At 38.3% G+C, this 72,089-nt stretch overlaps 1 protein-coding gene across 2 annotated transcripts; it reads left to right on the plus strand.

Moving 5' to 3' along the window:
* Positions 1-12,342: 12,342 nt before the first annotated feature.
* On the plus strand, positions 12,343-46,260 carry LOC149818633 (H/ACA ribonucleoprotein complex subunit 2-like protein). Of its 2 annotated transcripts, none has more exons than XM_089984343.1 (4): positions 12,343-13,102; positions 13,190-13,259; positions 30,984-31,110; positions 45,848-46,260. In XM_089984343.1, exons 1-4 carry the CDS (start codon positions 12,688-12,690, stop codon positions 46,007-46,009), a joined length of 774 nt encoding a protein of 257 aa, XP_089840469.1. In that variant the 5' UTR covers positions 12,343-12,687; the 3' UTR covers positions 46,010-46,260. The 2 variants fall into 2 exon arrangements, with proteins under 2 accessions (XP_089840469.1, XP_089840470.1); XM_089984344.1 differs by having other exon boundaries at positions 31,005-31,110.
* The last annotated feature ends 25,829 nt before the right edge of the window (positions 46,261-72,089 follow it).

Raw genomic sequence — 72,089 nt, forward strand, 5'->3', positions numbered from 1 at the left:
CTATTCTAAACAAAAAAAGAGAAATGTGCATTAATATGAAATTATTATAATTGAAATTAAATATTGAAATTTCTAATCTAAAAAAAGAAACCAGCATCTCACATGCTTACCTGCAAACACAAGATAACACAAGGCAAAAGAAATAAAAAATATAGAAAATAAATTAAAAAATCCATGTTCAAGCTAATATGCATATGGTTATGCCTAAGCTTTGATGAAAATGCATACGAAAATGCATATGCTAATAGAGAAATGCATATGAGAATGTATATGTTAATGGAGGAATGCATATGAGAATGAAGCTTAATGGGAAAATGCATATGCATTTATCTGAGGACAATGCTCATACTAATGAGAAAGTATATATGGGAATGCATATGCAATGCCCATGCTAATGAGAAGAATGCATATGAGACTGCCTAAGGGAAATGCACATACTTTATGAGAAAATGCCTAAGAGGATGCATATGCAGTGCTTATACTAATAAGAGAATACATACGAGGCTGCCTAAGGGCAATGCACATACTCTATGAGAAAATACCTTGCATACGCAGTGCTTATACTAATGAGGGAATGCATATGAGATATACAAAATGTGGAAACAAAGCACTATCATGCTGCAATGAAGAACATATACCTGCATACAAAAATGTAGAAGTGAAACACATGCATCATGTTGAAAGGAAATGCATTTACAGGTATATAAAGTGTAGAAATGCTGTGAAAAATCAAATGACCTGCCATAATGAAATGTAGGTGATAAATATGTTGATGTGCACACGAAGCTACAGAAAGATATGAGAGTGTTGTGTGTGCAGAAAATGAACCAAATATAGTGAATGGTGTGCAGGGATCATATCAAAATGCATTGCCATTGATAATTCAAACTGGTCAATATCTATGACATGAAAAGAATCATCCAAGAAGCCATGTTTTCTGTCATGGCTTTTGCACCGAATGGTAAGCTCTGCTCTTTGCTGTCTTTAACAATGTGACTCAGACTATCCAAAAAAATGCTTTAGATTGTTCAGCAGTTAAACAAATCACAGTCATTTGAACTTTCAAATCAAACCACCATAGTGCAGTAAATCAATGATCTACTTTCCATGGCAACAAACTGGTATGTAGTAGGTCATTGGCATACAACAAATTGACTTGCTGAGCACCAATTCCTGCCAACCGGTTTCATCAGCCTTAGCAGATGAACTTTAGCAGCATCAAACTATAGATGTAGCAATGTTAGCCGGTAGAAGGCCAATGCAAAAGAAGACACCACCCCATCACTTTTCTCTTCATGAGTAGGTTTAGGAATTGTTTCGGTTACGTGGGCATGAATTTTCATAGATAGTAGGCGCGCCATAACAAGTGACAATCCTTGTAAAACACATATATTTAACAGAACCAACAAGGCATCTACCAGGAGGAAGGACATGCTCATTGGTTTGGCCTTCATTTACAACTTCCAGTGGCCCTGCATAATGAATAACCAACAAGGGGCTGCTTCTTTCCTTGGAAATCCTCCCATTGCTTACATATATATTTTTGTTAGCAACATTGTCAGAATGCAACAAACTAAGTTGCCAAGCTTTTATTGTTACAAGTATTGTGACTTCTGCACCAGGCTTCAAAAGGAGCGCAAATTTGAGAGTTTCTTATGAAACTGAAAAAATTGAATCTTGATTCTTACCAGAAAAAGAAATATGCGCATGTTCAATCGGAACAATTGAACAATCTTTGTGTTTGCTATGCTTACACAAACAACATGAATTTCACCTTCATACAACATGGCAGCATCACCACCTCCAACAACATGAGAAACTAATAGTGGCAAGGGAGGTACCATGGATATATTTGGAGTAATCACCTTCCTAAACTTTGATGACCCACAACTGTGAAAAGGGTCAGAAAGTACAAGACCTTGTGTGGCACCAAGTAACAAGTTGTCAACATCTTTGAAAAGGTGTGCCGTTATTATACCAAAACAATGAACTATGCAGCCTGAAACTGTCAATGAGCCAACACAAGTTGGAACACCAGATAACGAAATAAGCTTTGCTGAATTAGGAGGAAGAGAAACACTTGTTGGAAAAGCATCAAAGTTTCTCAAATGAATTGAAAGGTATATGCTATCAACAGTTAAGTCAAATGCACATGGATTTGCCAACTCGACCAACACTTGAACTGGTTCTCCAACTATCCAAATTAGCTCATGTTTATTTCCATCATTTGGTTCACCTTTGCTGAAAGGTGCATAGATAAAAGGACCAATAGGAGTAGACCCTGTCCACTACTCCTCTTTTGCTGGATTCCACATTATAATATCCATTTGTGAAGGATATACAAAAAAATGAATATAAACAAATAAATGGAAAAGCAAGAGCAGATCGGATGAGATGATATAATACTAAACATTAGGCAACAAATCGCAAAGAGATACATATATGCATAGTCGTGGACTAATGCAGAGATATGCATAAAGATGGGCTGATGCAAATGAATTTGCCAATGAATATCACCTAAATGCTTAATTCCTAAATGCTTAAACAGTAAATGATTTGAATGTCATGCTATGGATGCGAATTTCGCCAGGCTGAACAAATACAAAGGAGGTTGCCTGAGCAATCATTTTCAGCAGGTTGATATCCCACATCAAATATTGTTGTAAATCGACTTTACAAAGCAGATGCTTAGATACTGACATTAACAAGTTAATGCAGAGATAGAAATGGAACTGAGGCGATAATGTGGATCTGTCACTTAGACGCAGTGCTTGAATCCGCAATATGCGTATGATACAAATGAGAGGTTGATGAAGAGGGGCTGACGCACTTGCAGATGATGTCGATGACAGATCAAAACAAAATGAACAAATGCAAAGATGAGTATGCAAACAATATGCTGGTGATGTAATGCAGATGGTATGCAATAAAATTAAAAGAACCTGATGTAGTGAATGCGATACTCAACTCCAGCGATGCGTTGTAACAAAAATCAAATAAAATAGGAAAATAAATGACGTTGCAATAAAGCAATCACGGCGGAATAAAGCAAAAACGAAAATGCTGAATCTATGAAGCATAATACAAACGATGTTGATATTTCTAATTCAAGTAATAGTGATTGCTATCATGTACAGAGAATCGAGGTACATAAACTAACAATGAAGGAGATGTAATAAAGAAAAGGTCAACCTCCTATTGCAAAAATGCAAACCGATGCTGCTTATAGGCTGATCGGTGTTGCATATCATGCTTCAATGGAGAAGAAATATAAATCAATGCTATGAGAAATCAAAAGATAAAAAGAAGAAAGAGATAAATTCCAAAACAAAGAGGGAGAGAGGAGGATTCTTACCGTGGCCACTCGCTGCAGACTCGTCCTTCTGCACTGGATAAGAAAGAAAACAAAAGAAAAATAGAGGGGGAAAGGGAAGAATCAGAAAGAGGGAAGAAAGAAAAGGGAAAAGGAGAGGATAGAGCAAGGGGGGAAAGGAAAAAGGGAGAAGAGGAGAAGGGAGGCTCGGTGGCGATGGGAGATGCAAGCGATGGATGAGAGGGCGATGAGAGGTGCGAGAGATGTAGGCTGGATAGAAGATAGGAGCGATGGATGATGGTTTTCGATGGTCTCCCTTTCCCTCCCACGATGATGGTTATAAAGGGGGAGACTGTTACCTTTCTTTCAAAAAAGGTCCCTCACTATTGTAAAGAATTTCAAAAGGAGGTTTTTGTGAAAAAGATTTTTAAAAAGTGGTTTTAGTTAAAAAGAGTTTCAAAAAGAGGGTCAAGCTTGCTTTCTTTTCTGAAATTTTATCCCTTTTTTTTGAAAATTTACGAAAGTATTGATTTGGGAATTTGAGGATTTTGCAAAAGAAGTGTTTTGTGAAATAGCAAAATTCATTTTAAAATCTGGGTTTCGAAAATGGATCTGGATCCGAGATTTTTAGAAAATATCGAGTTTGGATCTCGTACTAAGAAAATGAAATGAGATTGGATCTGGATAAAATACCTGAGCCAATACAGAGAACTGATTTTTGATTTTTTGAAAAATAGAAGATTCAGACTCATAATTGAATTCAAATATCAGATTTAGAACCGAGATTGGGTTAAATATGAAAAATGAAATTAGATTTCGGATCTTCAATAAGGAAATGACTCCGAGAAATGAATAGAGATTGACCTAATTGCTCAGAAGGTGGTACTAGGGGCAGAAAGGAAATTTTTGAAATTTTAGGGTGTTCATAGGTACCAATATTAACAATATGCACTAGGTAATTATCTGCCTTTTCTTTAACAACAAAGTACTTTAATTCCATATGCTTACAAGACAGTATTTTTATTGTTATTCAAAAAAGACATTGCAACTTCATTATCACAGTAAACCTTCAGTGGCTTGTCAATGAAATCAACTACATTTAACAATGATATGAAGTTTTTCAACCATATGACTTACGAAGTAGTCTCGTACAATGCTATAAACTCTGCCTCCATGGTGTGAGCAACAATGATCGTCTTTAGCAACCATATGGCTTACGAAGTACTCCTTAGTTGAGATAAGAGAGAATGTCTCATTATAGTTAATGCCCTCCATCTCAGTGAATTCTTTAGCAACCAATCTTGCATTATGTCTCTCTATGTCACCCTTGGAGTCTCTTTTGGTCTTAAAGACCCATTTATACCCTATGGGTTTTACTTTTTTAGGTAACTTGACAAAATCCCACACTTGATTCTTAGTCATAGAGTCCAACTCTTCTTTCATGACTTTTATCTAGTATAAAGATTGTTTGCTTTCAACAGCTTTTATAAGAGTCAAAGGGACGTTATCTCTATCTATGAAATTATGAGCCACTTGAAGGTACACCACATAATCAGGATGTATGGCAGATTTTTTAATTCTTGTGGATCTCCAAATAGGTCATTCTACGAGTTCAGATTGAACATGTTCATCCTGTTCATGCTCTTCTGCATTATCAACAATAGGTTCATTTTGGATTTGTGTATCAACAACCGGGTGATCAACCACATCATCATTAGGGATAATAATATGGTATCTTTCGTTTTTTTTTTAATAGGTAGTGAGACTGGATCCTGTATTTTCTCAAAACTAAGGTTTTGAAATGCACTTAATCCTACTGAACCATCTTCAATGAATTTTGTCTTATCAATTTCAACAATCTGTGGTGAATGAGATGGGCAGTAAAACCTATATCATTTTGATCTCTCTGGATAACCAATGAAATATCTACTGGTTGTTCTTGGATCAAAGGCTTTAATGTGGGGGGTATACAACTTAGCCTCTGCAGGACATCCCCATATGTGCATATATATAAGACAATGATGGTTTCTTACCTGTCCACAACTCGTAGGGAGTTTTAGGTACAAATTTTGTAGGCACCATATTCAAAATATGCATAACAGTCCTTAAGGCATCACCACACAACTTTATGGAAAGTGTTGAATAATTCAGCATGGCTCTGACCATTTCTTTAAGCGTACAATTTCTCCTTTGAGCTACACCATTCTAGTAGGCACTACAGGGCATGGTATATTGAGACACAATGCCTTCCTCTTTGAGAAATTGCGGTAATAGTTCTTTTTTTTGCCTCCATCTCAGTAAACCTACCATAATATTTGTCACCTCTATCAGACCTAACTATTTTAATAACTTTATCAGTTTGTTTCTCTATTTCTTTCTTAAATTCCTTAAACATCTGAAAAATATCAAAAAAATTTCATAATTCAAGTAGAGATACATATAACGTGAATAGTCATCAATAAAGGTGACAACATATTTTTTGCCTGTGTAATAAGGGGTAAAAGGTTCACATACATCCATATGGATTATCTCCAATATCTCACTACTACATTTGACACCCTCTTTATATGTGTTTGTATGTTTAGTCTTTATGCAATCAACATACAAGTCACTATCGGTAAAATCTAGAGATTTCAATATCCTTTCGTTTATAAGTCTCTTTATTCTCTTTTCAGATATATGACCTAATCTTCGATGTCAAAGCATGTAGAATTTATCATTAATCATGCTATATTTGTTCTCAACCAATGCGTATTCAGAAGTCATAGACTCTTGAGTTTGAATCTTCACATTTAGTTTATATAAACCATCATAAACTAATGCAAAACCAATTTCAATAGAATTTATGTAAATGAATAACTTGAAAATTTTAAATTTAAAGCAATATCCAAATTTATTCAATCTTAAAATTGAAATTATGTTTCTACTATATGATGAAATATAAAATACATCATGAAGATCCAAATCTACGTCTGTATCTAAAGTGATCCTGGAGGTCCCAACACCCTTTACATGCGAATGCATCTTGTTCCCCGAATATATGCTCTTCTCATGCATTATTGGTTCCCTTCTGTTCAGAAACAACCGTAGACAGTTGAAAATATAAACAGTAGCACCAGAGTCAATCTACCAGCTATTTTCAAAAATTTATAGTAAATTACATTAGTGAGAAACAAATGACAAATTACCTTTCTTTTTTAACCATTTTTTATACTTTATATAATCCGCCTTTATGTGTCCCTTCTTCTTGCAAAATAAATACTTTATGAGAATAGAATCAGTTTGCTTTTTGAGATGTCTTATCTCCTGCCGAGTTCTTTCTGGCATTTTTATTAAGTGTATTCTTCTTTGGTCCTACCTTGGATCCATGAGAAGCCATATGCGCACTTTTCACCTTTTCTTTTTTAATCTCTCTTCCTCTTCAACACACTTGGGCATAAGTTCATTGAATGTTCATTCATCATTATGTGTGTTGTAAGAGATTTTGAAAGGTCCATACTCCAAAGGTAAGGATGCCAAAGTCAAATGCACTAGGAATGAGTCTGAAATGATCAACTTCATGTCATTCAGCTGAGACACTATGTTTCTCATTTCCAAAATATGCTGGCGAATATTATCTCCTCCAGAATATTTTATAGTTATGAGTTTTGACATTAGGGTATTGGCCCTGACCTTATTGGAATTGACAAACTATACCTCAATGACACTTAGGAATTCCTTCACTGTTCTGCATTGTGAGATAGCACTGCGAATATTCTTAGCCAATTTAGATTGCAAAAGCAACAAAATAAGTCTATTCGAGTGCTCCCACTTCTCAAAAGCACTATTTTGTCCAACAGTACTTTGATCTGTCAGGGCTACATGCTCAACCATTCTTAAGGCCAAATTTAGATCCATATACCCTAATGTGAAAATGACGGTTTCTTTTCAATCACTAAAATTAGATCCATCAAGAAAATGAATATAACTTGAGTCATCTAGAATCACAGAACTAGAAACTGCATGATAAAAGACATGTATCAAAATAAAGAATATATGAGACAAACCTGATAGAAAAAGCAATAAATAAAAGGCCCTAAATATGCTTATTTATGGGTGAGTGTAGGGGGTCATCGGAGTCCTACTATGGTCAGAACTCTGACACGCGTAATCACTATGTCTACAGACCACAACTGGTAAAACTAAGGCTCATGTGAAGCTAGACCATCAACACATGTTACCTTTGGATATACATGCGCGATGTATCTAAGCACATTTGCCTCATTTTACCCTACATAAATTTCAAACATGATAAAACTACATTTGAGTCATTTATCGTTTGATGAAACTAAGTACAACAACAATATTAGCTAAAGCTATATGGTAAACAAAAATTTAACAACATACGTGTATTCAATTACTTTGGTGACATGAATTCACTAAGTCATCTTGCTATCCTTGATGCCAATATTATACATTCATTTATGTATGCATAATTACAAATAAAATGCATGAACAATAACAAAGCCAAGCTTAAATAGTTAAAACTCGGGGTCCATAAGCAGAAACCAGTCTGAAAAGAACCTTGAACTGGTATGAAACAACCCCGAACCAGTCATCCAAGGGTCGAAACCGATTCTGAACCAGTGTCAAGTATAAACAAAAGTTTATAAAATCCTATAACCGTATGCAAAAATCCCTGTATCTTCTTATATTTACGAAAACAAGGTCTTAGCATCTCAGACCTGTGAAAAACTTGAAAGAACCTGTCAAAACGGTTCTGAACCGGTCAAAACGGTTCTGAACCGGTCCCAAAAAAAGCCAAATCAGTCACAGATCTGGTTCAATTTCAAATAGTGTCAGGATCCTGATCTGTTCATATTAGATCCGGGTCTGACCCGGTATAAGTTGGATTCGGGTCTAACCCAGTCTTTACTTTATCTGGGTCTGACCCGGTACAAATCGAATCCGGGTCTAACCTGGTACATACTCGATCCGGGTCTGACCCGATTCTAATGAGATCTGGGTCTGTCCCGGTACAAACTGAGTCTGACCCGGTACAATTGAATTCGGGTCTGACTTGGTACATATTGGATCTGGGTTTGACCTAGTTCTAACCGGATCTGGGTCTGACTCGATACAAATCGAATCCGAGTTGGACCTGGTACAAACCGGATCTGGCTCAGACCCGACATAAACCGAATCCAGGTCTAACCCGTTACATACCAGATCCAAGTCTGACCCGGTGCAACCATAATCTGGGTCAGACCCAGTCTTTTCAGATCAGACCCAAACACAAAACTATTATGGGCGCGAGTCTGATTTGAGGAAAAATGATAGACCCGATCCACCCTGAATGGGTTTAGATGAGGCCTGTCACTGGGTGAAAAATACCGAACCGATCCGGTTCCAGCGTTAAAAAAAATAGAAACTCGATTTCTGTTTATAGATCCTAAGAAACAGAAAGGGTTTCTCTCAGAATTCACGATGACCCATGTCGCTTGAACGGCGACCCACGTCGCCTGAGCAGCGACCCACGTCGCCTGAGCGGCGACCCACGTCACATGAGCGGCATCCCACGCCGCCTGCCGACGACCCACACTGGAGCCTGATGGCGACACTCCTCCCACCTTGTCCGATATAGAGGGGAGGCCGAAAAAAAAGAGGGCTTCGCTGCCCCGGATGTCGTGTGATGCTGGATGGATCACGACATCGGTGAAGTGGCTGGCGAAGGCCGCCTCTTTCCGACGACTTACTCACGACGTCCTGCAGACGTCAACAAGAAAGCCCCACTTCCCGACAGCAGATGGAACAAAGAATGGGAAGGGGGGGGGGGGTGTTGTAAAACCCTTGCTGTTGTAAATCGTCGTACGAATGCCGGCGATTTGGCGGAAACAACTCTCCCCCTTGGTGACAGTCTGAGGCAACCCCGACGTCGGTCGACCTCCCTGTAACCCAACGACGCAGGTAAAACCCAAACTCTACATTTTTTTGTGTGTTCGGTTGTCGTTGCTTGCGACCAACGTCGCCCCACGACGACTCTGTTCCGCCAATGGCTGAATATCAATGAACCACATCGCCTTGCGGCGATGGGCTGCCGAAAAATACTATCGCCCCATGGAGACAGTCGTCGAAAAAATGTCAAGAGACCTGCACAACGAAAAAGCGTGGAGTGGGGCCATAACCCAATGTTGGGGCATGCGCAAGATAAGAGTGATGGCATACTTGGAGCGGCCATGTCTAACTGCAAACAACCGGTAAGTGAACCTGAATCAGTGACTTTGGGATGTTCGACAACTCATCCGATCGCCACCCTCTAATGAGCGCATACACCTTCAGCGATGATGAGTAGGATCCAATCCCAACAATACAAATCACGTATGATTTCCCTGTATTTTTTTGTATAGGGGTCTCTCATCAACAACCTCTTTTATAGCACCAGTCTTTATTAGGTAACAGTTACATAACTGTTCTTTTCCAAATTCGTGGAGCTTATCTGATAGAAACACCTTTATGGGAGTCCTTAATGTGAGTAACGTCCACATTATGTGGGTGACTCCAACATGGTGGTCATGGGCCCCACCAGAGATTTCCTCACTTAGGTGAGTGTTCCTTGTCACAAAAGAAAACCCTGAAAAATCAACCTGGAAAATAATGCACACCCCAAAACCCTCTTAAGATGGTAACCATGCAACACAAAGTAGATCCTGAAAAAGGCTTAGCAATCCCTAGCTCCAAACGTGAGGACTATGTCACAAAGGATACGTATGATCCATATCTGATTATAATTGGATTCCAATATGTTTTTTAACTCTGCTATTAAATCCAATAAATATCCAAATTTGTCTGGTTTCCAAATCTGATTACCTGTTAAAAAATAACATTTAGTATGAGATTTTTATCGTCCAATTCCAAAACCATTTAGCCAACGTCTAACCAAACATCATCCCTTATATCAGTGTGTCAATGGGTTGGGCTTGTGTCATGTTATGGTATGCCAAAGCCCGCTCAAATAACAATTAAAGGTGTCAACCGGTCAACCCAGGTGAATTCGAACCCAAATCTATTTTGAGGTGTGGGTACCAGGCTGGGACCACGATTCTATAGGTCTGCTATAAAAAAAACGAATCCTATAAAGATTACATGAACCTGACCCAGTTTATTACCCAATAAGGATTACATGAACCAGACCCAGTCTTTTACCCTATAAGAATTACATTATGAGCATGTTTGGAAGCAATAAAAAATCTCATAGGAAAAGAAATATTTGCCTATGAGAAGTTTTGATATGACAACTTTTTTAAATGATTTTTTTCTTTATTTGTGTAGCATAAGAAAAAAAATGAAATATGTGAAAACAAGTGGGAGGAAAGATGGAGGAAGCTCTTGTTATGACAGCCCAAGGGATGAGATGTGTGGTGGGTGAATAGTAGCCCTAATAATAATAAAAAAATTGATAGAAAATTTTCTTCCACCCTCCTAGGTGGAGAAATTTTCCTATAAAAAGTTAATACTTTTTAGAATTGTCATTTTTTCTTTTCTACTTGCATTTTTCTTACCATTTTTTTGTTCCAAAATGTGTCCTATAAAAAAACATTTTTGGATTTTCAATATATTTTTATATTGAAAAATCATGCATAGGTCTTAATCAAAACTTGGGTCATACTCTGGTATGGTATGAAATCTCAGAATCAGACCCTTCGGGTCCAACTTGGTTTCATATTGAACCTCCTTTTTTATCACTAAATCTTGATCCTATAAGGTTTGGTATGGGTTGGGTTTGGGTCAAACCCGACTTATTGAAAAATCATGCATAGGTCTTAATCAAAACTTGGGTCATACTCTGGTATGGTATGAAATCTCAGAATCCCCTAATAACAATTAGTCAAGTTTGGGTATAGGGATAGCAGTGGACAGGGAAAAACGAGGCCTCATCCAGCCTTGCTTCGTTTGGACTTGGGATAGACGACATGAAACGGGGCAGAAAGCCGTAACCCCGACACAACAAAAGCATCAAAACCCATGCAGGGATGAAGGCGTGGATGAACTTACTCTTGCACCCGCCCCGTCATGTCCCCCGATCCTCATCAAAGAAATTATTATTATACCCTTATACATATTATAAAACCATACATGTATATATTTATAACACTAACATAAAACCCTTTCTCGAATCTCTTTTATCTCCTTCCTTAAACGAGATGCGCGAGCGCTTATTTCTTTTCTCTCTTTCTTCTAACGGTGAAAGGCATCACCGGCGGAAGGACAAAAAAAAAAAACCCGGCTCTGCCTCACCCCATTTGGACCGAGCCACCCTCCCTCCCCCCCCCCACTGCCATCCCTATTTGGGTACATGGTCTCGATTATCGAGTCATCATATGATTTACAGGGTATTTAAAATATATATTTACACTATAAATTACATATAAGATACTTGCGCCAATGGAGACGGGTGGAATATCCAAGTAAAACTGCACCCCAAACCCCACCTGCATTTTGCTTGGGTCGGGTTTCAGGTCGACCCAAATAATTTTTGGGCTATAAGTCTTCATGCCTATACCTGGCTATAGGTTTCTGGTTTGGTATCCAACAAATTCGACCCATTGACCGCCCTAATAGTGATGATACTGGATCCGATAGAAGAAAGAGTGAAATCAAGGTTTTGAAAGTAAAACGCATAAATGGATTGGATTAGATTTGCATCCCTATATCGATTTGACATAAAATACTAACATGAATCGGCCGATTCTCTCAACTGTTTTGTAAATCGAATCAGACCCGATATCAATTCTGACAGCGTCGGACAGACCCAACTAATGTCATAAAAAACAATATGAAACGAATCGGTCGAATTGGTTGATTCTCCGTTGCTGAAACGATGCAAGGCTTGATTCGGCCTCCTTAAAAAGTCAACCGTTTTTTTGCCGAATCAAACCGGTTATAACCTAAATCAATTCACTTAAATGGCTTTAGAAAACATATTAAAAAAAAACAAATTTTGAAATGGCCTGATTAAAAAAACGATCCAATTCGATTGGGAACCGATTCTTCTTCTTTTTTTTTTGTTTTTTCCAGTGATCGATTCACACAGTGAACGGATTTTAACAAGCTTGGACCAACTAGGGGTGAAAACAGGTCAGAGACTCAAGCTGGATCTTGATGGATCCAAATCCAAAATATAAACAATAGATATGAATCTGGGTTCTGATCCGAATCAGATCCGATGAGGTAAAGTTGAATTTGAATCCAAAATACATGTGGCAATACTAGATCCAGAAAAAATAGAACAAAAACAAGCTATTTACATGTAAAAAAAATCAGGTCTAATTTTGATTCAACTCAATTTCAAATCCAAATTAAAATGATGATCCGAATCCGATCCAAATCTGAAAGCAATGCGATTGAACAGATCCGAATCCGATCTGAATGCACAATCCGGAAATAGTAGTATGTCGGACTCGGATCAGATATCCGATCCGTTTGCAGCCCGGATTAGGACAGACCCAACCATATGGCTCCGGATTAGAACAGATTTCGGGTCACTATCCGACCCATTAAAGCTCAAATCTCTCTCTCTCTCTCTCGTCTCAACCCCCCCAAAACCCTTGAAGCAGAACACTTTGAAACGCGCAGCGAAGCAAAGAGGTCGCCGAAAGAAGGTAGAAGGGATGGGCAGCGACAGCGAGACAGAAAAGGTGGCGTCGGCGTCGAGGGAAGAGAGGAAGAGGAGATTGGCCGCCATCTCCCCAATTTCTGATCCTCTTGCCGGCAAGAAACTCTGCAAGAGAGCCCTCAAACTCGTTAGGAGAGGTGCTGTTTGCTATCTCTCTCTCTTTCTCTGCGTGTTTCTTTCAAGAAATGACTTGTGGGGTTCTTCTATTTTCTTATAATTCTCAGCATCCGAGTCGAAATGCTTGAAGAGGGGGGTAAAAGAGGTGGTTAAGAGCATCAGGCGTGGCAATAAAGGGTCAGTAGAGTTGCTCCTTCTTATCAACATTGCAAAATTTTTATGTATTTTATCTTACTGGAAATCTTTAGTAATGATGCCCATTAACTTTATTTTTTCTGTTTAACGTTAGTTTCGTGTGCTTGTTCTTCCTGTACAGATAGGAAGTTTTTTTTTGTGTTTTTTCCTGTAATTTGTCTTATTCTAAAGATTTAGTGATACACAATTGCTATTTGCTTCAATAGACTGATACTGCCTTCTATTGTGCATGATATACTCCAAGAAGGTGCTTTGGACATATTGCTTCTTCTCATTGTAATTGACACATGTTTGACGTGTCGTATCGCATTTCGAGTTCAAGATACGTGAATTTGTGCAGTATGATAAAGGGAGTGCAAAACTGCTGATAGGCTCTTGTTCTCGGCGTCTCTCGCAAGATATGCGTCGTTGTAACCAACCAACTTTAATCCTTTACCATTTTATTGAATAGCGGCTTCAAAAGTTCCTAATCAAGGATGCATTTAATTGTAGTTCCATGAACTCTACCATAGCTTCTTATAAATGTGCAGTTCTTGGAAAAATAAGAAATCATGTTCTGGATTAATATACTACTTTTGGGCATATCTATATTATCTATGCTTAAGGACATTGATTCAAAGTTTCAAACATAGTTTTCATCCCAATAAAATAAGGTAATCATTGGTTGCAAATTGAAGAACTGGGAACTTCTTTTGACTGCTTCGAGTTATTTATGTTTTTCTATTATTTCATCTTATTAAAATGATCATCCACAGTATTTGATTCAAATTCCAAAATTTTCACCTCAAACATTTTTTTCTTTTCATAAAGTACTTTCTTTGAGTGCACTTATTGCTAACAATGTCACTTACATATTATAACAAATATAACAAGAGTGGCCCTGTGTCTGCTAAAACTTTAGACCAAAATGAAGGAACCAGATCATTTATACTAACACATAGAATTAACAATTCCTAAGGGAGTAAAGGGTTTATTTTCAAGTCTCCCTAACTAACAATTCCTTGCTATTTTGGAGCTTACATTTGACAAGGAAGAACCCTGCGTACAAATATATGTGAACCCTATAAAGTTTTGAGGTACACAGCGAGTTGTTGGAGAATATCCAAAGTTAAGAGAGCAACACCTTTCTCAAATGTTTATTAGGCTCCATATTCTGTATTTAGAGATTTTGAAGGAGGTTCATTAGGATCTTCACTACAAGGAGGCCATATTATGATGGCGAATGAAATTTTTAAAAGTCAAAAGTATCCTCTATCCCAAGTAGAGATTAAACCTAGACTAAGTTTGCCTTATGACCCATTTGAGACTAATGTAAGAGGTGATATTCCCAAGAGTAGGAAAACGTCTCTATGGTCATTTGACCAATGTGCCCTTATTCAAAGTAAAAAAGAGACAAAAAATAAAAGAAAAATAAATACATGAAATGACTTAACTGTCCCTAGTGGACAATCCTTATTACAAAGTACAAAATTACCAAAATGCCCCTGGTTGTTCAATACAAGAAACATTAATAAATATAGTTATATATACGTATATATAACTATATATGCATACATTTTAACAAATCCTTCCAAGCATCAATGCAACAATAGAAAGCAGAGGCGGAGCTGGGGGGGGGGGGGCAGGACTGGGCTGTAACCCAGTCCTGCCTCCAGAAACAGTTAATTTTTTTTTAAAAGCCCAGTCCTGATTCCATATGAAATAGACTTTTATCCATTTTTGTAGCCCAGTCCTAGCCCAGCCCAGCCCTGACTGCAGCAAATAGTTTGATTTGTCCATATGAAATAGATTTTTATTAATAATTGTAGCCATTTTTTATTTTATCTCAAAAAAAATTTTTCCGGGGGCGCTGCCCCCAACTATCACACCATTTTTTTTTGCTACACCCCTGTTTTGCCCCCCCCCCCCCCCCCCCTCACATGAATCCTAGCTACGCCACTGGTAGAAAGTATGGAATGTCTCCAACAACTAAGAATGATGCTTACAAATTTTTGCTGTTCTTGATTCCATTATTCTTTCTAGTAAGGAGAATTCAACCTAGAACCCGTTCATTCTTCAAGGCTTGATATTGGTTTCAATAGGACTGAATATTGGAGGGCATTAGAGAACTTCACAACTGAGGTTGATGTTCAAGCAAAAAATCATGGTGTTGGTAGTCTGCTGTGGCCAATCATGGTTGCTTATTGCCTTACATTCCCCAAGGAGTTGAAGTGCTCTGTCTTGTGCACGGGGTGAACTTTGGTGAGCCACCTATCTCCAGTGGAGTTTGAAGCACTACGTGTTGACAATGTTTGCTAAGCTCTAGTCATGCATGATGCCAAGACATGTCATACACCATGTAATAATAATGTTTTATCTGCTAGACATGCTTTCTATGCCACCAATGTCCTATGAGTGTCATCTAGAACTTTTGTTATCACCTTCATGTTGTGTGACAATGACAGGGATCTTGAGCATGTGCATTGATACTCTTCCTTCTTTAACCACTGCCATGTTAAGCATGCATATCCTCATTCTAGTAAGCTATGCTTGTCATGTTCTTCATTTGAATTTCCATTTAAAAGGCTCCTCATCCATGTCCATCTAACTCCCTTATATGTTACCACTTCAAGACTTGAAAATTCTTTCTCCTAGATCCTTTTTGAAATGACCCACGTCCCTGAAGCTTAGCTTGTCATAGCCTTCTATCATGCTGGCAGTTGAGAGCTTTAAGGGAATAGACTAAGGAGGCAGAAAATTGAGATGCTTAATATTAACTATGGATGAACTTTGTGGTTTTTGTATGAAATTTTGTTCATGTTATAGAGTTTATTTTTATTTTGAAAGGCACTTATATAGCTCTACTTGGGCCATTGTATATTTGTTGCTTTCTGTATTATTTTTTCCTAGCTTCAATTAAAGTAGTAGTCATGTTAGTGATAAATTTAAAAAGGCTAGTGATAAATTTAAAAAGGCTAGTGATATAATTCTTCTAAAAAGACAAAATAATGGCTTAATATCATAAATGAAACACAGATGACCCAAGACTAAGAAAAAGTAAACATTTTTGCGACAAACTATAAAAAGAAAAAGAACAACAACAAAAGTAAATGTTCATGTTAAAGTTGAAACTACACTTCTAAGTACCAAAGTACTTGCCTTGAAGACAAGGCAAATGGAAGCATGGTGAATTGTTACAAGCCCCATGGCTTGGGCTAGATCCACTTGTATCGGATCATCGGTTGGGCATTGGATATGTATTTGGCTTGTAGTAGGCATAATGATCTTGTAATTGAGTCTTGGGTTTGGGATATCCTTGTTTTAGAATCCATAATCCATATAGAGGGTGTAAAAGGGATACTAGGGTATTTTGTTTTTTTGGGAAGCTTCTTTGAGAAGCCTTGTAATAGAGATGTCTTGTGTAGCTTCTGGAGGAAGCCTTGGCATATAGAGTCTATAAATAGGACTTGTAGCCTTTATTTTGTAATCTTTTGGACAATTAATGAATTGAGTACTTTTCTTGAGTTCTCTTGGCCTATTCTAGTCGTCTAGTGTAGGATTAGCTCTAACCTAATGTTAGAGAGGCTCTAGGGCTTAAATCTATCTAAGATCTGGGGATCATGACCTCATACTCACCACTTTATCTTAGCCGTCCAACTTATTTCATCTAAAACCTCCCACAATCCTTGTCCTCCAACCTATCCCTATTCAATTCTCCCTTATTATCTCCAATTCTATGTAGATCTAAGGTTTACAAGCCTGAGGCTTGTAACAATGGACCAACCAAAGAGTGATTTTGTTGGAATAGCTGTATTCTTTTATTCTTTACTATGAGATGTGTACATGGGTATTTTTGTAATTATTTATATTGTGTGTAACCCCTTATTGTTACCAGGAGCAATATTGTAATCATTCTTGTTTTAATTTAAATAGAGAAGATCTTAAGGGACGACCCATATTGGGTATCATCCAATTTTCATCCCCAATACTCCCTCTCCATCTTCTTTCGTCTCAGTTAATTGGTCTTTGGGAAAAAACACAACAATACCAAAAACTCTAAGGTGGTATCAGGGCACATGATTGAAGATTGATTCCTCCAGGTACTTGTATGATCCTGATTTAGATTTCTTCTCTTCCAAGCCATCCATCTTTCATCTTCTTCTTTTCCTTTCTTTGATATCTCTTGTTCTCATTACCTCTTGTTTCTCTAGTCATTCTCTTGTTGTTGTTCCTTAATATTTTCTTGACACAAAGTCAATTTTCTTTCTTCTTTCATCACATATAGATTGATCTATATGTTTTCCTTGTTCCTTACGTCCCAAGATATTAAAAGTTTTTTGTTGATCTTCATTAATTTTTATATATCTCTTTGGTCTTTTTCACGACACATTATTTTGCATCATAATGACACAACAGATGGTCGTTTGATCTGTTGACCTTCCTCTTGTTGTTGCTGATTCATTGATCTGATCCACACAAAAAAATGCAGATCTTATTTGTTTCTCTTTCGAAGGTTTTTGAGTGATTTGTATTTTTATCATGACATGAACAATAGAGGAAATAATTTTTTTATTGTGCCTGTCGAATCCGTTGGTGCCTGTGATTCGTTCTTGCGGAATTCGGCTGCGCTTGTGATTTTCATTTTACGTTTCTTTGGTCTTTTCTTGTGTAACTTCCTTTTCAATGGACCCAAATCCTCATCCAGCCTTATCCTCTACTTTCCTGCCTCAGCTAGTGTTGAACCATTCCAATTTCTTGACTTGGAAGAGAGAGATTTCGCCATTCATTAGAAATCAGGATCTTTTAGGACACTTGGTTGGATCAGTAAAGATTCCACCAGAGTTCATCTTACGAGAATAAAATGATGATAAAGAGGTTGTTTCATTATCTACCATCCAAAACCCAAAATATGTTAGTTGGATGAAGAGAGATGAGATCCTGGTTGCCTATATCACTTCTACTCTCTTGCAGGAAGTCCTTATTGGCATACCAGATGATTGCACTGCCATGGAGCTTTGGGGAAGATTGGTTCTGACCTACTCACAAATTTCAGAGGCTAGAATTCTGTATTTGAAAAAGGACCATCAAGATTTGAAGAAAGGGTCTATGAGTGTTCTCGATTATCTGAACGAGTTGAAGTCTATAACAAATCAACTTGCCATGGTTGGGTGTGAGATACAACAAAAATAGAAGGTTCGAACTTGGACTAGAGTTTCATGTTTTATCCACTACCTTATCTCTTCTCCCTGCACTACCTACTTTTAATGATTTTAGATCTAAGCTTTTGCATTATGAGCAGTCTCCGAATAGTTTGAAGGATCAAAATAAAGATGCGGGGACTTCCACTGATTTTCTCAATATTGGTGTTAAACAAAGTCGAGGTCGTGGAGGCTTTCAAGGAGGGTCTCGCAGTCGTGGTCGTGGGAACAATCAAGGAGTCAGGGGCATTTTGCTCTTACCTAATATGCACCTGTTAGCATGTTAGAAGTTCCTAGTCAGAATTGAGATGGAGGTGTTCTACCATGCTATATCTGAAAGAATAAGGGCCATGTAAAGGCTAATTGCTGGTTCAAGGATGACCCAAACTGCAATCATGAGGTCAATATTGTTCAAAATAAGAACCAAACAACTGCTCAAGGTCAAAGTTTCAATCCGGGACATCATAGTAACAATCAATCGGGAAGCGAAAAAGATTCTCTCATTGCTGCTTTTAACTTCAAAAAGAGTGAAAATGGTTATTGGTACTTTGATTCTGGAACAATCACTCATACTATAGGTGACGTAGGTCAATGTTGGAAGTTAACTTCATATTTTGGTAGAAATAGTATTGTTATTGGAGATGGCTCTCACCACCCAATTACTCATGTTGGTGGTGTTCAAATTCCTCTACTAAATTCTAAGTCTTTAATGTTTTGCGTGTTCCCAATATTCAAATTTTTTTAATTCCAGTATCTAAACTTGATGATACAAATTCCTGCATCGATTGTAAGGTTATACCGGGAGAAAGTGTAGCTACACAACATAGAGTTTTAATTTTAGATCTTAGAATTAGACAATGCCGCAAAAGGGATAGACATAGGATAGATCTTAGACATAAATGGTGGGCACTGAAAGGAGCTAAACAAAGAATGCTTGTAGAGCATGTAGTTAAGGAAGCTGATTGGTGTCTCGAGGAGGATTCAGAATCAATGTGGAATAAGATAGCGGGTGGCATGAGAAAGGTGGCTAAGGAGGTATTGGGTGAGTCTAAAGGCGGTGCACCGCTAGGTAAGGATACATCATGGTGGAACGAGGATGTCAAATTAGCTATTAAGGTTAAAAGAGAATGTTATAGAAATCTAAGTAAGAGTCGTGATAATGAGAATTTAGAGAAGTATATGATAGCAAAGAAGGAAGCTAAAAAAGTAGTTCGAAACGCGAGGAATAAGGTATATAAGGAGGTTTATGACAAGTTGGATACCAAAGATGGCGATAAGGATATTTATAGGCTTGCAAAGATGAGAGATAGGAAATCGAGGGATCTGGGTATGATTAGATGTATCAAAGATGAAACACAAAGGGTTTTACTCAATGATGAGGAGATTAAGGAGAGATGAAAAGATTATTTTGATAAGCTATTTAATGAAAGTCATGCTCAGGATCTTGGAGACTTATCCATTCCTTTTTATGAGATGAATCATGACTTCATGCGCAAGATTCAAAAGAAAAAAATTGCAGAGGCTTTGAAGAAAATGAAATCAAGAAGGGCAGTTGGCCCAGATGGTATACCTATCGAGGCTTGGAAATGCTTGGGAGAGAAATATTTAGAATGGTTGTCAAATCTTTTTATCAAGATTTGGCAGACAAATAAGACGCCTAATGAGTGAAAGAAAAGTACTTTGGTGCCTCTATATAAGAATAAGGGTGATATACAAGATTGCATAAACTATCGTGGTATAAAACTCATGAGTCATACTATGAAACTTTGGGAGAGGGTGATTGAGTCTAGGTTGAGGAAGGTTGTCTTGATATCAGAGAATCAATTTGGTTTTATGCCTGAAAGATCAACTATGGAAGCTATACATCTTCTTAGACAACTTATTGAGAGAAATAGAGAGATGAACAAATATTTGCATATGGTTTTTATTGATTTAGAGAAGGCATACGATAAAGTACCTATGAACGTTCTCTGTTGGTCAATGATGAAGAAATGTGTTTCTCTCAAGTACATTAGTATAATTAAAGATATGTATGAAGGAGTAGTAACCAATGTCCCCACTTGTGGAGGGGTGACAACCAATTTTCCTATAACGGTTGGGTTACATCAAGGATCTGCTTTAAGCCCTTGCCTATTTGCTATAGTGATGGATGAGCTTACGAGATCAATTCAAGAAAATGTGCCGTGGTGTATGTTGTTTGCTGATGATATTGTTTTGATTGATGAGTCTAGAGCTGGGGTTAATGCTACGTTAGAATTATGGAGACAAACATTGGAAGCAAGAGGTTTTAAGTTGAGTAAGAGTATGACAGAATATATGGAATGTCGATTTAGTAAGCAACGAAGTAGTGATGGGAGTGTAGTGAAGCTTGCTGAGCAAGAAATACAGGTGGATGACTGTTTCAAATATTTGGGATCTATCATTCAAAAGTATGGAGAAATTGATGGAGATGTAAATCATAGGATAAAGGTTTGGTGGATGAAATGGAAAAGTACAACTGGAGTGTTGTGCGATCGCAGAATGCCATTGCGGTTGAAGGAAAAGTTTTATAGGACGACAATTAGGCTTGTTTTACTATATTGTACAGAATGTTAGGCTGCCAAGAGACATCATATTCAAAAAATGAGTGTAGCTGAGATGCGTATGCTTAGATGGATGTGTGAAAATACAATAAAAGATAAGATTCGAAACGAGGAGATACGTAAGAAGGTAGGCATTGCACCCATTGAAAATAAGATGAGAGAGAATCGTTTACGGTGGTTTGGACATATTCGGCGAAGGCCTAATGATGCTCCAGTTAGAAGGATGGAGAAATGGGAAAATATATTAGTTAAAAGAGGTCGGGGTAGGCCTAGGAAGACTTGGATAGAGATGATAGGAAAGGATATGAAGGCTTTGAACCTCACCGAGGACATGACATTGGATAGAAATGATTGGAGGAGAAGGATTCATGTGGAAAACCCAGAATGATTTTCTTTGTTGGTTCATATCGCCGAGCCCAATTGTTTTGTTATGAAGGCGTAGTTGTTGTTGTTGTAGTATCTATACTTGATGATACAAATTCCTGCATTGTATTTACTCCCTCTTATGTGTATGTGAAGGATCTTCTCACGAAAAAGTCATTTGTTGAGGGAGAGTGACGAGGGAATATGTACTTCATCAAGGAAAATTGTCATGCATCAATGTCGCAAATTAGAGTCCCAGCTTTGAAGTCAGTTTCTCTTGATGTTTCCATTCTAGATATTGCAGAGTTTAGTAAAGCTACAATGTGGCATTTTTGTCTTGCTCATTATAATTGTGTCTTTGTTGAGAGACTTGTGTCTGATGGGTTAATCCCTTAATCTAGTTTATGTAATAAAGTGTCTTTATGTCCTAATTGCTATATTTGTAAGAGTCACGTTTACCTTTCAAGTCATGGAATGATAGGGCTTCAAAGGTTTTTGAACTTGTTCATTATGATATTTGGGGTCCATCCCCTAGTGTTTCTTTATCTGGCAGCAAGTAGTATGTTATTTTCATTGATGATTATTCCCGTTACTTGTGGATCTATTTCATGAAAAATGAATCTGATGTGTTTGGTATCCTTCGTAAATTTTATGCTCTCATCAAAGTTCAATTCTCTACTTCCATTCATTTCCAAAGTGATGGTGGTGGTGAGTTTATATCAAAAGAATTTACTGATTTCCTATACAAAAATGGGATTAACCATAGAATGTCTTGCCCACGGACACCTCAACAAAATAGTCTGACAGAAAGAAAGCACAAACATGTTGAGACTGTAATGTCCATGACCCATAGTAGTGGTGTCTCTATTTCTTTATGGACGAAGACTTTTCATACTGCTGTACATGTGATAAATAGTGATGCAGTCCACGTCGGAGGAGGAATGAAAACAGAAGCCCACCGTGAATCAGTGTGGCCCAAACTCTTTATTAATCTCAATAAGTTTCAATAATCTATGGGGAAGACAATCAATAGTAAAGAAATGAAGGAAACAAAATGCAAATAATAAGGAATAAGCAAAAGTGCAGAAAAGAAATGACGGCTGAAGCTTTTCCAAACAGTCTGCCCACGCAACCCTAGGAGTGGGTCCTTTAAAGGCTATTTACTGGACCCGGGTCGCGGGTCCAGGCTTGGATCCGAACCGCGATCCGGGTCAACTTCCATCTGTTGCTGGTTCTGTGACGTGCGAACTCCACCACGCCTGGAGTAGGTGCGCAGGGGTTCTTCCCTGCGTCGCGGCTCCGTACCTGCAAGGGGGTCATACACGTGAAGCCGTTCATCTGTCCTTTGTGGCGGATCGGGTGGCACGATGGGCCCAATCGGGTCTTGCCCTGTATCATTCTCCCCTTGTTGGGAAAAAGTCGACTCTGATGACTTGTTGTTGCCACAATAAGCATATAGATCAGCCACGTTGAAAATAGAGAAAATATGCCAATCATCGGGCAACTCAAGGAGGTAGGCATTCGAACCCAATCACTAAAGGATCCTAAAAGGGCCATACTTCTTAGGACTTAATTTGCTATAGGTGCCTACAGGAAACACTCTGGACGCAGATACACCCAGACGAGTTGACCGACCTGGAACTGGACATCACGATGACCCTGATCTACAAAAGCTTTGTAGGCATCGTAGCTTTCGAAAAGTTTGACACAGACTTGTCTGTGAATGTCACGCATATATTCGACGACATCAAAAGCATCCAGAGCTGGAGCTGAAAGATCTGACACAGGGGCTAGGTCAACGACATGGGTGGGTGACCGACCATACACTACTTGGAAGGGAGATTTACCAGTAGAACGGTTAATGGAATTGTTATATGCGAACTCGGCTTGGGGCAATACGAGGTCCCAAGTTTTGACATTTTCCCCCACTAGGCTCCGTAACAAATTTCCTAAGGTGCGGTTCACAACTTCGGTTTGGCCATCGGTCTGGGGGTGATACACACTACTGAACTGAAGCTTAGTCTTCAACAGGGCCCATAGCGATTTCCAAAAATGACTCATAAAACGCGTGTCACGATCAGAAGTGATTGTGTGGGAGAGACCATGGAAGCGGGCAACGTCCTTGAAATAATAGGACGCGACTAAAGATGCATCAGTGGTTCGCTTACACGGGACAAAGATAGCCATTTTGGAGAACCGGTCAACAACCACTAAAATTGAATCAAAACGACGTGGTGTTCTGGGGAGGCCCACGATAAAATCCATGGATACGTGCTCCCACGACCGTTCAGGAATGAGTAACGGAGTATACAAACCACTATTCTGACGATGACCCTTAGACACTTGACACACATGACACCCTTGGATGAATCTGACAACATCTTTGCGCATTTTGGGCCAAAAGTATCGTTTATCTAACAGAGCGAACGTCTTATCATGCCCGAAATGCCCTGCTAACCCTCCTTCATGTAATTCAGAAATCAACTGAAGCCTAAGGGAGAAGTCAGGCACACATAATTTGTTCCCACGGAAGAGATAACCATTATGAATACAAAAACGGGGGTCGAGGGTGTGATCTGAAGAGATGCACTCTTCCCAGACTTGGTGAAAATCAGGGTCCGTGGGGTATAATTCCTTGCATTGTTTGAAACCAATGACCTGCACTGACATAGTCATCAGAAGGCTGTTCTTCCGACTAAGAGCGTCAGCCACCTTGTTCAGGGTACCCGATTGATGGCGAAGCGAAAATGTGTACTCTTGCAAGAAGCTGACCCACTTGGCACGACGAGCACTCAACTTCTTTTGACTATTCAGATACTTCAATGCCTCATGGTCCGTGTACAAGACAAACTCCTTATAGATGAGATGATGTCTTCAATAACGAAGGGCTTGTACCATGGCATAAAACTCAACATCGTAAGTGGAATACTGACACCTGGCCTGAGTCAGCTTCTCACTAAAGAAGGCAACGGGTCTACGATTTTGACTCAAGACTGCGCCAATCCCCACTTTGGAGGCATCACACTCAACCTCAAAGACGACACTAAAATCAGGGAGGGCTAAAACAAGAGCACTGGCCATTTTTTCTTTGATGATCGTAAAGGCTTTTCCGGCCGCGGGTGTCCAATGAAAGCTAGTACCCTTTAGGCATTTCGTGATGGGGGCCATGAGGGTGCTAAAATTTCTCACGAAACGTCGGTAAAAAGTGGCTAACCCGTGGAAGCTACGAATCCCTCCTATAGTCTTTGGGGTAGGCCAATCGACAATCGCGCAGACTTTTGCGGGGTCGGCTTTGACTTCATCGGATGACACAATAAAACCTAAGAACACGACACTGGACGTCATAAACTCACACTTTTTTGCATTGGCATACAATTTCTCCTTCCTCAAAATTTCTAAGACTTGACGCAGGTGACTCAAATGATCGGACAATGACGAACTATAAATCAAAATATCGTCAAAGTAGACAACAACAAACTTCCCAATACACGGACGCAAGACTTGGGTCATCATGTTCATGAAGGTACTTGGGGCATTAGATAACCCAAACGGCATGACTAACCACTCGTACAATCCATCACGTGTCTTGAATGCCGTTTTCCACTCATCCCCTTCTCGTATACGAATCTGGTGATACCCGCTTTTTAAATTTATTTTTGAGAAAATGGAGGCACCGGATAACATATCAAACATATCGTCCAAACAGGGAATGGGAAAACGGTATTTGACTGTGATGCGATTGATTGCGCGACTATCCACACACATGCACATGGACCCATCTTTCTTAGGAGTGAGTAAGGCGGGTACTGCACAAGGGCTAACACTCTCGCGAATGAAACCCTTTTGCAGTAATTCCTGAACCTGTCTTAATAACTCGGTATGCTCGGAGGGGTTCATGCGATATGCGGGAAGGTTGGGTAGACTCGACCCTGGCACAAAATCAATGGCATGTTGAACTACCCTTGTCGAAGGTAACCCATCATGTAGGTCATTCAGCATAATGTCGCGGAACTCCTCTAGAAGAGGGGCAACGTCCGCGGGAATAGACACTGACGAACTCATCACGGGCTTTGCCACCAGGGCATAACAATAGCCATCTTCCTGACAATGGTTCAACAAAAGTCGGTACGAGAGGCTTGCTAGTCTGGGGACTCGCTCAGGTTTGTCCACGGTGGGAAAGCTGGTCTCCTTGATAGGTAGAAGGACTATCTTATGGCCATTAAAGATAAAAGAGTATGTGTTCTTGCGGCCATCGTGAGTTGTCTGGCGATCAAACTGCCAGGGACGTCCCAAAAGGATGTGACACGCATGCATAGGGGCTACATCACACCACACCTCATCGTGGTAGTGTTCCCCCATGGAAAACCGGACTAAGCATCGCTGAGTGATGAAAACCTCGTTTCCTTTCTTGAACCAGGCCATCTTATAGGGTTGGGACAACTTCTCGATGTTGAGTTTCAAGGTAGAAACCACACTCATACACCATGTTCTCGCATGCTCCGGTGTCAATGATAACATCACAAGTGTGACCCTCAATGTTGCATCGGGTCCTAAAAATGTTATTCCTTAACCATTTCGATGGGGCCGGTTCTCGGGGTGTGGTCAACACATGACGGATGAACAACAAACTTTCAACGTTACCGTCGAACTCTATAACTTTCCTCTCATCCTCGTCTTCAACTAATGACTTGTTGTCACTATCACTCTCACTCGCAGATGCGGACTCAACAATTCCTTCAACAAGATGAGTGTTCTTGCTCACGGTGGGACCCTTAGACGCGACATGCCCTAACTCCTGACATCTAAAACAACGAAGGGTCGACTCACTAGGTTTGGCTTTGGACCGAGCGTGGAAAGCTGGGCCTGACTGGTCAGGTTTGCTAAAGTCTGCTCTAGGCTTTGAATCACTAGGGGAGCTTGCTCCCCTGGTTGGGAAAACCGACTTAGGTCGACTGGTGGGTTCACTACGGGAAGTCCTATATTCTTGCCTCCTTTTCAGCTTGTCCTCGATATTCATGGCGTAACTGCTGGCCTGATCTAAGGTCTCAACTGTGACACAACTAAAATTATCAGAGATAGCAGGACAGAGACCCGAAATGTACCTCGTGACCTGCTGGCGGGTTGTTTCCTCGATCTGCACACGCAGGGAAAGACGATGGAACTCCGCAGTGTACTCTGCTACAGTTTGGGAGCCTTGGCGCAGGGTCAGGTATTCCTTGTAGGCTCGCTCGGCGTGATCCGAAGGCACGAATTTTGACTGCATCAATCTTTGCATTTCCTCCCATGACTGTACGCGCTCTAATCCCTGCCGCTCCCTCGATCGTTGTAGCTCCACCCACCATGTCTGTGCTAGGCCTCTCAATCGAGTAGACGCTAGCGAGACACGACGATGTTCGACGACAGTGTGATAGTCGAAGAAGAACTGCACGACATCAGACCAGTCGAAGAACTGCTCCACGTCGAATCGCCCGCAAACTCCGGAAGATCCAGTTTCACCCCGTAAGTGGAGGAGTGTTTTGGTGCTCTCTGTTGTCGCGGCTCCACCATTCCTGCAGGATGCTCGTTCCAGAAGATGTCGTCGTCCTATACTGCTTCATTGTCCGTAGTGCGGTACTGCTCGTCGGGATGTTGGTGTTGCCGAACTCTACCAATGAGGGGTCGGCGGTCACGGCGCGCCGGTTCCTGCTGACATTGCCTCGGTCTGGCTTGCCCGTGGGCGGGCAACATCTGCGGCCGGTATTGGGGTACTGGGATGACGGGAAGTCCAAGGTAGGGTGGAGGGTTCAGATGGGGTTCGGGTTCCTGGCGGGTAGGGTTGGTATACTATGGTTGTGGGTTAGGAATATGGTGTTGTGTTGGGTGCTGTAGTGGGTTCTGGGTTAGGGTTGGGTGGACAGGTGGGTTTGGGTTTGGGTACAGGGTCTGGTGGTTATCTTGATGGGTTGACTCGGCCGATGGGATATGGATCGGGCCCGTTTCTACACTACTCGTCGGACCCAAATATGGATGTTTTGGATCGAGGTTCAAGTTGTGGGGATAAGAGGCTTGGTTTGAACTCGATCCCCGATCCATAAGATTATGGGCCTGGTTTTGACCCCGCTCAAATCCAAACTGGAGCTCCGTCCGGGTCCGATATGGGTCTGGGTTGACATGGGTTCTATTTTAAGGGTCAAAATGAATAGGTTGGATCTGGTTCGGGACAACCCGCGAACCAGAACCAACTAGGTAGGTCGGGTAAAGGGTTTTTAGACCTAGACCCGCCCCCTGAGACCCAACGGCTGGTCCCAGCGAAACAGGCTTGTGCCCTGTTGTAGCAAAAACTGGATTGGTTTCTCTTGGGTCTGGCCCAATCAAAAGGGGCTCGCCGACTCCCGCCCGTAGGGGTGCGACCACGGGGCCTCCCCGTGTGGGGTCGGGAGGGAAATGTCAGTCCCTCCCGAGCCGGGCTGACAAAACCGGGCCTGCAGTAGGGTCCAGCGTGACGCTGGGCCCCTGCTGACTCAGCTCGACCTGCGATGCAGCCCGCGTGAAGCCCTGCCACGAGCCGGGGTCTGCAGGTGGACCCAGCGCAACGCTGGGGCTCTGCAGGTTCGGGTTGACCTGTGGCGGCGTCGCAGTTACACATGGCCACGAGCCCTGGCCTGCAGGTGGACCCAGCGTACTGCTGGGGCCCTGCAGGCTCGGCCCCACCTGCGATACTAACGCAAGTGCTCGCTGCCTGGGATGAGGTACCATTACCAGGGAGTCGCTGTTCGTCGAGATCCCCTGGTGCTGTTGAAAGGTGCCCGGGTCAGGCATGGACGCTGGAACTGGTGGGAAGGCAGCGATACGTCCCTGTTGTATGGGCGTCGACTGATAGGGTTCTGCAGCATGGGGACTCAAACTTGCAGACGCACCATCAGCGAGGCCTGCGTCTGGTACTGTGCACGATCCCTTGTGCGACTCGAAGGCTGTCATGCGATCATCCAACCCATCCAACCGTTTCGACAGGCCGACGATATCCCGACTCATGCGCATCATATTCTCCTGGATTTTCGTCAATACGTCCATTTACGCGCAACATTGGATCTTCGCTGCCCGCCTCCTCACGCCCGTCGCCTCGTACCGGATCGGTCCCCGCCTCAAGAGCCATCTCGCTGATGAAGGTGGACGCCGGCTCTGATACCACTTTGATGCAGTCCACGTCGGAGGAGGAATGAAAACAGAAGCCACCGTGAATCAGTGTGGCCCAAACTCTTTATTAATCTCAATAAGTTTCAATAATCAATGGGGAAGACAATCAATAGTAAAGAAATGAAGGAAACAGAATGCAAATAATAAGGAATAAGCAAAAGTGCAGAAAAGAAATGACGGCTGAAGCTTTTCCAAACAGTCTGCCCACACAACCCTAGGAGTGGGCCCTTTAAAGGCTATTTACTGGACCCGAGTCGTGGGTCCAGGCTTGGATCCGAACCGCGATCCGGGTCAACTTCCATCTGTTGCTGGTTCTGTGACGTGCGAACTCCACCACGCCTGGAGTAGGTGCGCAGGGGTACCTCCCTGCGTCGCGGCTCCGTACCTGCAAGGGGGTCATACACGTGAAGCCGCTCATCTGTCCTTTGTGGCGGATCAGGTGGCACGATGGGCCCAATCGGGTCCTGCCCTGCATCAAATAGACTGCCCATGCGTATACTTAAAAATAAGTCTCCTTATTATGTGTTGTTTGGAGAACATCCCGATTATAATGCGTTGAAAGCATATTGTTGCACATGTTATGCTCATGTTGGTAAAAGCCTTAGAAGCAAGTTTGATGATAAGGCCATAGAATGTAGATTTGTTGGGTATGCTGACGATTATGATGGTTATTAATGTTATGATCCTTAAAAGAGATGCATTCATATTTCTAGAAATGTGGTGTTTGATGATTTTTTTTAGAATGTTTCTTTAGATGCAATGCAGGAAAAAACGATGAAATTTAGCAACCATGGTTGAGTGCTGAACTGTTCACTGAAATTCCTTCTTCTCATGATGTTGGAGAGGTCACTCGTGAACAACACATCTCTTTTGGCGGACAGCGAGGCGATGATGAGGTTGCAGCACCTACTGTGGGCAACACAAATTCACCGATTTAAGGAGGCTGAAGTCTATGTCAGGCGTGGTGGTAATGTTCATAATGGACAACAACAAAATAAACAGTCCGATGAACAACCAAATGTTGTTAGTGAGGAATAGGTTGTGAGAAGGCCATCAAGAGTTAATGTTATTGAAAGATGGGTTAGTTGTGAAAGTTTCAGCCTTGATCATCGAGTTTTTGTTTCAGAAATTAAAAAGCATCAACTGCCGAAGTCCTTTACAAAAGCTTGCAAAAATAATAGATGGGTTGAAGCCATGAATGAGAAAATAAAAACTTTAAATGAGTGTCAAACGTGAGAGATTGTGAGAAAGCCAAAGGATAAGAATGTGGTTAGTTCGAAATGGGTGTTCAAGATAAAATGCAAGCCATCAAAAGGTATAAAGTACGGCTTGTGGTAAAAGTCTTCACTCAAGAGTATGGGTTAGATTTCGAAGAAACTTTTATTCCTGTAGTGAAGATGGGAACCATAAGAATCATTTTATCCCTTGCTCTAGATTATGACTGGTCATTGAATCAGCTGGACGTGAAGAATGTTTTTCTTCATGAGAGCCTTAAAGAACAAGTGTATATGGATCCACCACCTGGGTTTAGAGAGTAAGGTCCTGTATCTCATGTTTGCAAGTTGAAAAGATCCATATATGGGCTGAAACAAGCCTCAAGATCCTGGTTCAAAAACTTTTCAGATGAAATCCAAAAGCACGACTTCAAAAGGTCAATGGTAGATCATCCATTGTTTATGTACAGGGACATGGATACGATTACTTTGTTACTTATCTATGTTGATGATATTATAGTCATAGAGAGTTGTGAAAATCACATCCAAGAAATAAAAAATCTTCTTAGCAGGGGAAAAAACCCATATTGGGTGTCGTCTCATATTGGGGTTACAAACAATACAAGTAATTGCAAAAAGGTACCCATGTACACATCTCATAGAAAAGAAACAAAAGAATAAAGCTATTCTAACAACCTCCCTCAATTTAATTGTGTTTTAATTTAAATAGATAAGATGACCCATATTGGGTATCGTCCTATTTTCAGCCCCAATACTCTTTATCTTCTTTCGTTTCGGTTGAATGATCTTTGGGAAAAACTGCAGCAATACCAAAAAATCTAAGATGATTTATGTCACGCTCGCGCACACTAATGGCTTATACTACATGACTTGCATATGTGTTTACATTCACTGCTAAACAAGTAATCTTGCTGCCTGCACTTCTATGGGCCTTTTGGGTTCGGATATGTTCATGATCATTAGTCTCCTTTTCTCTTCTGGACATGACAATGCATTGCTTGGGTACTCTTGCTCACAGATTTTCAACCTGGTTAAGCATGCCACTCCTGTACATCTTGTTCTTGAATTCTTACTAATTGAATTTGTGCCTCTTGGTGTCGAATTTTTTCCTTATTTTTTCTCTTCATGAAAAAAAGTCTTATTTTCTTATACATATCTCGATCTATCAAATTACAGGGATATTTTTACTTGCTGCAGGTTATGTATTATTGCAGGAAACATTTCCCCCATTGATGTTATCACACATGTTCCCATTTTATGTGAAGAAGCTGATATACCATATGTATATGTGCCATCCAAAGAGGTGAGTTGTATTGTGCATAGCAATCTTTAACAAGCTGATATGATCAGTGATTTATTCCAATCTTGGTGCAATGTTTATTCGAAATAGCTTTTGGTAAATAATATATTTAGCAGGGACACTCCTAAAAGGGCATTGCATCTGTGTTGCTATATATATATATATATGTTGTATGTACTTGCTGCACTCCAGCACTGGTGTTTTTTGAAATTGCCATGTTGCACTCATCATACACCCATCATACCCGGACCAGCATATCCACCCATGAGACAGTTAATAATCTAATTGTCATTTATTTTGCTAACAATATGCAGTTTTAATGTGATTCTTGTGGTTGATTTTTGGGAATTATCAATTCTGTTATTCAGAGCGTTCAAAGCTGGTTTTCCTTTTCCAGATTTGCTGGCTTAGCCTGCATTAAATTCATGTTATAGACTTGCAACCTGGTATGTGACTACCAGGATGGGTAGGTAACATGACACTATTAATGATTATTTTCATTGATGACTGACTTGCCAAGTTTGTCGAGTTGATGGTTGATGTTGCTTATGGATCGTTTATGGGACTTGACAAGAATAGCCTGGAATCAGGTCTCTACTTTTAGATATCACCTTTTAGGGGAGATAAGTAACAGTTCTTTCCTTTTCATTTTATTTGAAGTCTGAAATATTGATAGGTGCATACTTGGAAGGTACGACTAACTTGGCCACAAAGTATGTTCAAGGTTTTTTTTTAGAGGAAGGAAAAAATTATTAAAATATGCAGCAGTTACCAAGAAAAATAGGAAAGCGGAAAAATGGGGGCAGTGAAATACCACCCAACTTCTAAGAGATCGTAGGTAGCAAAACAATTTTTGTGTGGCTGATCCAAAGTCTGCTAAAGATATTATTTTGAACTTTTTTTTATAATTCCCAAGGATGATTGTCTTAGATTTGGTATCCATGGGTGTCCCAAAGCAATCACAAGGAGAAAGGAGAGACAGTGTGTTAGGGATGTTGTTTCTCTGTCAAACGATTCCCAATAGGGGAGATCTAGGAGAGGTTCTCATTATATTAGAATTTAACTGACAATCACACTTTACATCTTACAAGAAACTAACTATAAGGGGCAATATTGGAAAGAATAAGATGAAAGTAAAGAAATAAAATGTAACGTCAGATTATGGACATTATGGACATATTGGATCTGGCTATTGGATTTTTCTAAAAACCCAGATGCAAATCACATTATCTCTCAATAACTTCCCTCAAGTTGTGCAAATCACAAAATAAAACGGATCTAGGGAGTGTCTTATTTAGTTCATGTAGCAATTTTTTATTCATGTCAACTCTTAAGCAGATGTTGCCATGGTCGATATTCAACTTCAGTACTTGATTGAGTTATGACCCTTTGTTTACGACTTTACCAAGAAACAAGATTGCCTGCAACAAATATACAATAACCCGAAATTGATCTTCTTTCATCTTAATCTTCTGCTCAGAATAAGCCATAACTATGAGATCTTCCTTATGATCTCTCTTCTTATAAAACAGTCCATCACCTAGGGTACCTTTAAATACCTTAGAATTCGCTTCACTGCTTCCATGTGGGTAGTTCTTGGTTGGTGCATGAATTAAGACACATGGTTTACTGCATGCACAACATCTAGTCTTGTGAAGGTAAGATATTGTAACATTTTCACAATACTTCTATCTATTGATGTATTGGAACAAAAGTTAATAAGGGCTTACAATCACACATACCTGTTTTACGCAAGAGATCCAGAGTATACTTATATTGAGTTAAGACAAATCCATCTTTCTTTTTATCAATCTCAACTTCCAAGAATTACTTCAACTTACCAAGTTCCTTCATGTTAAAATGTTTGTTCAACACTTTACTTCTTGAATAACTTACTAAGATCCTTCATGTTAAAATGTTTGTTCAACACTTTATTTCTTGAATATGTTTATCCTAGTTCCTTGTAACAATGGTGTCATCCATCTATATAAACCAGACAATAATGTATCCCTTACCTTTGTGGATAAACAATGAATGATCAAGTGAAGATCAGTGGAAGCCATGTTTCTGTATTTTCAGAGAGAAACTCTCGAACCACGAATAAGAGGCTTGCTTTAGCCCATATATTGTTATCTTAAGTTTACACACATATTCAGCTGTATCATTTTCGCTATATCCCTGTGGCTGCTCTATGTAGACTTTTCTTAAATCTCCATGTAAAAAGCACATTCTTAACATCAAGTTGGTTCAAGGTCTAACCATAATCCACTGCTGGAGACAAAATGATTTGTATCGTTCCCATTTTAACTAAAGGGCTAAGGGTCTTCTCATAATCCATGCCATACTCTTGAGTAAAGTCTTTTGCAACTAGTTGGGCCTTATACCTTTTAATGATCCCATTTGGTTTATACTTAATCTTATATACCCACTTTAATCATGTCACATTCTTATCTGGAGGCCTTTTAACCTATGTCACACGGACTCGGCTAGGGAGGTGCCGCACTCGAGTCGACACGCCCCGACACGTGTGCGGCTTCGGACTCGGCCAGGACTCGGTCAACGCCGAGTCAGACTCGATCAACGAGTCGAGGCCAAGTCCGTCCATATTTTGGACTCGGTCAACTTTGACCGAGTCTAAAAATGTCTATTTTTAGGACAAAAAACAAAAAAACCATTTTTTATATATCTTTTTTAATAAATATATAACCAGACTGTGCAATGCAGTTGCACAGTCACAGACTGTGCAACTGCACAGTCATTGCACATAGTCTGTATGACTATGCACAGTCTGCACAGTCATAGACTGCATTGTACAGACTGTATTGCACAGTCTGTGCAACTGTTAACGTATAAAGTTTAAACATTTGAATGTCAAAACTGAACGGATCACAAAGATGTGAATTCTATAGTAAAGGGGTCATTTCAAAAATTGGACCAGTACAGATTATGGACCATTTCACAAGGTCATAGTTTAAAGTTTTTTTTCCTTTAACCATGGCCCATAGATGTGTTTACCTTAATTTTAATTGTTTACTAGAATTATTGTTTACTAGGATATAAATGCTTTGAACCTCACCGAGGACATGGCATTGGATAGAAATGAATGGAGGAGAAGGATTCATGTGGAAGACCCATAATGATTTTCTTTGTTGGCTCATATCGCCGACCCCAATTGTTTTGGGATGAAGGCGTAGTTGTTGTTGTTGTACTATATATATATATATATATATATATATATATATATATATATATATATAGCCGAGTCCCCATCCAAAATTTTTGAAATTGCGCCGCACCCGCACCCGCACCCATGTGACATAGCTTTTAACCACTTCTCATATTTGGCATTCATGTAATGCTCTCATTTCATCATTCATGACTTCACTCCATTCTTATTCCGGATAGTTTGAAAATAAAAATTTGTTTCTTCTTGTTTTTCTATCTGCATATGAAAAACTTGATGATTGGTGTTGAAATTTTTATAACTCACCCATATCTCCATGGAATGTTTAACCTTGTTTAATCTCTTGAACTTCGGCTGTGTTATGATTTCATCACACTGACTAATGGTATCTGCATGACTACCACATTTTTCAGGTTGCTGTCTCACCTCATTGTTAGCTGTCCTATGGTGCCCAAATTCAATACTAGCTGCCTCTTTATTTCTTCTAGTGTAGACTTGGCTTTCTTTATATCTCCCATTCATAGCTACCTTTTCTTCGGAAAAGAAAGAATCTTCCCCTTGCTGACTATGGTTTTCTAGAACTGCTTGTGGTGTGGAAGTATTATTAGGCATTTAAAACAACTCTTCACTTAGCCATGGCTGATAATATTCAATGCTGGCCTCCTTTGTTTTCTAAACATGTTCTGCATTAACAACACACTCAAAGAAACTCTCATCAAACACATCTTTGGAAATGCGAATACATTTATTTTTGGCATCATAACGCTTGCATCCTTTATAATTATCAGCATAACTAACGAATTTACAAACATGAGATCTAGATTCAAACTTATTTCTCTGGGACTTACCTATGTGAACATATCAAATACACTCATAAGTCCGTAAAAAATCATAATCATGATGCTTTCCAAGCAATGCATAATTGGGAGACTTGTAATTCAAAATCTTTATGTGCAACATATTTATAACATGAACAACCGAATGACAAGCCTCTGTCCAAAGGCACTAGAAAGTTTTTTCGGCATGTAACATTGCTAGGGCACTTCCTGAAAGAATATGAGTGAGATGGGTTTCTTCACGCATCACCTGCACAGGAAACAGAAAGAAAGACAGAGAGAAGCCAAAGGCTGGGGCGGCAGAATAATGCACGACCTCCAAGCCTTAATTCATATATATAAACATAAGGAATATGATATTACAATATTGCCATTAATGAAACATTATGAGGCGTGCATGTTTTGATATAACGTGCGTATGGATCTGGATCCAGATCCATACGCATACTATATTTTAACACCCTCCCTCAAGTTGTACGTCGTTTTGAAGCATGTACAACTTGCTCTTCAATAGCCAAAATTGTCGTCCTGTTAACCCTTTGGTAAACAAGTCTGCCACTTGATCTTCTGTTCGAACATGACGAAGTTCTATCTCCTTCATCTCGACTTTCTGCCGTATAAAATGTTGATCAATCTTAATATGCTTCGTTCTGCTATGTTGAATAGGATTACACGCAATGTTTATTGCCCTTTGATTATCACATAGAAGAAATGATCGAATAAGTGTCTCCCCTAGGTCACTCAATAAGTGTCTAATCCCTGTAGCTTCTGCCGTGCCTGCAACCATCGACCTGTATTCAGCCTCTGTACTTGATCGTGCCACTGCCTTTTGTTTTCTTCTGCTCCAGGACACTAAATTGTGTCCAATATATACACAATATCCAGATACAAACCGTCTCTCATCTGGATCTCTTGCCCAATCTGTGTCTGTATAAGTGATGAGTTCATGCCCTTTATATAGGTTATTGTTCTTGCGATAAACAAGTCCGTCTCCTATAGTTCCTTTTAAATAGCGTAGAATGCGCTTCACAACTTCCATATGACCTTCCGTTGGAGCATGCATAAACTGGGATACCTGATTAACAACATAAACTATATTAGGTTTGGTAAAGGTCAAATACTGCAGCATCCCCACGAGACTTCTATACGTTGTAGGGTTGACACAAAGATGGCCATTTTCAGAGCTCAGCCTTTGATGTAATATACTGGGAGTACTGACTGGTTTGCAATTCGTCATCTCGGCTCTTTCCAGAAGATCAAGAGTGTATTTTTGTTGCATGAGTGTCAATGTGTCCTGTTGTCTGTCAACTTCCACACCAAGGAAGTACCTCAACTCTCCTAAATCTTTCATCTTGAAAGTTTTCATTAAAAATCGCTTCACGTCTTGCACATGGTTATCTGAACTCCCAGTGATCACAATGTCATCAACATATATAAGAAGTATAACGATGTCTGTCTTTTGATAAATAAAGAGCGAGTGATCCAGAGAGCATCTTCTAAAACCATAGCCTTGGATTTGCATAGAGAAACTTTCAAACCAAGAACGAGACGCCTGTTTCAACCCATACAGAGATTTCCTTAGTTTGCACACCCAGGCAGTAGGGTCTTTCTCAGCATATCCAGGTGGTTGCTCCATATATACTTCCTCCTTTAAAGTTTCATGCAAGAATGCATTTTTAACATCCATCTGGCTAAGCCTCCATCCTCGATCGACTGCTAGGGATATGCTGACACGAATTGTACCCATTTTGACTACCGGACTAAAGGTCTCATCGTAATCTTCACCATATTGTTGTGTGAACCCTCGAGCAACAAGTCGCGCCTTATATCGGTCAATACTACCTTTGGGTTTATACTTTGTTTTATAAACCCATTTTGAGCCAACAACATTCTTTCCTTCCGGTCGAGGTATTATTTCCCAAGTCTGGCACTCATGAAGTGCTTCAATTTCTTCATTCATAGCTTTAGTCCAATGACGGGATTGAAGGGCTTGATTAAAACAGGTGGGTTCCTCCTGTTTTGTGAGTTGAGACATAAACAACTGGAAGTCAAGGGAAAAGGTCTCATAACTCACCCATCGTTGAATAGGATGCCTAATGCGTGATAACCTTTGAGCCGGATCATTGGCGATGCTTTCCACATTCCTCGGCCCTGTATTTTTGTCCCTCCTCGTGTATATCTGTCCAGAAAAACGTTCTACTGGAGGTGACTCTACTGGAGGTAGCTCAACTGAAGATGGTTCAACATGCATCTGTGTGTCATCCAACTCTCTATTCAAGCCGAAGGAAGGACAATTCGCCTGACATGATTCTCCTGTATTAGCAACAAGATCTGCGCTCATCCATGGATCATATACCTCTAATTCTCGAGATGGCAACTCATTGGAGTCATTGATCTGAAAATTTTGTTCATCAAAAACAACATTCCTAGAGGTCCTAATATGTTTTGTAGTAGGGGTCATAACATCGATAGCCTTTGTATTCATCCGCATACCCAACAAATCTGCACTTAGCGGCCTTGTCCTGAAACTTATTTTGCAGTGATGAATCAATATGTACGTAACATACACAACCAAAGACACGCAGCTCATCATAAGAGGGATGTTGCCCAAATAAAGTATAATAGGGAGATTTCCGATCCAGAAGTGCCATAGGAAGACGATTTATGACATAAACAGATGTGTGAAAAACTTTTGTCCAACGACTAACGGGTACATTGCTATCATGTAACATGCTCATCGCACTCTCGACAATATGCCTGTGTTTCCTCTCCGCAACCCTATTTTGTTGAGGGGTATGAGGGCAATAAACCTGTCGACTTATTCCTTTATCCCGAAGAAAGACAATAAACTCGTTCGATGAATATTCTCCTCCACCATCGCATTGTAAATGCACAATATCACAAGAAAACTTGGTTTTGACCATCGAATGAAATTCCCAAAATATTTGAAAAACTTCATTCTTATGTTTCAAGAAGTATATCCAAGTATAACGGGAATAAGAATCAACAAAGATAACATAGTAACGACTGCCAGAAAGAGAAGGAATAGGTGCAGGTCCCCAAACATCGGAACAAATAATCTCAAATGGCCTTGAAGCTCTTTTATTAATGATATGAAACGGAAGAACATGACTTTTGCAGAGTTCACATGAGGAACATTTATTACTTTCTAAAAATGAAGATAAACTAGACTCTGGAAGAAGACCATCAGATACAAGATTTTCAACAAAACCCCGACTACAATGTCCCAAGCGACTGTGCCAAATGTCTGGCTTATTACAATAATATGATGAATTAAAAACTTTCAATGAAGGGAAAAACAAAGGCTCTGAAGGCGAATACACTGAAGAATGCTTGGACGACTTCAACTGGAGAACTGGGACTGAAGACGAAGACACTGAGGGAATCTCCTTGAAGACGTACATGTTCCCTTGACGCTCCCCCTTAGCGAACGTCTCCTTCGTTCGTAGATCCTTAACATAAACAGAAGAGGGAGTAAATTCGACGGAAGAATTCATATCATCAACAAGTTAAGCCACAAAAACAATGTTTTTTTTAATATTAGGGGCAAGGAGGACATTAGACAAATGAAGTGAGGACTTTGACATAGGAATATGTGCACTGCCAGTATGAGTAATGGAGTGAGAGGTTCCATCTCCCGTAACTATACTACCTTTTTCAAAATAAGGCAATAAGTGAGATAACTTACCTGCATTACCTGTGACATGAGTGGCAGCACTAGAATCAACGTACCACTCGCCTTGCTCATTTTTCTTGATCGTCATTTGTGACAATGCTGATAACAAAGTTGTTGCACATCTGTAGATGGCGCTTTCATGTCCACAGTAGAAGTTTTATTTTCAATTTTGTTTATTATTCCTCTGTTTTGCAGGTTAAACCAACAATCAACTTTCACATGTCCTCTTTTGTTACATAAGAAACAAGTGGGCACTCTCCTCTGATTCCCTGCATTAGAGACACCCGAAATATTAGGTGTGGGTAAGAAACAACTTTCACATGTCCTCCCTGTCCAAAGCGACCTCGGCCTCTGCCCCCTTGATGCCCTGCATTCCCTCGTCCAAAACCTATAAAAGTCCCCATAGCCAAAACTGAATGAGAACGAGCTGATTCATTTCCTTCTGTCCTTTGTTTCATAATCATCTCATGTTGGAGAAGTTTTGCTTGAAGATCGTCAAAATTGAGCAAGTGAGGAAGACATGTCAAAGCCGTGGTAAACATGTCAAAATCAGGGCCCAACCCATTAAGGAGTTGTTGTACTTTGTCTTTATCTGAAATAGCACTCCCAATAACAGCCAATTGGTCAGTAATACTCTTCAAGCGGCCTATGTATTCCATAACTGTCATGGAGCCTTTCTTTAAACTTTGAAACTCATTCTTTAAATACATAACTCGGGCTTCTGATATTTGAGAGTATGTCTGAGAGAGCTTACTCCATAAATCTGCCGCAGTGCAATCATCTGAAAGAGTAGCCAACACTTCTTGAGAGAGTGTTGAAGTAATATACGCAACCAAAGATTGGTTCCGTTTTCTCCAAGTGGTATATTCTGGATTCTTAATAGATTTGGTAAATGCATCACCCCTTTCATCCTTGGTTTCCTGCAAAATAAGCAGTGGTGGTACAAGAATGGAGCCATCCAGATGTTCATCGAGATCCTGACTTCGGATAAACGGAAGTATTTGTCTCTTCCATGTTAAGAAATTAGAATGAGTAAGTTTTTCTGTGACAAGCTGATTTAAAAAACTTGCAGAGGGACCCGATGACGAGTATGAATCCATATTAATGGCAACAATGAATATGCGAACAAAAAAGGATTGAAGAAAGCAAACTAAGTTGAGATCACTTAATCAATCAGCAATGCTGCAGTAAGAATATGTACTTGTGCAACCAATACTTTGAAAGGGAATTCCCCTTTTTTTTTGAGAACGAGAATGTAATCTGTTACAGTCTGCCTATAGGCGTTGCACAGAAAACTCTGATTTCACTGCTGATTAAAAAAGGATGGAAAACATCAAGACTTGGGAAAATATTAACGCACGTTAAGTGCAGTTGGGGATAAAAGAATTGATATGGAAGAAGGAGATACAATCAGATGATGACGTTGAAGATTTTAGAAGAAATCGATGCCAGCATATACTTAGGAAAATATTAACGCACGCCAAGATAGAACACAGTAAGTGCAGTTGGGGATAAAAGAAGTGATATCAAAAGAGAAGATACAATCAGATGATGATATTGAAGAAGAAGAAGGAGATGACCTCACGACTGAAGGATGTTGAAGACGATGTTGAAGAAGAAAGAACAGGAGTTTTCACGAGTCTTAAGATAAAGGGAAGAGACGCAGCCGAAGACTTGACAAACGATGTTGAAGAAGAAAGAACAAGATGTCTTCACGTCTGAAGGAGTCTTCACGCAGCCTAAGAACAGGATCTCGTTGAATGGGTGGCTGGTAGGGTTCCACAACTACAGCTCTGATACCATGAAAGAATATGAGTGAGATGGGTTTCTTCACGCATCACCTGCACAAGAAACAAAAAGAAAGACAGAGAGAAGCCAAAGGCTGGGGCGGCAGAATAATGCACGACCTCCAAGCCCTAATTCATATATATAAACATAAGGAATATGATATTACAATATTGCCATTAATGAAACATTATGAGGCGTGCGTGTTTTGATATAATGTGCGTATGGATCTGGATCTAGATCCATACACATACTATATTTTAACACTTTCAACAATATGACAATGCTTCCTTTCAGCAAACTCATTTTGCTGAGGAGTGCAAGGGCCAAGATACTCTTCTATTGATTCCATTTTTTAAGACAAGTAATAAATTCCTTCGAAGAGTACTCACCTCCAGCATCATAGTGGATATTCAGGATAGACATGGAAAATTGATTTTTAACCAACATATGAAATTTTGTGAATATATTAAACACTTCATGCTTATGCCTTATAAAATATATTCACGTATAACAAGTGTTAATAAAAGAAATGTAGTAACAACTACCAGAAGAAGAGGCTTTGGGTGTTGGACCCTATACATTGGAATTAGAAGTGGGCATTGGGTCGGGCAGCTCGCATGTTGACCCGGTGCAATTCGCTTTGGGCTGGGCCTGGGCCAGTGAATTTGACCCTGATTCGGCCTGGCCTGTTTAGGCCACGTGCCTAATTGACGTGCCGTGGGCTGGGGTTTTCCTAATGGGCCAAGGCCGACTCAGCCCGTTGCCCACCCCTAATCGGAATGCACAATTTCAAAAGGTTTCAAAGCTCTTTCAACAACAAACAACAACAACTACGCCTTCATCCCAAAACAATTGGGGTCGGCGATATGAACCAAAAAAGAAAATCATTCTGGGTTTTCCACATGAATCATTCTCCTCCAATCATTTCTATCCAATGTCATGTCCTCGGTGAGGTTCAAAGCCTTCATATCCTTTCCTATCATCTCTATCCAAGTCTTCCTAGGCCTACCCCGACCTCTTTTAACTAATATATTTTCCCATTTCTCCATCCTTCTAACTGGAGCATCATTAGGCCTTCGCCGAATATGTCCAAACCACCGTAAACGATTCTCTCTCATCTTATTTTCAATGGGTGCAATGCCTACCTTCTTACGTATCTCCTCGTTTCGAATCTTATCTTTTATTGTATTTTCACACATCCATCTAAGCATACGCATCTCAGCTACACTCATTTTTTGAATATGATGTCTCTTGGCAGCCTAACATTCTGTACAATATAGTAAAACAAGCCTAATTGTCGTCCTATAAAACTTTTCCTTCAACCGCAATGGCATTCTGCGATCGCACAACACTCCAGTTGCACTTTTCCATTTCATCCACCAAACCTTTATCCTATGATTTACATCTCCATCAATTTCTCCATACTTTTGAATGATAGATCCCAAATATTTGAAACAGTCATCCACCTGTATTTCTTGCTCAGCAAGCTTCACTACACTCCCATCACTACTTCGTTGCTTACTAAATCGACATTCCATATATTCTGTCATACTCTTACTCAACTTAAAACCTCTTGCTTCCAATGTTTGTCTCCATAATTCTAACGTAGCATTGACCCCAGCTCTAGACTCATCAATCAAAACAATATCATCAGCAAACAACATACACCACGACACATTTTCTTGAATTGATCTCGTAAGCTCATCCATCACTATAGCAAATAGGCAAGGGCTTAAAGCAGATCCTTGATGTAACCCAACCGTTATAGGAAAATTGGTTGTCACCCCTCCACAAGTGGGGACATTGGTTACTACTCCTTCATACATATCTTTAATTATACTAATGTACTTGAGAGAAACACATTTCTTCATCATTGACCAACAGAGAACGTTCATAGGTACTTTATCGTATGCCTTCTCTAAATCAATAAAAACCATATGCAAATATTTGTTCATCTCTCTATTTCTCTCAATAAGTTGTCTAAGAAGATGTATAGCTTCCATAGTTGATCTTTCAGGCATAAAACCAAATTGATTCTCTGATATCAAGACAACCTTCCTCAACCTAGACTCAATCACCCTCTCCCAAAGTTTCATAGTATGACTCATGAGTTTTATACCACGATAGTTTATGCAATCTTGTATATCACCCTTATTCTTATATAGAGGCACCAAAGTACTTTTCTTTCACTCATTAGGCGTCTTATTTGTCTGCCAAATCTTGTTAAAAAGATTTGACAACCATTCTAAATATTTCTCTCCCAAGCATTTCCAAGCCTCGATAGGTATACCATCTGGGCCAACTGCCCTTCTTGATTTCATTTTCTTCAAAGCCTCTGCAATTTTTTTCTTTTGAATCTTGCGCATGAAGTCATGATTCATCTCATAAAAAGGAATGGATAAGTCTCCAAGATCCTGAGCATGACTTTCATTAAATAGCTTATCAAAATAATCTTTTCATCTCTCCTTAATCTCCTCATCATTGAGTAAAACCCTTTGTGTTTCATCTTTGATACATCTAATCATACCCAGATCCCTCGATTTCCTATCTCTCATCTTTGCAAGCCTATAAATATCCTTATCGCCATCTTTGGTATCCAACTTGTCATAAACCTCCTTATATACCTTATTCCTCGCGTTTCGAACTACTTTTTTAGCTTCCTTCTTTGCTATCATATACTTCTCTAAATTCTCATTATTACGGCTCTTACTTAGATTTCTATAACACTCTCTTTTAACCTTAATAGCTAATTTGACATCCTCGTTCCACCATGATGTATCCTTACCTAGCGGTGCACCGCCTTTAGACTCACCCAATACCTCCTTAGCCACCTTTCTCATGCCACCCGCTATCTTATTCCACATTGATTCTGAATCCTCCTCGAGACACCAATCAGCTTCCTTAACTACATGCTCTACAAGCATTCTTTGTTTAGCTCCTTTCAGTGCCCACCATTTATGTCTAAGATCTATCCTATGTCTATCCCTTTTGCAGCATTGTCTAATTCTAAGATCTAAAATTAAAACTCTATGTTGTGTAGCTACACTTTCTCTCGGTATAACCTTACAATCGATGCAACAACCCCTATCTCTTTTTCTAAGTAGAAAAAAATCTATCTGACTCGTATTAACCCCACTTTTAAATGTTACTAGGTGAGACTCCTTCTTTCTAAACCAAATATTTGGTAAGATCATATCATAGGACAAACCAAAATCTAAAATCCTTTCTCCACTTTTGTTTCTTTCACCTATACCATTGCTTCCATGGATACTCTCAAATCCATCCCTACTATTGCCTAAGTGTCCATTAAGGTCACCGCCGATGAAAAAATTTTCTCCATAAGATATCCCTTGTACTACATCTAAATCTTCCCAAAATTGACGCTTAATGGAATCATCTAAACGTACTTGAGGTGTATAAACACTAATAATATTAATAATATTCGTACCTAAAACTAATTTAATAAGTAAAATCCTATCACCCTTCCTACGGACCTCAACTATATTGTCTATAAACTCACGACTAATAACAATCCCTACTCCATTCCTATTTATTCCTGTATACCAAATCTTATATCTCCAAGGTTCTATCACTTTTGCTTTCTCACCTACCCATTTGGTCCTTTGTAGACATAAAATATCCATCTTTCTCCTACACATAACATCTACTAACTCTACCAACTTACCAGTTAAAGACCCTATGTTCCAAGTGGCTAACCTAATTTTATGGTCTTGAACTATCTTCTTTACCCCCACCCGTCCAACAAAGTGAGAGAACCCTTGTCTATTTGACACCACACCCGGGCGCCGGTGTGACGCGTCGCTTTTGGGCGACGACCTATCAACCCTTGCCCATTTATTACTGCCTTCGGGCCTATAGAGTACAACGCGTCACTCAGTAGGGAACGCCCCAACGAAATTCTCATATTGGTTCATATTCATAGGGTGTGACTAAGTTTTTATGCTGGTTGTCACTGGCCTACCGCAACCCTCCTCCTTTATTCGGGCTTGGGACCGGGAGTGCCCGGATAAAGGAGGAGGGTGTTACGACAATGAAGCTGTACATGATACTTCAAGTACAAGGTTTTGATGATGAACAAGTGAATCAACTGCATTTCAGCTAAGGCAATAAAGAAATATGACAAGAATTGAAGAATTCGATGAAGAATCTTTGAAGACTAGTGTGCAAATGTTAAATTTATTAAAAGTCTTAGATTCTTGTAAGAGCTTTACTTAGAGTGCATATTTCAGTTGTATTTCACCTAAAAAGTCTATAGAAAAACTTTTCTAAACGAACCCTTCATGGAAATCTTTTTAGAAAACTCTTTATTTAATTTTTCGTGTTTATTAGTCGACCAATAGACTCACCAGTCGACTAATCCTTTTGCGCCAAATTTTCTAAGCAAAATATCATTTTTGTCAAATTAGTCAACCGAAGGTTTTATCAGTCGACCAAACAAAATGTATGTTTTCTGGAAATTTAGCAGCAGTCGACTAATGATTTTATCAGTCGACTGGACAAAACATGTATTTTCAGAAAAATTTAGCAGCAGTCGACTGAAAGATTTTTCAGTCTACTGATGATATTATCAGTCGACTAATTTTTTCTCTAGTCGACTAAGTTTCAAAACTTCAAATTTTCAAACGGCTTGATAAACACATTAGTCGACCAACGATAACTGTCAGTCTACTAATAGTTAAATATCAGTCGACTAATTTTGCTGTTTTTCCTGAAACATTTAAACGGCGTGTCTTTTCATTTTTCAAACGTTTTGATCGTTCAAAATGGACTGTTTTGACACCCTTTCATACCCTCAATGTATGAAATCTTTCAACTATAAATATGAGTGGATTCCACACTCAAAAGCAATGCAATCCAATCGAATTACCTTTTCACTCATATTCATTTTTTCACTCTAATCATGTTTTAATTGTTTAGCTTCATTCATGATCATGCTATTTTAGTTTCAGTTGTTTAGTTTCATAAATTGTGCTGAATATGTATTTTATCTTAATTTTTTTTGTTTTTTTGTCTCAACTAGGCCGACTAGCCCTGCTTAAGTGCTAATTAGGCCTTTTAGGGGACTGGTGCTTAGGCGCCGACTAGTGCTTTTGACTACTTGGTAATGGTTGAATAAGAATTTCCATGCCTTGTGTTGTGATGATGTTTAAAGCCTTTAAACACTTAAACCATTTCCACTACTGACACGATATTCTGTTTACCAAAACTTTTCAGGACCTTGCCAATGCTGGAGCAACCAAGAGACCCACGTGCTGTGTTTTGGTATTAACAAAGCCGTCTAAGGGGGAGTTGAGCCAGGAAGAGCAGGAAAAACTGCAGGCAGATTACACCCAAGTTGTCACTGAGGTGAAAGAACTAAAATGCTCTCGTTACTAGATAATCTAAGTCCCATTGGCCAACCTTGGAAGTATTAGCTGAAAGATGCTTTAGATTTCTTTCCTTGTTTTTTGTCTCTTCTTCTGTTAGTGAAATAGCTCTTCATGATTGAAGAAACTGTAAATCTAGAACACTGCATTGCGTCAGTGGAGAGTTGAGAGAAAATGAAATGAGCTACTCTGTCATAATAGTTAGGGGTGTAAAGAACTAAAATGCTCTTGTTACTAGATAATCTAAGTCCCATTGGCCAACCTTGGAAGTATTAGCTGAAAGATGCTTTAGATTTCTTTCCTTGTTTTTTCTGTCTCTTCTTCTGTTAGTGAAATAGCTCTTCATGATTGAAGAAACTGTAAATCTAGAACACTGCATTGCGTCAGTGGAGAGTTGAGAGAAAATAATAGTTAGGGGTGTAAAGAACTAAAATGCTCTCGTCACTAGATAATCTAAGTCCCATTGGCCAACCTTGGAAGTATTAGCTGAAAGATGCTTTAGATTTCTTTACTTGTTTTTTCTGTCTCCTTCTGTTAGTGAAATAGCTCTTCATGATTGAAGAAACTGTAAATCTAGAACACTGCATTGCGTCAGTGGAGAGTTGAGAGAAAATGAAATGAGCTACTCTTTGTCATAATAGTTAGGGGTGTACATCGGCCCGGGCCTGACTCAGTTATATTTGGGCTCTGGTTGGGCCGGGCCCTTTAAGCCCAACCCAGTTAATGGATTGAGCTTATCGGGCTCTGTGCATTTTTCACATGGGCCTGACCCGACTTTATTCTGGCCAGCTACCCGAACCCCGGCCCGATGACCACCCTTAATAATAGTTATTGTTTTGCTTATGCAAATTGGGATTTACCCTTTCTTGCTTTTTCAGTGGTGACGGATGACAGTTTTCTTTTCCTCCTTTTTTCCCTGTGTGTGTGCCCTTTCTTTTTCAGTGGACAAGGATGGCAGTTTTTTTCTTCCTTTTTTCTGTGTGTGGGCGCACACGCTCCTTGAGCTGGTAAGGCTGGAATTGGTGACAGCATGTTGCAGACATGCCACCCAAAATACTCAGGGGTAGGGATGACAGTGGACTGGGGGAAAGCGGAGCCCCACCCCGTTTGAACCGGGGATGAAGGGCATGAAACGGGGATGGAGGCGGGGATGGACTTGCGCTTTTCCCCGTCCATCCCCATCCACGTCCCGATCCCCGCCTATCCCCCGCCCTATCCCTATCCCTATCCCTATCCTCATCACCAATCCTTCTAAGGGATGACAATAGACCCAGGGGAGGGGAAACGGGGGCCTGCCCCGCCTCGCCCCGTTTGGACTGGGGGCTTGGACTGGGGATGGAGGACATGAAACAGGGATGGAGGCGGGGGTGGAGGTTAAAATCCATCCCAGTGTGGGGATGGAGGTTCGGATTTTGAGATGGGGTGGGGGTGGAGACCTTGTCCCCCGGCCCCGCTCCCGCCCCCGCCCCAGCCCCCGCCCCTGCCCGTCCATTGCCATCCCTACTCAGGGGGCTCTCTTCTTTTTATTTGATAGGTCCTGCAGAATTTGGGTGTGCCACACAAAGGCCGAAGTTGTGACTAACTTACATCAGCAAAATGTAATAATTGCAATTTGCATTTTGTTTTAGGATTTTACTCACCTGCTCCACTTCAAATCCTCACGCATATTGGGTTGCCAACATGGCCTGGGTTGTGGATCGGGAGATTCCCTCCTAACCCAAGTTCGATTCCCCATTTGGGCACCCTTGATGCAGGAGGTTCTCTGGTGGCCAAGGGGGTGTCCACGGAGTTTTAAGCTGCTGGGACGGTGACCATAGGTATGGCGGACTAAGACCAGCACAACTACGTATCTGGTACTAGGCACGGTTTGTCCATATAATAAACAAAAACTAAGGTTAACAACTAGCTTCCAAATGCAAGTCTGCATCTTCTATTTCATTTGGTTGGTCAGGTTTTTCTTCTTTTGTGGTTTGGCCTGCAAAATATGGCTTACTTAAATTCAAAATTGCTGTGTTTATTAATCCATATGAAAATCGTAATCAAATTGGTATTGGCCGTAATGGTGTAAGAGTCATGCCTGTTAATAACCCCTTCATAACCATCTAGCTCAGGCTGGATGCTGAGAGTCTATCCTGCCATTTACACAATCAACAGTGGGGGCCAGATTATTTGGGGTCCCTATTCTATTCAGAAACATGGCTAAAGCAAAAAGCTGATTTTTTTTGGATAATCCAAGGGGAACCCCCCATCACCGATCCCACATTGGCTGGCCTCCTGTTGGTAAAACCCTGAAGTCCCCCCTGCTCATCGTGGACTACACCCACATTCACAAGTCTTTCTTACCAGATAAGTGGAACCCATATGGGGGCAAAGCAAAAAGCTGATGATACATACGAATCTCATGAATATCAGTGGGGCCCACATCATGGGGCCCACCAGATTCCTTGGAATATCATACTTTACAAGTAGATGTACCTTGTGCAAAAGTAGTCTGTAATCATGTTTCATATTCAAATGGGATTAGTACAAATCTCTCTCTCTCTCTCTCTCTCTCTCTCTCTCTCTATATATATATATATATATATATATATATATATAGCAAATGAGTCAAATGAACCAAACAGGGTGTTCAAGCTCCACTCGTTCATGTGGGGAACTGAGTTGAGCTCCAGCTGGTTCATTAACCGAAAAAAAAAGAATAATAGAAATTGGAGTCTAAAGCTGCTAAGCCGAGCTCAAACTGGTTTGTTTAGGTACATTGTTTCAAAGCTGTAATCAATAGGATTTCAACTCTAAAACTTACTGCTTGCAGGCCAAACACTTCAATCATCTGCAGTCTGATGTAAAACATATATAAAATATAGTCATCACTAGTTAAGAAGCTTATACAAGCCAAATTAAGCTGAGTACTTGTTGATGTTCAGCTTGCCTAGCCTATTTTATGAGTTTGAATGAGCTCTTTAAGAGCCTAACGTGAGCTGGGTTATGAGTGACCCATCCCTTCCCTCTCTCTCTCTCTCTCTCTCACACACACACAGGAAAAATTCATGTCCCTGCTTGTAGATCTCAAGCATAATCAACCTATCTCACGTGACAAAAAGCATGAAATATGACACTGTCCATGGCATTATTGGACCTATCAAACTTTTTGCTCACCACTTTTAACTAGATTGTAGTACTTGTATTGTGGGTGGGATTGTCTTGTATCTGTCACTGTGGGGGGATCTCAAATTTGTGCTGGCCCAATTGAAGGAACACCACACCATTCTTCTCCCTCTGGTCCTAGGCTCGTTTCCCTGTATGAGTATTCCAACAAGAGAAAGTGAGACAGCCACATCCCAGTCCTGACCCTTTTCCCAGGTGACAAAGAAACCAAATCCCTTTCTGAACTTGATGAGAGGGGGACACCTTGGACTTTTAGGTCTCAATGAACAAAACCATGAAATGAATCATGAAGAGCACCCATTTGTTGGAGTCACCCTAAACAATAACACCGACAAAGAGAAGGAGCCCAAATGGTAGAAAAAGTGAGGTTGGAAGATCTTTTGAAATAATTTGTTTATTTTCTTTGCACAAATTAATGAAGAAAAAAGTTTTGAGATATGAGAAAGAAATTCTGTTTTTCTCTAGTGAAATGTAAATTGCCATGTAGGGCTGAAAAATGAGACAAACTGCTTGCAGTTCATTTTACATTACATGTATAGTGTAAAACAAATGGTTAAAGTGTTTAGATTGAAAGCCTTAAATTCAAGTCTTATTGCTACATTCAGCTTCAGCTCCTAGGTCTAGAGTTCAATCCTATTACTTTCCACTTTGACAGTATTTTCTTCGCAAATGAACCAGCTCAGCTCGAGCACGGGCTTGTCATGGCCTTGATCTCAGCTCTGCTTGACACAAGCATTGACGAAGCATGAACACCTCAAGCTTGGCTCATTTGACTGGTTTATGAGCCTTATTCCTTGCACACAATGTGTGTGTGTGCGCACGCAAGCGCTTGACTTTGTCTTGCATGCATAAACTCAAATGCAGTTAGATTTTTTCTTTCTGATATTTTATACCGAGAAACCTGACATGAATCAGTGACCTAGCTGCATTGGGTTAACCTGTTCAGCTTACGGTCACGCGCCCAGACCTATAAAACTCCGTGTCCGGAACCCCTAACTCTAAGGTCCGTAATTGTTTAGGCTTGCACACACACTTATATATAGCTGATTTTCACCAGAAGGGACACATGACAGAAATGCACATAGAAAAATGGGGTAAGTGGTGCAAGCTGCCAGGATCCAACCTTATCTAATGCTCATAGGAGTAACACAGTTTTCCCCAAGGTAATAATGCATTGCAACCCCCTTTGTTGCCACCATAAGATCTTACTACCAATCCTTAAAACTTGTCTCAACATTGTCCTTGTGGGGGCATCACTAGTGACAACACATGAATAAGGGCTGAGTGTGGGTTGTGTTGATGGGGACAAGGCTTTTGTGAGGGTGTGGAGCAGAATGGAGGGCCCTTTGGATGCCATCTAATTTGGACACTTGTGGATGTATTTCTCTTGGAGGCACTGTTGGCTTGTATTATGTGTTGTCTAGTATTAGAAGTGTCTCCTCCTGTCCTTGACCAAGCTCCACTAGATATTATTCGCCACTCATTTGGCAATCTATTGCTGCATGTGAACATAAAGCATGGTCCATCTTTCTTCTTCCCTTTTTTTGACTGCCATTATATATATATATATATATATATATATATATATATATATATATATATATATATATATATATATATATATATATATATATATATATATATATATATATATATATATATATTAGGTCCTATTTTTTGTTCTGTCCCATTCTGCTCCATAGTATTTTATGATAGATCTGAACTGTTAGATGTGTTTAGCATGCTCAATTTAGTGGGAATCGATTCTTAGATTATGTTTTTTGGATGAAAAAACATGTTTTTATGAGCCAGAAAAAACTGGTACCTTAATAGCCATTGATTTTGGATCACCGAAAAAACCTGTATACAGGTCAGACTCCGGTGATCCAAAAGCTGGTTCCACTAAACAAAACCTATGGATCACATCTATGGTGTTGGATGCAAAAAAAAATGCCAAAATGATGATTTTTGAAGAGGCAAAAGGAGCGCATCTCTCTCTCTCTCTCTCTTTATATATATATATATATATATATATATATATATATATATATATATATATATATATATATATATATATATATATATATATATATATATAAAGAGAGATATAGAGAGTAAATGGGGACTGTGCAAGCAAGGTGCAACATCTATAATGAATGATGATCGGGAGGCATTCTTTCTCAACAAGCTTTTTATTGATTGAGCTTTACATATGCATTTTTATCGTTTATCTAGTAACCAACATATTTTATATTGCAAATTTTAGACCATCATCGGTTATAAATGTTGCATTTTCTTTTGGTTGCCGTTCGCATTATATATATTATTTATTTATATTTTTAAATTGATTGGTGTCGATTTTAGTACTCGTGGTGGTACTCACCTTAACCCTGTCCTATTAATTACTCGAACTGTTGAAAAGGCTCTATAGATGTGATTTACATAGTTTAATAAAAAAATAGATTTTGGATCATTTCATTGCAATCTGTAATAAAGACTTGTAATGTTGTCAAAGATCAATGGCGCAGAGTGTATACACGTTTTTTTTAGACAGAGAAAGCTGGGGTTAGTTAGATCCCTACCAGTTATAAAACCATACCATTTGGGGTTCGAACTTGCAACATCCCAACACAAGGTGACGTGCACGTTTGGTCAGTGTATACAAGTTTTAGGACTTAAAAAACAGTGATTTAAAAAAAAAACACAATTCAAGGTGTACTTCACACAAACAATCCCCATGCATAACATATCAATAGAGTTGGATTGAGTGAGAGATGTTTTTCACTCACTCACGCATAAGGGCACATCTCTCTCTCTCTCTATATATATATATATGAGAAAAATATATGAGAAAAATATATAATACTAACGAAGGTAAAGAACTACTCAACTAAACATCATAAGTGCAAGTTGTACCAACTCAATCTAACTATATAGATGGGATGGGTTCAACATAGTTTGTTTGCTAAGGATCAAGCCTTGGATGGTGCTTTTCTGATGTAAAAACATAATTTTTTGAGTTTTTTTTGCTAATTGATTTTTTAACTTTTTTTAAAAAACTTAATTATTTGTCATCAAGATTCAAAACAAGATTCCAAATAAACAAACCATGCGGGTCACATTCATAATATTTGATTCACAAAAAATTAGAACATTTTGAAGATGAGTTCTTTTTTCAATTGTGTGCTTATCGGTAAGGTTAATATTTGATGTTATTGAAAACATAGGATTATATGAAACTATTGAGCTGAAAATCATAAGTTCCAGATTTATCGATCCAATCTGACTATATATATATATATATATTCTCAATTTTATAAGCAAAAATATTTGAATTTTTTTTAATAAAAAACTATAAAAAACAAATATTTACAAAAGGCACCATTTAAAAATGAAGGAACATCAATTTCTGGTTACATTTAACGTTTTAAATGGCTGTGAAATATTGCATTGCTTGAGAGAGAGAGAAAGAGAGAGAGAGAGAGAGAGACGTGCATTAGAAGCATGAGAGAACTATGACTATTCATACATCATTCACGGCTAGTGTACGATAGTAAGAGTGGCTCCCACATATGTTCAAAGTTGGTGGACCCCACCCTCTCTCTTTATCTTTTTGAGAAGCATGCATACATGCAAGTCCAAACACACACCGGGTCACCAATCCGTATGGTCAAACTTGCTTTTAGCAAATTGACAAAATGTACTAAAGGTGCAAATGGAGATTAGCCCACCTACAAGTAGGGGTATCAAGAGGTCGGGTTTGGTTCGGACCCAGGTGATTTTCGGATATGATATCGGGTTCGGACTTGAGTCTAATAGGGTCTATTATAAAAGAAACCATACTCGAACCCAATAAGAACTACATGAACCAGACCCGGTAAAATAATAATTTTTATTATTTTTACATTGAAAAATTGCAGGTTTTAATAGGAACTCCGGTCGGGCTCGACTTTGATATAAAATTTTGCAAATTATACCCGGGTCCATGTATTAATCAGACCTTCAGGTCCGGACCCAGTTTTTAATCAGGTATTCTTATTTGTCACCATACCCGGACCCTATAGGGTTTGGTCCAGTTCAAGTCCGGATAAACCCGACCCATTGACACCCCTACCTACACGGACCTAAAATTAGGGCTTGATGCGTCAAGCATGTCCTCCTAACTTGTAGGCCCATTTGGTTAAGAAAGGCATTGCTTGGTAAAAACTCAACCTTTGGCCTGTCACATTTTCATCATACTCAACCACTACTTCTGTGAACAGTTTTGGGCATTGTTGTAACCCAAGTTATATTTGCCTGAAGTCAGGCTGTTGCAAGGATGTGTCCCCACCTCAGGTTGCCCAAGTGGTTAGGGCAGTCTTGAAGGGGTGGTGGAACCGCATCTTGCCTAGGATCGATTCTCCCTTCGAGATCATACTGGTGGCTTGCTTAGTGAGTGTCCTTTGCGAGTTAGGGCACTTGCCCGGGCTTTACTATCTTAGAAGGGAGCCACTAAGTGACCCCGCTCCTAATTAGGGGTGGCAATCGTGTCGGGTTGGCGGGTCGACCCGACGGGTTGGCGGGTCAGCATACCTCAATCCGAACCCGACCCGTTTATTAAACGGGTCGGCTGTGGCAAACACGAACCCGACCCATTTAATAAACGGGTAACCCGACACGACCCGCCAACCCATTTAATAAATGGGTTGGGTCGGGTAAACGGGTTCTCAGGTTCGCGGGTCAGGTTGACGGGTCGGGTTGATGGGTTGACGGGTCGGGTTGGCGGGTTGGCAGACGGGTTGGCGGATTGGTGGGTTGACCCACCCGCCTAACCCATTTATTAAACGGGTCAGCCGGGTTGGCGGGTTGGCATACCCCCAACCCGAACCCGACCTGTTTAATAAACGGGTTACGCGGGTCGACCCGTTTATTAAACGGGTTGGCTTAAGCCCAACCCGAACCCGCCTAAGAGGCGGGTTGGCGGATCGGGTTGGCGGGTCGTGTCAGAAATTGCCACCCCTACTCCTAATAAGATTTCTCGCAATGCTGTCAGTATCCATATCGGCCCTGTATTTTTTGGCCAACGATTCAGGTGAATCAACCGATACCGATACTCAAGTGAATCGTTCTGAATCGGCCAAAAATAATTTAAAAATATTACGTGTCAATCAGAACGTGACACATGTTAAAGTCATTAAAATATTATTAAAAATTAATTTTAAGTATTTTTTTTACATTTATTAAAAAATAACCGACAACATTGGTTCCTAGTCATTAAAAAAAAAGGTGCCCACCTATCCATAAAATCTTCAATGCAATTTTTTTAATAAATCACCTCAAACTTTATTGTTTTTTCTCAAGCACCGTTGACGGTATACTTACACGTGACTTGAAAGTGGCCTTCCTAATCTGCCTAATTATTTGCTATTAAATAAGGTCTGTCTTGCATTTCTTGCAATAAGATGTGAGCATCACCCTCCATTTGAGACCTGATATCATAGTGACAAATATCGCGTGATTTATGAAAATCTCTTGACAATATCGCAAGAAATTGCTTGAAAGTTTAAAACGACAATTTCGATTTTGAAAATATTGCAATATTTATGAAAAAATATAAATACCATGATTTAAACACGATATTTATGTTTTAAATTGCTATTTATCATGAAAAAGCTATGTATTTTTATTTTTAAATAATTTTTATTAATGTTTTCTTATAAAAAATAATTTTTATATTTTTTAATTTATTTTTTTGTTGCCAAGATTTTGCCAAAAGAAATGCAAGATTTATGAAAAATTTTCAATTTCTCGCAAGTTTTTGGAAACTAGATTTTGCTGAAAAAAACGTTTGTCACTATGCTTGATATATTATGATTCATTTCACATCCCATTTAATACATTATATGATCTGAATCTAGTAATCAAGATGACAACAACAAGAAAATTTAAATAGAGGGATGTAAACTGTTTGGATTCAGGTTGGATCTCTAATAGCATCTGAATTTGATTAGTTGGATTCAGTGGAGAAACTAGATTAGGATTAATCAGATTCAGACTAAGTACACAATTTTACATCTGAATCCAAATTCAATGGACAATCCGATCTTATTACATGCAAAATATAACCAGTTGATTAATTAGATTTATATTCGGTATTAATTTTTTCTCATCCGATTTCAAATCCTAATCTAAATCGGATTAGGCTAGACCCAATTAAGACAGATTCAGTAATGTCTTGATCCCATTACATGCAAAATATAACCAGTTGGTTAATTAGGCTAAGGCTGGTTTTTTAAGCTCTGTAAGGTTGTCAACCATTCTTTGTATTTTATTTTAGTGCAAGGCACTCATTTATTGAGTTTGTGGTGCCAGTCAGAGCTACAGCCAAACGAGACAAACCAAACACAAACTGGCTCGCCTAAAAACATTTCGTGTTATTTATACAAACTATATATATTACATATTACATTTAATAGTTCATATTTTATGTATACATTTTCAAGCATCTTTCTCTTTGTATATATAATTTATGCATATTCCTCTCTTTATATATTACACTTTAGATATGTATATAGATATATATGGGTTAATCTAACATTAAATTAATTGTATTTAACATTAGATGGATTCGACCTTATTAAAATGCCTTTAGAAAGCTATTTTTTAAAAATGTGTGGTTACTTTTTGAGCATTATAGGTCTTTTTAAATTGAAGAAAATTGAAAACTAATTATAAGAATTTATTAAAGTTAATTTTTGACCTAAAAAAGTAACTATGCACTTTCAAAAATACCATTCTTTTAAGAATATTTTAATCATTTTAATAGGGTTGAATAAATCTAATGTTAAATCTAATTAGTTTAATATTAAATTAATCATATATATTTTCTAGCCTACTGGCAACCTACCGGTTTTAAAAGTTTTTTTTTCTCTATTTTTTCTAAAATCTGATCATACAGATGTGATATACATGTTTGATTTTATAGGAATCGACTCTTGAATGATCAGATTCCAACATTCTGGTAGGTTTTTATAAGATTTAAAAATCAACAGTCTATAATTTAAAAAAAATATTTAATATTTAAAAAACTATATATTTTTTTATCAAAAAACACTATCCAAGTGTCATTTCTTAGCAAATTGATTATGTCAAACATATTTGTAGGGTCAAATTTGCTAAAAATAACCTTAAAACACCTTTTTATTGGTTGTGAACTGTATCTTAGCTCCAATACACTGCCATTCCATTTGTTGTACCTTAGAAACTGTCACTCATTTTATTAGTTTTTCGAGAAACCACCTTCAGGATCAGAGACTTAGCCGCAGGGGCGTAGCTAGGATTCATGTGAGGGGGGGGGGGGGCAAACAGGGGTGTAGCAAAAAAAAATTTATTTGTGCGATAGTCCGGGGTTCGGGGGCAGCGCCCCCCAAATTTTTTTTTTGAGATAAAATAAAAAATGGCTACAATTATTAATAAAAATCTATTTCATATGGACAAATCAAACTATTTGCTGCAGTCAGGGCTGGGCTAGGACTGGGCTGGGCTACAAAAATGGATAAAAATCTATTTTATATGGAATCAAGGCTGGGCTTTAAAAAAAAAAAAATTTAACTGTTTCGGGAGGCAGGACTGGGCTGTCCCTAGCTACGCCTTTGCTTAGCCGTGCTGACTTTGCCTGTCGTACTTATGGTCACTGTCCTGGCAACGTAAAACTCTGTGGGCTTACCTCTTTCCCCAAGAGAGTCGCCACATTTCAGCTTGCGGAAGGAGTGACACTCATGTGTTTTGAACCTAGATCACCTGCCTAGATCCTATCAGTTATGCTTCCTCAACTAAGGGTGTGACCGTTTGAACATGCCTCAAAGAATAAAAAAGGTATCAACAGCTCAGTTATGCCTTGATCCCAACCTGTGTTGGATCCATAGGATCTGATTTTGGTAGTAAAAGAAAAATGTCCTATTAACTATTCGAGTCAGACTCATAGGTTCTGATTAACATAATGAGCCGGGTATGGTTTATGAAGTTTCATACTAGTCCTCAATCTGGTTAGAGTTTTAATTAAGGTTCCTCATTTAATTTTTCATCATAAGAAAACAAACAATATTATTTTATTAGGTCTGGTTTATGTTATCCATATATAGAATAAAGACATGGTTTTGCTCATGGTAGATCTAATTGGAGGCAATACCAGCACCCCATACTTGGATTTGGGTTTCGGACCTACCGGGATGCAAGGTCCAACCCATTGACACTCCTCCTACTCTCAACTTATAAGATAAAGATGACTTATTCGTACTTGATATGCTTGAAACTGAGAAGTTGGTACATGAGAACAGCCTGTATTGGTTTATATGTTGTATCAAAGGCAAATAGGACAAAAACAAAAGGCTCAAGTAGCTGCTGATAAATAGAAACAAATTGCATGAAGCAGCACTAGGGACAATGCATGAGCTCATAGACAAGTTCCAATATTGAAATGCCAACTCTCAAGGGCCATAACTTTATTCTGATGTTAGATTTGGATGAAAATTTTTGGTGCATTCCAAAGATCTCTTGAAACCCTACAACTTGCTTTTTATAGCATTTCTAGATTCAAAGTGTTGTGGAGCACAGAATCACAGTACAAGAAAAAAAATAGGGATTCACAAAAAGGAGGGGCTAAATTCAAGGTTTGAGTCATGTGGGTGAAACCCATCGGCTCCAAGTTCAAGCTTGTGTCTTCATAGTACAACTTGGTGGAGTTAACTAAGAGGGTGTATTTAGCTGGATGTGGTTTGGCTGGTTTTGTTTGTAGGCTGCTGAAGTAGGGTTTGAATAGTATTTATGTCAGATATGCCTTAATTTTTTAATTATGACATGAAAAATTACGTTTTTAATATATATAGTGCTTTGATTTTTTCTTTTTGATAAAACATTTACTTTGGAAAAGTTAAATGCTTTAAAAGTTTAATGGGGATGCAGAGTGAATCTGAGATTTCTTGGTAAAGGGGTTGTAGGTTTTTGGCTTGTCTTTTCTTGTGGTAGGTTTATACTTGTATATGTTGTGGTATAATTTGCCACTGCAGGAAGAAAATGGCAACTATTGAGGATAGGTCACAAGGATTCGTGGACTCGAGGACACTGGATGTAGGTTAGACTTGCAAGTTCTAATTTTTTTTTCAAAAAAGGAATGTGAGGGCACAAATTTGTTTTAAATTTTCAATCAATAAAGAACCATTTTTTATATTTTAATACTAAAAATGTTTTTTTAACTATTACTAAAAATATTAAAATAATGGCCACACAAATCAAATGTTGAGGAGAGATCCTGAAGTTGGTCTGCTTGACTTGAAAAAGAAGGCTCATATAAAGCTATATCACAAAGATTTTGTTGACTCGAGGACATAAGATGTAGGTTTTTTTTTTTTTTGAATTTATAGGGCCTATGCTATAGGTGTTAGCTTGCACAGAGGGGCGATGCCCATGAGAAACGAACTTTGACTGCCCGTCTAGCAGCAAAGGCTCCACCCCACTACGCCAACCGCCCTTGGGGCTACGAGAGAGATGTAGGTTTAATTCGCAAGTTCGACATTTTTCTCAAAATTGGGGCACGAAAGCATGAATCTTTTTAATTAAAATTAAAATAAAAATAAAAATAAAAATCTATTTTGTGATATTATAATATTAAAATAACCTTTTATTAAACTATTATTAAAAATAATCCACATAAGTATCTGTGTCCAAATTATAGTGTCTGTGCGTGTCCCTGTGGGAGACAGATATAGTGTTCTTCTAGGGTTTTTTTATGCAAAAACACTATAATGTTCTTCTAGGGTTTTTTTTATGCAAACACACTTTAGCCTGTTATCATATTTCCCGGTTGTATTCGAGTGACATAACTTGATTAATCTAAAGTCTATACTACTCGACCCTTAAAATCCGGTTTGCATCAACTTTTAATGCATTTAGATATATAGTAAATGCTAAATTCGAGCACATGAGGGCCCACCACCAAGGTCAGTAGTACTTATGACCTCACTGTCAAAAGCTGGTGTTATTTTGCAGCTTTCGGGTACCAATTATTCACTCCCACCGGAAACATGCCAACGCTAGACTCCAAGTTTACAGAAAAACATGTTACTAACTCGTATCCAAACATGTACTCACCCTATAAAGCAATGATTCTTCTTCAGTCAATTTTATACTTTGAGTTTATATTAAATTTATACTCAAAACATGTTCTTCAGTTTTATACTTGCCACCTTTCGTTGATATCAATGCATGTACTAACTACACCACTCTAATTTGATTTTCTTGATGCAGGGAATTCAGGAAAGTCATTCCTGAAACCCATAAGTTTGATAACAGAACTTTTTGACTACTAAACAAATTATCTAAGAAAACCTGGAAATAAATGAAACTAACTGAAAACTGGTTAAGAAAACAGGAAATATAATTGATAATAAAAAATTTGTATCAACTCCATTCACAGATGGGTTAAAAGTTGCTACAATCATTTGTAGTTTACAAACGACTTAGCAACTTCCGTTTTTGTTTTTCTAATTTTTTCTTTTTTTGGTCCAACCAGCCTGGTGAATGAACATGTACATGTTTTTAGCCGAAATCGGCGGCTTTTAAATCGCCGGAACCTGACCTGTGTACTGATTTTTCTGGTGATGCAAAAATCAAGGGTTGTAAATACACTGTTTTTTTCTGGCTCAAGAAAAAAATGTTACTTCATAAAAAAACATGATTTGAGGGTCAATTTCCCACTAAATGGAACATGATCAACACATCTATAAGGTTAGATTGAGTCAAAACAATTTGCACCGTGACATTCCAACCACATTGTACCCACAATCGACTGTATTGAATATAAATCCTTCATAGATTGGAATTTCTAATTCTGATGAACTTATTTCCAATAAGTTCCATAATTAAGACAAATTCTCCAAATCTAATAAACTTTCTAATTGAACATGAATCACGTGCATAGATTCAATATCTAAATATAAGTTAAAAATTCAAATAAAAAACCAAGTAACAAAATTGAATCCAAATATATCCTCTGAACCCATATGGGGTTCTGCTCCTGCTCTGAATCAGTTATTTTTGCCAAATAGGGTTTGATTGGCTCTTGCAATGATAGTCTAGGACTTTAGAGGTAGTGCTCTTTGCCAGCAAGTTTTAGTAACCTAAAAAGTGTTGCACAGCAGCATCCCCCAGAGTCCCACAAACTAGAAAATCTTGGCCAAAGTTTGTCTGCACAGATGGCACCAAGTCTCCTTTTTCTTTTTCGTTTTTGACAGAAACAGATGACACCAAGTTGAAAGTCTCCTTTACTCGGATGGCACTAAGATCAACTTGAGGGCCTGTTTTGAACCAAGCCAACATGCGAAGTCCTAAACTCTAGACAAGCCTCAACATATTGAAGACAAGCCCCACCACTGCACAACGGATTTCCTGGCAAAGCCTCTCCCTAGACCAATGTTTCCTGGCAAAGCCTTCTCCCTAGAGCAATGCCTATCTTTGAGTCTTGTATCTTGATGCCGCCATGAGTTAGGTTTGGGTCAACCGACGGGCCAAGCCTACCTGGTTCACCATGAGTTAGGTTTGGTTCCATTAGCTATCGGGTCAAAACCTGGCCTGATATGTACGTGGGCTAGGTCCCGAGTTGATCCGTGGGCTACCGGCCCAACCCGATGTGTTAGAGCTATTTATTAATTATTAATAATATAATTAAAAAAAAGTAATTGTATAATAACTTGATAACTAGCTTAATTAGTTGCATTAATTTTATGAAAACTAAAAAGATAGTCAGTTGAGTCTATGAGAACTTTGTTAATTATTTATTATTTACCTAATTAGACCCCACCTTCTTCGTGCTCTTCAAACTTGAACCTGTTAAGAATTGGGCCAAAATTCGACCCGTTAGTAAATGCGCTGAGCCATCTCTAGACCGGGCCACACTTAAAGGCCGGCGTGTTGATCTCTAAACGAGCCTGGGTGGGATGGGCCCTACGCCCATCCCTACTCCTACCCAAGAGATGTGGGTTCCCTCAAAACAGAGGGTCCCAAGAGAGTATGCATGTAGGGAATAGTGTAAATTGTGTCCCGTGTGTGTAGAGCGAGAGAGAGATTCATGGTTCATTCGTATGCCTCTGTGGAGAGGGTGTTGTGTGTTCTCCCCGAAACACAAATTCGTGTATTCCTATATGTACGGAGGAATATCTTGGGACCCGCGATAATTCATATGCCAATGTTGCCCACGATGACTTTATAATAAAATAACATATAAAAAAAAGTAGATATGCTTTTGATGGAAATGTCCTCTCGTAAGATAGATATGTGTTGGACGAAAATGTCCTCCCGCCCCCCGTATATAGATTTGCACGTTCCGCCTTTGTTTTTAGCTTGTGCTACAACACATGGCTGCCTTCTCGTTCCTGCCTTGTGTTAGATAGAAAACGTTTCCTGGTTCGTTCCTATCTCGTGGAGATAACTAAAAATCGTACGACTGGTTCAATCATTGGTGGGCGTCAAAGGGGGATTTGTCAGCCATCTCTTTTTACAGTCTTCTCTTCTTCTTCGTTTTCATAAGGCAGTATGGAAAAAAGCAATGACGCATGAACATTCCAACAAGTGCCATTAAAGCGTCGTGAGTACCTTTCCATGTCATCATGCTACTGTTGAAGAACGTATGTCATTGTGAGTGTCATTAAGGCATTGTTTTGTTATTGCAGGTAGATTATATCGTTTCAACGGTTGGAAACTTGAAGACATTTGTAAGACGTTGAGACCTGTTGACAAGAATGCTTGGTTACAGATGCGAGCAAGGGCCTCTACTCCATCCGGTATCGTCCATTCACTCAATATATGCAATGTAACACACATTACAGTTGTAGTAACTGTATATCGATTTGTGAGATGTTGTTTCATTTGTAATATATTATGCTGAATTGTCGTATATCGATTTGTAAGATATTATGTGTTTTCTAGTGTCAACTTGTGAAACATTGCTTTGTTTGTTGATATCGATTTGTAATATTATGCTAAATTGCCGTATATCGATTTATAAGCTATTATGTATTTTATAGTGACGATTTGTGAGATATTGTTTTGTTTATTAATATCGATCTGTAATATGTTATGCTGAATTACCGTATATCGATTTGTTAGATATTATGTGTTTTTTATTGTCGATTTGTGAGATATTGTTTTGTTTGTCAATATTGATTTGTAATATATTATGCTGAATTGCCATATATCGATTTGTAAGATATTATGTGTTTTCTATTGTCGATTTGTGATATATTATTTTGTTTGTTAATATCGATTTGTAATATATTATGCTGAATTGTCGTATATCAATTTGTAAGATATTATGTGTTTTCTACTATCGATTTGTGAGATATTGTTTTGCTTGTTACTATCGATTTGTAATATATTATGCTGAATTGTCGTATATCAATTTGTTAGATATTATTTGTTTTCGAGTATCGATTTGTTAGATATGGTGTTATTTGTTAATAGCGATTTGTAAGCTATTATGCTTAACTAATCAGTAGCCGTTGTTATATGCATCTTGAATAAATCATAGTAAATGTATGTGTTGGCTAACACAAATTGGTATTTTTGCACATGACAGTGTTGAGCGTATCAGCTAGTTGCAGTGAAGATGACGTATCTCAATCATTGGAAAGTCATGGAGCAACGAACATCTGTAATATCGACACACATGAAGAATTGAATATGCACACACACTAATGATGCACATGATAAGAAGAGTGCAAGCATTGGATTCACTCTTGACTTAAATATTTCAGCAGACGAAATGCAATTCAATAATGAGGTAGACGATCATGACAGTGCACTTGACAAAGGTGCATGCACCTCAAGTCTACATGATAGTACACTTGACTCTGTTCCCGTAGAGGGAATGCTGTTTAATAATGAGGAAGCTGCATACAAATTTTACAATGATCATGACTTAAAACTTGGCTTTAGTGTTAAAAGATATTTTTAGGCAAAAAATGCACAGGGTGTCGTGATGAGAAAGGCATAGGTTTGTTCTAAGCAAGGTTGGAAGAAGTCAAGTGAAAATCTAACAAGGAGCAAGCAAGATTTAAGATGTAGTTGTCCAGCGAGAATGGTGTTAAGAAGACTTTCGAATGGAAAATATGTAGTTCCTATTTTAATCAATGATCATAGCCATGAATTAACCACTTCATTTATGACTCCTATGTTAAGGTCACTTCATAAAGTAACTGAAGCGCATGCTGCAATTGCTGAAATAACTGATACTGTCAGCATTGCACCAAGAAATACATGCAATTTTTGCCCGCACGTAGATGGTGGTCATGAGAATATATCGTTCACACCTATGGATCTAAGAAACCACTTGAGAAAGAAGAGGTCAGAAAACATGAAGAATGGAGGAATATGTTCTTTGGTTGATTACCTACAGAAAAAATCAAACATTGACCCTGGTTTCTTTAGTGCAATGCAACTAGATGAAGATGAGTATACTGTAAATATGTTTTGGGCAGATTCAAAGTCAAGAGTGGATTATGAATGCTTCAATGATGTGATTGTTTATGATATGACAATGAAGATTAATACAGAACAATGACTATTTATGTAGTTTGTCTGAGTGAACCACCACTCACGAAATTGCATATTAGGCAGTGCTTTTTTGTATGACCAGACCAAGGAAACCTTTGAGTGATTGTTCAGAGTATTTACACATGCAATGAATGAAAAGCACCCTGGAGTTGTACTTATAGATAGTGATCGTGCAATTGCAGCTGCAGTGTCTCATGTATGGCCATATGCACATCATCGCCTATGTTTGTGGCATATCTTTCAAAATGAAGCATAGAACATATGACACATTTTTAATCAGAAGACAGAGTTTGATAAAAAGTTTAGACAATGTGTACTTGAGAGCATAGATGTGGTCACCTTTATGTCTGATTGAGAGCAAATGATTCAGATGTATGACCTTGAAGACTGTGTGTGGTTACAATATTTATATGCTTACAAAGAGAAGTAGGCCTTGGCATATGGAAGACAATACTTTTGTGTAGGTATGATAAGTACACAAAGAGCTGAATCTATTCATGCCACACTAAAAAAACATTGTATTCATATTTAACAATATTTCATTTCATGGAACAGTATGAATTATTTGTAGATGGTCTTAGACAGAATGATATTGAACAAGATATGAAATGCTTCAATACCCGCCCTGTAACTTTGGGTATGAAAATATTGACGCGACGTGCAGATCTGTATATACTAACTGTATACACTAACTGTATTTGAATGGACTAACAAGGAGGTTATATAGGTCATAAATTGAAACATAGAAGGATGTATGAAATATGGAAATATGCACAAATACCATGTTGTATGGGATGACGAAGAATATCCAAAAAGGCAAAAAGCACATGTTATGTATAATATTGATAACATAACAGTTGAATATATGTGCAAAATATTTGAATTCAAAGGTATTTTATGTCGTCATGCATTGAAGGCACTTAATCAAGAGAAGATATAAGAAATACTTGAGTCATATAGAATGCGAAGATGAACGAGACAAGTAAAGATTGAACTGCTAGAGACAAATAAAGTCAGTTCATCTAGTGTTGTTGAGAAGTGCCAGATAGCCTCCTGTTACCGACAACTATGTAGGTCACTTATGTATGTTACAAAATTTGCATCGAAAAGCGAAGATGCCTATGTATGTATGAGAAACGTGTCAAAAGAATTACTTGAAAAAGTACAATTATTTTACCATGAGTTTGTTGCAGCTCGTGAAGACCAATTTAAGAAAATAGGATCGAACAACATAGGTGAAAATCATGCTTTCCGTGACCCTTATGAAAAGTTACGACGAAGCGTAAACATTATCTTCGACAAGTTAGGAGTAAACGTTGTAGATTATGATGAAAATATTTACCTAGCGAAGAGTATCAAAAGAAAACCTGCCTCTGATCGCAGCCGTTGGAGGACAAAGGGTGCACTGGAATTGGTTGGCAAGAAAATGCCTAAGAAACAACCAACCTCTTTGCATGAACATGCATGTAATATAGTATATTGCTTCCCATGTAAATTATATTACGTGCAACCTATCAATATCTTGTGTAATTTCCAACATGCAACAATACTATACAGACATGCACTATAATGTTGGAACGTGCAATCCACCTAACCTGTTTGAGTGGAACGATGACATGAGTATAACAAGTCTTTTGGTATGTAACAATTTTGGGAGGATGTTAGCATTTCTTGTTGAACTTAATGTAGTGGCTGATATTGTTCTGTTTCATGACAGACTCTGTTTAACTCAAAAGCGAGCAACCCAACACAGGAATCACGTGTGGATTCTTCAGCTTCAAAATAGTTGTAGCATTTAGCTTTCATATCTTACAAATTGTTGTAATGTTTAGCATTCTATAATTCTTTATTGTAAATCGATATTTTTTTGTTGTAATTCTATAATTCTTTGTTGTAAATAAATAATTCTGTGTTATAATTCTACAATAGAAATCATACTACAAATATCGTAAAAATTGATACTAGAAAACACATAATATCTTACACATCGATATACAATAACTGAGCATTATATATTACAAATCGATATACAAAAATTCAACATAATAGCTTACAAATCGATATTAACAAACAAAACCATATCTCACAAATCGATACTCGAAAACACATAATATCTTACAAATCGCAAAAGGGATTAGCGATGTATGCAATGTAGAAAGGCTTGTAATATTCACCCTTCATCAATGAAAATCCAATAAGTGATTAGAGACGTGTACTGTTCATAAATTGTTGTGATGCTCACCCTACATGAATGAAAATCGTAAAAGGGATTAGTGACGTATGCGGTGAACAAAGGCTTGTAATGTTCGCCCTTCGTTGACATAGACATAGCCCGTAAAAGCGATTAGAAAATATCGTTAACATAGACATAGCCCGTAAAAGAAAATCACGATAGCACGTAGCCTTCATACGTCATTGTGTAAATCGCGATGGTACATGCCATTCAATTAGACAAAGTTCATTGTTTAAAAGATAGACGCCATTGTGTAAATCACAATGATATAACGATTTACACAATGACGTCTATGTCAACCACATCTGAATAAAAATCGTATTGTGCATGAGTACAAATTGCGATAAAATTGCATGGTCAATATTTGTGCAAATCGTTTTAGACTTTTATCAATCATTATGTAAATCGCGATAGGAACACAACTCATAAAAGCAAATCAGCGGTATTTTCATGCTACAAAACGCTAAATGCTTGTTTAATTTTTATTTTTGAACGCCTATCATTACAACGATTTGTTTAGTGGCATTTGTGTGCTACACTTATACATAAATTGATGTTAACAAAAACATTATATCTCAGAAATCGACACTAGAAAACACATATAATCTTACAAATAGATATACGATAATTTAATATAATATATTACAAATCAGTATACGACATTTATGCATAATGTCTTACAAATCGATATACAGTAATTCAACATAATATATTACAAATCAATATTAACAACCAAAACAATATCTCAGTAATCGACACTAGAAAACACATAATATCTTACAAATTGTTATACGACAATTCAGCACAATATATTACAAATCGATATTAACAAAATAATATCTCACAAAAATCGATATAATATCTTAAGTTGTGGAATTTACATTGTTGCGATTTAGGAACTTGAGGTGGTGATTTGCGTATTCAACACACGTTTGCGAGGTTTGTAATTTTGGTTTATAGATCAATGTGAATTTTGTACACAGTCTTACAAAATTTGTTACAATTGTCTATAAAAAAATTTGGAAATTGAAAGTTGAACTAAAAATTGCTCTCTCTCAGCAGTAGAACGTAACCCTCTTCACGTTATCCTTGAGAACAAGTAGATGTTTAAAATGACTTCCTCTTACTCCTGGGGGCCTCGAGTTCTTCATAGCTTTCTAGGTAATCTTGCAGTCTGGGTTTTTGTATCTTCCTCAACTAGAAAATCCTTCAATTTTTTGCATAGTTGTTTGCAAAATCTAGGTATATCATCCTGAAAAAAAACCCAAAAATGAAAACAATATAAAAATATAGTCATCAATAATATAGGTTAATAAAACATGTTTAAGTGTACAATATACAACGGTGAATTCTCGTGCTCGTCCATAGTATATTGCTTCAATATACTTTATTATAAAGATGCCACAATCGACAACATTATTTTGTAAAGGATCATTCTCTGCGACGTGAAGCCTCCACGGGCCAATGTCGACACCCAACATGTCTTTGAAAAATCCAACCAGTGGTTTATGCAAAAGCAAGTAAATTCTGGGTCACGGTACAAGATACGGTGATCTTAAAGATAAAAACTTACCAAATGCACAATGTCACGGTTTACACCTATGCCATAGTCCAAGGAGTTGTATAACCATATTTTTTGTTCTCATACATCCAACACGTATAAGACCCAATGCTTTTCTGATTGCCACAATGTAGGAATCAATATCTGCAAATCGATTATAAAATATCTTAAAAAATAGATATGGAAATGCGTATTGATACCATAAAAAATGATGTTAAGAATCATCATATAAATCGATATTAAGAATCAAACCAATATCTTAAATCGATATTATGAATCAACATAGAATCAAAATATCTTAAATCGCTATAGAAATTCTTATTGATAGCTTAAAAATAGATATTAAGAATCAACATAGAAATCAATATTAAGAATCAAAACAATATCTTAAATCTATATTAAGAATCAACATAAAAATCAATATTAAGATTCAAAGCAATATCTTAAATTAATTTAGAATTTCGTATTGATATCTTAAAAATCGATATTGAGAATCAAAACAATATCCTAAATTGATATTAAGAATCAACATAGAAATCAATATTAAGAATGAGAACAATATCTTAAATCGATATTTAGAATCAACATAGAAATCGATATTAAGAATCAAAATAATATCTTAAATCGATATTAATAATCTAAACAATATCTTAAAAATCGATAAGGAATAATCAACATAGAAATCGATATTAAGAACCAAAACAATATCTTAAATCGATATGCAAATTCCTATTGATAGCTTAAAAATCGATATTAAGAAACAAAACAAGATGTTAAATAGATTTAACATCTTACAATGTTAAATAGATTTAACATCTTACAAATCGATATGGTCACAAACCTTTTCACTTGAAAAAAAGTCTGCCATTTGGTCATCGTCACCCCAGTATTGTATTCTATCTAAAAATCCAGCCGCGCACGGCATTCAACGGACAATACTCTATTGAACGAAATAGTAATAATAGTAAGTTTAAAACACGAAGGTACACTAGTAAATAAAATGATAAAATAAACATATAAGATAACCGATATACCATAAAATAAGGGGTGACGACGTGGACCGACATGATTCTTCCCTTGCTTTGAATATACATGACAAAATTTTGTACAGTCTGTTTAGAACAAATGTGCATTTGTTAATATACATACCCATGGCATACATTAATGTATAACTGATAGCGGTTTCACACGTACAAAATTACTGATAGTGTGTTCTTCTGTAAATTCATCTCGCATCCGGTCGATGTTCTCTTCGAGCACTTTGTTGAGTTTTTTGACACATTGTTTTGTAGATACTGCACTGAAATTAGCTGAATATTCAGTAAAATAACTATAGCATTATATTCTGTAAACGAACTGTAAACGACATAAAAAGGACGAAGCAGGTTATAGAAATCGAAGGTACCCTTTTTTGTGGACGTTCGACTGAATCGTAACGTCCTTCTTCAACATCGATACAACTTGCGCTTAGAAGGAGGTTAGAGGAAACGTCGATTTTTTCTGTTCGTTGCTCACGTAGCAGGTTATAGGAAAGGCTCATTTTCTTTTTTAAATGAAACATCGCTTGTTCCATACTATTAAAGGAAACGTCTTGTGTGCCTTGCGGAACACGACGATTCATTCATTTATTGTTCACGTCGTTTCACATCCCACCAGTTTTCAAAATTCATGCAAAAAGAATATTAACAAATAAATAAATTACATTACGCATTAATTAAAAGACGTCATTTCATTTGCTAGTATCATCGACACGATGTTAGTATGTAAATGAATGACACGTAGCATAACATCAGTAGCGTGTCAGATCCTAAACCCTATACTAATATTATGTGACGTTTCTTGCAACTAAAGGAATCACTATACATAATAAACTCAAAACTAGTAATCGCTATACGATTTAGCAAACGTAAGTATAAATCGTGGTAACTGCATAATCACTATATCTATTAATCGCTAAACTAAGTAATCACTATCACAGAAAACACTATAAATAATAAACCCTAAACCAGTAATCACTATATAATTTAGCAAACGTAAATACAAATAATTGTATCTTCATAATCGCTATACTGAGTAGTCAACATATTAAGTAATCGCTATCACAAGAAACACTAAAAGTAATAAACTCTAAGCTAGTAATCGCTATATGATTTAGCAAACGTAAGTATAAATCGTGGTAACTTCCTAAACACTATACATATTAAGCGCTATATAGAGTAATTGCTATCACAGGAATCATGATACATAATAAACCCTAAGCTAGTAATCACTATACGTAAGTACAAATCATGAAAGAGTTATATAATTACAAACCTAAGTTTATATAGTCTTGTCGATTTTTCAGCGGCACTTCTGTGTTACACTTATTAAGGAAAGAATTATATAATTACAACAAAGAATGTCAGAATTACAACATAGAATTACTACAAGACACAAATTACATATGTTTATTTACTTGCGCTTGACGACTCAGATGGACATAGAACTCATATCTTTCTTGGATTTGGTGAAGTCTTTTTATTCAGTGGCCTCTTTGTTCTCTTGATCTTATAAAATTCACTGGTAATCATCTCAACCAATGACCCAATTTGTCTACTCAAATTTTGCACGTTCTTTCCTAACTCTCACTCTCCAACATCGCTAACCTTTGGTCGGCCGATACCTTCTCTTTGAGAGTTGTGTTTGCTCCTTATTGTGTATTGCAACAAATAGAATCATAGTATCTGTCAAATGGACACGATGGACGTTATGTCTATGCTGGAGGATGACACACTTGGGGACAATAGTGACCTCACTTTCAGGTTGCTTCTCCTCAATCTGTCGATTTCCATGCATGGGTTGCCAATATTGCTTAAAATAGTTGGAGTCATATTGTCGTTCTTTATAATCATATGATATGCACGAACACCTCCTTTGTTCCAGCTATCCAATTATTTCCTGAAGCGTTCGTGCCAATTCACGTTTGTGGCTCCACCACTATTCATCTTCCTTTTTAATGCCACAGGCAATTTTGGTATCGACTGTCCCAAGCCAGCTTGTAGGAGTACTCGACTACCATGCTGCATCTCGGCTTCACATTTGCTAAAGAGCCAAATATCACATACAAACAGTCTCACAGCCTCGACAACAACCTCATCGTCCTCGTCCTCCTCATTCCTATAAGGTCTCCACACAACCTGTATAATCGAGATTTTGGTTTAGATATAGACATAATTATTCATGCCAAATGCTAAATGCGATAACGATTTGTACAAAAGAAGACAAAATGCTGAATGCGATGATTACTTAAGAATGATAAACATTACAATGATTTACGGTAATGAAAGTTAGATGCAAATGAGAGAACGATTTATAATAAAGAAAATAAAATGCCGAATACGATGATTACTTGAGAATGCTAAACATTACAACGATTTACGGTAATGAAAGTTAGATGCAAATACGATAACGATTTATACTAAAGAAAATGAAATGCCGAATACGATGATTACTTGAGAATGCTAAACATTACAATGATTTACGGTAATGAAAGTTAGATACAAATGCGATAACGATTTGTACTAAAGAAAATGAAATGTCGAATACGATGATTACTTGAGAATACTTAACATTACAACGATTTACGGTAATGAAAGTTAGATGTAAATGAGATAATGATTTGTACTAAGGAAAATGAAATGCTGAATGTGATGATTACTTGAGAATGCTAAACATTACAACGATTTATGGTAACAAAAATTAGATGCAAAGGCAATAACGATTTGTACTAAGGAAGACAAAATCCTAAAACGATGATTACTTAAGAATGCTAAACATTACAACAAATTGCGGTAATGAAAGTTAGATGCAAATGCAAAAACAATTTGTACTAAAGAAAACAAAATGCTGAATGCGATGATTACTTGAGAATGCTAAACATTACAATGATTTATGATAATGAAATTTAGATGCAAATCAAATAACGATTTGTACTAAGGAAAATGAAATGCTGAATGCAATGATTACTTGAGAATGCTAAACATTACAGTGATTTACGGTAATAAAAACTAGATACAAAGGCAATGACGATTTGTACTAAAGAAGACAAAATCCTAAAGCGATGATTACTTAAGAATGCTAAACATTACAATGATTTACGCTAATGAAAGTTAAATGCAAATGTGATAACGATTTTTAATAAGGAAGACAAAATCCTAAAGCGGTGATTACTTAAGAATGCTAAACCATATAACATTTTACGCTAATGAAAGTTAGATGCAAAAGCGATAACGATTTGTACTAAGAAAGACAAAATCATAGAGCAATGATTACTTAATAATACTAAACATTACAACGATTTTAATCCATTTACCCCATTTAATTGCGGCTCATTTAAAATGAATTGACAATTTTCGCAGTTGACATTTATTGAAGCCCACTCGCCGATCATGGGAAAACTACAAACCGCAGGACCACATTGAGGACGAAAGGCGACAATATGCTCCCAAGTCCAGGCCTACAAAAATAATACATTAGTAAGACTACAACCTTCAACGAGCTTAGTCCACA

Source organism: Nuphar pumila, chromosome 13, assembly GCF_984573655.1.
Source record: "Nuphar pumila chromosome 13, dmNupPumi1.hap1.1, whole genome shotgun sequence".
Taxonomy (NCBI): domain Eukaryota; kingdom Viridiplantae; phylum Streptophyta; class Magnoliopsida; order Nymphaeales; family Nymphaeaceae; genus Nuphar; species Nuphar pumila.

What these genes read in the sequence shown, in the direction of transcription:
- LOC149818633 (XM_089984343.1), top strand. Translation starts at nt 12,688, where the DNA reads ATGCGATTGAACAGATCCGAATCCGATCTGAATGCACAATCCGGAAAT. An exon ending in CCTCAAACTCGTTAGGAGAG is followed by an intron (nt 13,103 to 13,189) that starts GTGCTGTTTGCT and finishes TATAATTCTCAG; the next exon opens with CATCCGAGTCGAAATGCTTG. An exon ending in TATATGTGCCATCCAAAGAG is followed by an intron (nt 31,111 to 45,847) that starts GTGAGTTGTATT and finishes AAAACTTTTCAG; the next exon opens with GACCTTGCCAATGCTGGAGC.